The sequence below is a fragment of the Piliocolobus tephrosceles genome, chromosome 3, assembly GCF_002776525.5.
Source record: "Piliocolobus tephrosceles isolate RC106 chromosome 3, ASM277652v3, whole genome shotgun sequence".
NCBI lineage: Eukaryota > Metazoa > Chordata > Mammalia > Primates > Cercopithecidae > Piliocolobus > Piliocolobus tephrosceles.
In genome coordinates this window covers 171,727,494-171,799,582 of record NC_045436.1, presented here as the reverse complement: position 1 = coordinate 171,799,582, position 72,089 = coordinate 171,727,494, and the positions used below count along the sequence as shown (strand labels likewise).

The following is a 72,089-nucleotide window of genomic DNA, read 5'->3' as shown; positions in this document are numbered from 1 at the left end:
TAAGAGTGAGATTATTAGAGTTAGAAAGACTTAACACCAAGTTGTAAATCTTCCTCTTATTTACAGTTTGATGTTGGGCAACTTACTTGCCTTCTCTGAGCTTCATTTACTGTTTATGGAGTGTCCCTCTACTGTATCCAGGAATAGGCCCACATCTCAGCCTGGGCTGGGAAGTTAGAGACTTGGACCCTATTCTCAACTTTGACACCCATTTGCTTTGTGATCTTGGGAAAAAAAAAAATACTTAATCTTCCAGCACCTATGTTAAGTTCAATAATTTCTTAAGGTTTGTTTTAGCTTTAGGATTTTATGACTTTGATAGGCAATTCTTTCCCTTAGAACAAGAGATTTAATCATTAAAATTGTGTTTAGTTTGTCAGAATCAAATTGATCCTCAAATTATATCTGAAATGTGTCAGGAACGTATGTCTGGTCCAAACGGATTTGGAAATACCAATTTCCTAGCTGATGACCAGGAAGTTTGCTTTTTCATACCAGTGAATTCCTCCTACTTTCCGGGAAACAGATTGTTGGTGCTCTGATTTTAGTAAGACAAGGTCACATTATATAGTCAATTGCAAGGTTGAAGTCATCAGCCAGGAGATGAACTTTACCCTAAAATCAAGGAGACTCTAATTCAGAATAATGTTGTGTCTGACTTTTTTTTATCTTGGTAGACTTGCTAGATTCCCTGCAGATGTTTCTCATTTCAGTTTCCAGAAACATTGTGGGTGATTAATTTGCTGAAATGCGTGACCACTCACTTGCTTTTCTTCTGATCAATGATTTATCCATGATTTATTACCATCCATAATGCACAGGAGACAGAGTTGTTTTACGCTTACGTAATTTTTGTTTTTGTTTGCTGTTAGTGGGTACACACTAGACATTAAAAAACAGATCTCAATGGTGATAAATGTGTGGTTTGTGCCAAGTCAAAGGACCCAGTTTTTCATCCATGATGGTGAAAATTTTTGGCATCTTCATGAGCCTTTTTATAAGTACGGTGACATAGAGGTTGAATCTGAGAATTCCAGGAGGCATAAGCAACACTCTAACTTTTTAGCTGTGGCTTTACAATAGCAATGTTCATTTAGGCTTCACTTTGCACCAGGCCTGCTTCTAAACACTTAACTTATATTAGCTCATTTAATGCACATGCGAACTCTATGAGTTGGGTGCTACGATTATTCTCATTTTATAGACAAGAAAGCTGAGACATAGAACTTAAGCAAGTATCCTAAAGTTACACAGGGGAATAAGAATTCAACCAGATCCTCTGACTCCAAAAGCCAGGTCTTAAACATTGCATACAATATCAGTGTGGAAACATCTTAGAATTATGAATGCCAAGTGCTTCCCTTCATTGACCTTACTCTTTTTTCTTGACAGACATTCCCAATCTTCTCAGTTACTCTAAGTACTAGGCCATCATTTAGTCCGTGATTGTGTGCAAAGTTTGTCAACATACACACTTGTGCGTGCATGCACACACACACACACAGACACACTACACTTGTTAATTGCTATAGTGAGTATGCAGACAGTACATCCTTCCTTGTCTTTGCTGTAACTAGTAGAACTGTATTTGTTTTATAGCACTGCACAATAAATTACCCCAAACTTAGCAACTTGAAACAACACATATATATGATCTCAGTTTCTGTGGGTCAGGAGTCCAGGTACGGTTGAGCTGGGCCTGCCCAGTGGTCTCTCAGCCTGCAATCAAGATGTCATTGCAGTCTGCATTTCCATTTGGAAGCTTGACTGGGGAAGTATCTACTTCCAAGCTCACTGAGGTTGTTGGTGAGTTAATTTCCTTGAGGCTCTCTCACTAAAGGCCCCAGATTCTTCCTGGATGTTAACTGGAGACCACCTTCAGCTCCTATGAGTTTCCCACAGTTCCCAGTTGTGTGGGTTATAGGCCCTTTGTCCCCTAAAGTTTCCCTGAAATATCACCGGCTTGAGACAAGATTGATTATTAGGAGAAAAGGCATATAAATTTATTTAATGCATATACATGGGAGCCTTCAGAATGAAGACCCAACTTCCCAGTGAATTACGGAAACATAGATATCATCCTAAGGCCACAGTATAGAATTCAGAGTCAGAGCATGGCCAGAAACAGATTAACTAGGTAAACCAGGCTTAGTGGCAAGACAGGTTAAGAGGGAGAGAAGGCCGGGCACGGTGGCTCAAGCCTGTAATCCCAGCACTTTGGGAGGCCGAGACGGGCGGATCACGAGGTCAGGAGATCGAGACCATCCTGGCTAACACGGCGAAACCCCGTCTCTACTAAAAATACAAAAAAACTAGCCGGGCGAGGTGGCGGGCGCCTGTAGTCCCAGCTACTCCGGAGGCTGAGGCAGGAGAAAGGCGTAAACCCAGGAGGCGGAGCTTGCAGTGAGCTGAGATCCCCGGCCACTGCACTCCAGCCCGGGCAACAGAGCAAGACTCCATCTCAAACAAACAAACAAACAAACACAAAAAAAAAAAAAAGAGGGAGAGAAAAGAAGAAGTTTGCCTTGCAAAGGTGGCTTTGTTATGTAGATGAAGCCTCCTTCAGAATAGATAGTAAACATTTCAGACTTTTAAAAGTGTCAGATTCTCAATCTCTCTCAGATTGGGGAAAGGCCCAGAAAGGGGAGGGGGCATGGCTTTGCAAGGCCACTTCTGTTTGCTACCCAAGTAGCAGCTGTTTCAAAATATATCAAAGAAATATTTTAATTACCTTAAGTGCCATGTGGCCCTCTCCAGAGGCAGTTCACTGAATGACTGTTTGCTTCTTCAAGGCATGTTTTTGTTTGTTTGTTCATTTATTTATTTAACTTTTAAGTTCAGTGTTACAAGTACACGTTTCTTATATAGGTAAACTTGTGTCACGAGGATTTGTTATACAGATTATTTTATCACCCAGGTATTAAGCCTAGTACCAATTAGTTATATTTCCTGATCCTCTTTCTCCTCTCACCCTCTACCCTCTGAAAAGTCCTATTGTGTGTTGTTCCCCTCTATGTGTTCATGTGTTCTCATCATTCAGCTCCCACTTATAAATGAGAACATGCGGTATTTGGTAAGGATAATGGCCTCCAGCTCCCTCCATATCTCTGCAAAGGACATGATCTCATTCTTTGTTATGGCTGCATAGTATTTCATGGTGTATATGTACCATGTCTTCTTTATGTGCTCTATTATTGACTGGCATTTAGGTTGATTCCATGTCTTTACTCTTGTGGATAGTGCTGCAATAAACATTCATGTACATGTGTCTTTATAATAGAATGATTCATATTCTTTTGGGTATATAGTCAGTAATGAGATCGCTGGGTTGAATGCTATTTCTGTCTTTAGGTCTTTGAAGAATTGCCACACTGTCTTCCACAAAGACTAAACTAATTTACACTCCCACCAACAGTGTGTAAGTGTTCTCTTTTCTCCACAACCTTGCCAGTGTCCGTTATTTTTTTGACTTTTAATAGTAGCCATTCTGACTAGTGTAAAATGGTATCTCATTGTAGTTTTGATTTGCATTTCTTGAATCATCAGTAATATTGAGCATTTTTTCATATGATTGTTGGCCGCATGTATGTGTTTTTATGACAAGTGTCCATGTCCTTTGCCGACTTTTTAATGGGAGTTTTTTCCTCGTAAATTTGTTTAAATTTGTTATAGATGCTGGATATTAGAACTTTGTCAGATGCATATTTGCAAAAATTTTCTCCCCTATTCTGTAGGTTGTCTGTTTACTCTGTTGACAGTTTCTTTTGCTGTGCAGAAGCTCTTTAGTTCAATTAGATCCCATTTGTCAATTTTTACTTTTGTTGTAATTGCTTTTAGAATCTTTGTCATAAAGTCTTTTCCCGTGCCTATATCCTGAATGGTATTAGACTGTCTTTCAGGGTTTTTATAGTTTTGCATTTTACATTTAAGTCTTTAATCCATCTTGAGTTAATTTTTGTATGTGGTGTATGGAGGGGGTCCAGTTTCAATCTTCTGCAGCTGGCCAGCCAGTTATCTCAGCACCCTTTATTGAATAGGAGATGCGTTCTCCATTGCTTGTTTTTGTTAGGTTTGTCAAAGATCAGTTAGTTGTATGCGTGCAGTCTTATCTCAGGGTTCTCTATTCTGTTTTATTGGTCTATGTGTCTGTTTTGTGCCAGTATATGCTATTTTGGTTTCCGTAGTCCTGTAGTTTGAAGTAGGGTAGCGTGATACCTCCAGCATTGTTCTTTTTCCTTAGGATTGCCTTGGCTATTCGGGCTCTTTTTTGGTTCCATATGAGTTTTAAAATAGTTTTTTTTCTAGTTCTGTGAAGAAAGTCAATGGTATTTTAATAGGAATAACAAGAATCTATAAATTGCTTTGCACAGTATAGCCATTTTAACAATGTTGATTCTTCCTATCCATGAGCATAGAATGTTTTTAAAAATTTTTTTATTATACTTTACGTTCTAGGGTACATGTAAACAACATGCAGGTTTGTTACATATGTATACATGTGCCATGTTGGTGTGCTGCAACCATTAACTCATCACTTACATTAGGTATATCTCCTATTGCTATCCCTCCCCCTTCCCCCTACCGCACAACAGGCCTCGGTGTGTGATGTTCCCCTTCCTGTGTCCAAGTGTTCTCATTGTTCAATTCCCACCTATGAGTGAGAACATGCAGTGTTTGGTTTTCTGTCCTTGTGATAGTTTGCTCAGAATGATGGTTTCCATCTGCATCCATGTCCCTACAAAGGACATGAACTCATCCTTTTTTATGGCTGCATAGTATTCCATGGTGTATATGTGCCACATTTTCTTAATCCAGTCTGTCATTGATGGACATTTGGTTCCAAGTCTTTGCTATTGTAAATAGTGCTGCAATAAACATACATATGCCTGTGTCTTTATAGCAGCATGATTTATAATCCTTTGGGTATATACCCAGTAATGGGATGGCTGGGTCAAATTGTATTTCTAGTTCTGGATCCTTCAGGAATCACCACACTGTCTTCCACAATGGTTGAACTAGTTTACAGTCCCACCAACTGTGTAAAAGTGTTCCTATTTCTCCACATCCTCTCCAGCACCTGTTGTCTCCTGACTTTTTAATGATCGCCATTCTAACTGCTGTGAGATGGTATCTCATTGTGGTTTTGATTTGCATTTCTCTGATAGCCAGTGATGATGAGCATTTTTTCATGTTTCTGTTGGCTGCATAAATGTCTTCTTTTGAGAAGTGTCTGTTCATACCCTTTGCCCACTTTTTGATGGGGTTGTTTGTTTTTTCTTGTAAATTTGTTTGAGTTCTTTATAGGTTCAGGATATTAGCCCTTTGTCAGATGAGTAGATGGCAAAAATTTTCTCCCATTCTGTAGGTTGCCTGTTCACTCTGATGGTAGTTTCTTTTGCTGTGCAGAAGCTCTTTAGTTTAATTAGATCCCATTTGTCAATTTTGGCTTTTGTTGCCATTGCTTTTGGTGTTTTAGACATGAAGTCCTGGCCCAGAGCATGGAATGTTTTTACATTTGTTTGTATCATCTCTGATTTCTTTGAGCAGTGGTTCTTCTTGCAGGGATCTTTCACCTCCCTGGTTAGCTGTATTCCTAGGTATTTTATTCTTTTTATGGCAATTGTGAATTGGAGTTTGTGCATGATTTTGCTGTTGGCTTGGCTTTTGTTGGTGTATAGGAATGCTAGTGATTTTTGCACATTGATATTATATCTTGAGACTTTGCTGAGGTTGTTTATCAGCTTAAGAAGCCTTTGGGCTGAGACTATGGGGTTTTCTAGATATAAAATCATGTCATCTACAAACAGGGATAGTTTGACTTTCTGTCTTCTTATTTGGATGCCCCTTACTTCTTTCTTTAGCCTGATTTAGGTTGAATAGAAGTGGTGAGAGAGGGAATACTTGTCTAGTGGCAGTTTTCAAGAGGAATGCTTCCAGCTTTTGCCCATTTACTCTAATGTTGGCTGTGGGTTTATCAGAGACAGTCCTTATTATTTTGAGGTTTGTTCCTTCGATACCTAGTTTATTGAGAGTTTTTAACCTGAAGCGATGTTGAATTTTATCGAAGGCCATTTCTGCATCTACTGAGATAATTATGAGGTTTTTGTGTTTAGTTTTGTTCATGTGATGAATCACATTTGATTTGTGCGTTTTGAACCAACCTTGCATCCCAGGGATGAAGCCTACTTGATTGTGGTGGATAAGCTTTTTGATACGCTGCTGGATTCAGTTTGCCACTATTGTGTTCAGAATTTTTGCATTGATGTTTATCAGGTATATTGGTCAAGGCCATGTTAAAAAAAAAAAAGAAAAACCTTAACCAAATTAAATTTAACAGAGTTTAATTAAGCAAAGAATGATTTATGAATCAGGCAGCCTCTGGAGCCAGAGTAGGCTCAGAGAGATGCCAGTGCAGCCACATGATGAAAAGGTATTGGCCGGGTGCGGTGGCTCAAGCCTGTAATCCCAGCACTTTGGGAGGCCGAGACGAGTGGATCACGAGGTCAGGAGATGGAGACCATCCTGGCTAACACGGTGAAACCCCGTCTCTACTAAAAAATACAAAAAACTAGCCGGGTGAGGTGGCGGGTGCCTGTAGTCCCAGCTACTCGGGAGGCTGAGGCAGGAGAATGGCGTAAACCCGGGAGGCGGAGCTTGCAGTGAGCTGAGATCCGGCCACTGCACTCCAGCCTGGGCGACAGAGCCAGACTCCGTCTCAAAAAAAAAAAAAGAAAAGGTATTTATAGACAGAAAAAAAGAAAGTGATGTAGAGAAAATGAAAGCGAGGTTCAGAAATAGTCAAATTGGTCACAACTCTGTGTTTAACATATGTGAACGTGTTTTGAACAGTTGACTTCTTTTGATTGGCCAAAATTTGGTGATTGGCACAAGAGTAGGTTGCAGTCTGTTTACATCTCCTTTTAGGTTATAGTTTACTATATATGAAGAAACATATAGGCTGAACTTAAAATATTTAAGGGGGCAGCCTTAGGCTAAACTTTATTTAGCAGCTGTGAGAGGAAGCTTTGTAACTCCAGTCTGCTGAGGTAGTCTTATGTAACAAATTTAATCACAGGAATGACAGCCATTATTTTTGCTGTAGTCCACTGATGGTAAGTAAGTTATAGGTTCCACTCACATCCAAGGGGAGGGGATATACAGGGCATGACTTGTTGGAGGTCATCTTCAAGTGTGTCTGCTACATGTGGCCTCACTGAGCAGCCAGTTCTTTCCTTACTGGCTAGTCTCCATGGGAATCCAAATGATATTCAGGTTGTTATTTGGTGAATGATAATAACATATCAGAAATGAGAGACAGAGGATGCCAGTCATGAGTACCAAATTGTCACATGCTTTATCCAGATGTCTTTTATTCCAGACCAGACATTTCTGTCTAACTCTTACTTTGTGTCATTGGATTAAAATCCCTATTCCGCTAATAAGGAGATTTGTAATCTTAGCCCTGTGTCTTAAGGTTTTTAAGCTTCTGCCTCCTATAAAATGGAAATCATATCATCCACCTCACTGAATTATTGAGTGATTGTGCTAAATGCCCAGCACCTGATAGGTACTTTATCAATGTCACTTCTCCCTCTCATCTATTTCTTGCTTTTGTGCTAAATATCATTTCTCTGTTGCCTCATTTGTAATTCAAAAACAGAACTTTTCACTTTGTGAAGCTCACATTTTAAAGGGATAATCACATTCCAGTCATGTTTCTCCAAGTCTCTATTTGAGACTTCCTAAATCTCCTGGGGAACTTAGCTGTTAATACCTAGTTACTTTTATAGATGGCCTCATCTATTGCACTTTCCCTAATTTAATCCTCAGAGGGTGACCTGAACATTTGGAAGGGTAACATAACTGTGGCCCCTTTGTTCAGGGGAACTTAGTTTGTTTTCTGTGTGTCTCTGTGCACAATGCACTTTGCAAATATTTGCTCTTGTCAATACTCTTCACACATTCATGAAAAGGCATACTTAAACAAAGGTACTCGTTCTCTGCTTCTTCGTCTTCGCAGGCCTTTAATGGTTCTATGCATGTGTTCTTCTGTACTAAGCAGCTCACAACTTTGTGGGTCAGGTTATCGGTAAGGACTAGCCTGAGTGACTTGTCTCTGCTCTACATGGCACCAGCTGGGAGAGTTAAGGCTGGAGGATCCACTTCCACAGTGGCATCTTTACTTCCATGCCTGGTGCCTTGGTGGTCCTTGTTGCCTCCCTCTCTCCCTTCACATGTCATTTCTCCTCCAAGGTTTCTCCACATGACTTAGGTTTATCTATATAGCAGTATCTCTTCTTCTATTGCAGCTGAATTTCAAGAGTCCCAAATAAGTTAAAGGCTGTGCTCAGACCTTGCACAGTGTCACTTCTGCTGTATTTTGTTAAAGCAATTATAGAGACCATTCAGATCTGAGGGGTTGGAGAATGGACTGCAATTTCTGATGGGAATGAGGCAAAGTTATGTTACAGAAGAATATCTGAAATGAGAAATACTGTTGCTTCCAATTTGAAAACTATAATCTCCCATAATCATGTAGGAACAGAGGAGTATATGAAAACAACAATTCACTTATTCAATACATTTTCTTTGCACATCTACTCTAATGCATACTTTACACAAATGACCAAGTAACACCATCTGCTTGTAAGATGCTGACTTTCTAGCAGAAAAGGCAAGAAAAGTGATTTATTGGTTAGTTTGTGCTGTGTAACAAAGTATTTCAAAACTTGATAGCTTAAAAACAAGTGTTCCTTTGGCTCATAATTCTGTGCATTAGCAGTTTAGTCTGGGCTTTGCTGGGATGTTCTTCTGGTTTCAACTATACTCACCTATGAGTCAAGGGTCAGCTTTGGTGAGGTAAGTGGTTTTGCTGATCCTGGTTAGGCTCTTTTATTTGTTTTGGTATTGACTACTTGAAGATTAGTCCCTTGGTTGGGAAATCTGGTCTGTCTTCCATGTGATCTCTTATTTACCAGGAAGACAGCCTTAGCTTGTTTTAACAGCAGATATGGAAGTCTAAGAGAATAAGAGAAGTTGTGCATGCTGGCTGAGGCATAGGCTTGGAATTGGGGCAAAGTCACTTTTGCTGCATTCTATTGAGTAAAGCAAAGTATAAGACCAGCCTAGATTTAAGAGGTTGGGAAATAGACTCTGCTTTGATAGGAGAACATACAAAGTCTTGCTGCAAAGTAGAGATATAGAAGGACAATGATTTGTGGCCACTAATGCAATCCATCTATCAAAGGTACCAAGCAAGCAATGTCATTATAGTGTGGCAAATGTGGTGGGCTATGGGTACAGAGGAAGAATATGAACCTGGGACAGAGAGGAAGGGGAGTGGGGAGTAGCATGAAAAGAAGTCAAAGAAAGCTTCACTTAGGTGTGGATCCTGAGGATGGCTGGATTTCTGAGCTTGCCTGGAGAACAGAAGGGAATGGTTGTCTTTTACTGAAGTAGTCCTGCTTTGACGTCTACTAAGTATTTAAAGATCTTGATGTTATTTTTGGCAGGGTGTCAGAGGATGCTCAGGCAAGCTTCGTGGTCACTCTGATAGGCCAGCTAAGAAATCCAAGGCCAGAAGGGATCCTGGAGATCAATTCTATTCATCTTCCTATTGTGCATATATGAAGACTTTCCCAGAGCTATCTCTGCCCAAGTTTATTAGTTTGCTAGTGCTACCATAACAAAAGTACCACAGACTGAGTGGCTTAGACAACAGAAGCATATTTCTTCATAGTTACATAGATAAGAAGTCCGAAATCAAGGTGTCAGCAGAGTTAGTTTCTTCTGAGGCCCCTCTTCTTGGCTTGTAGATGGCTACCTTCTCCCTGTGTCTTCACATGGTCCCCCAGCTTGTGTGTGTCTGTGTCCTATAAGGTTTTCTTATAAAGTTAAGAGTCATATTTGACCAAGGCCCACACTAATGGCCTTATTTTAAGTTAATTACCTCTTTAAATACTCTGTCTCCAAATGCAGTCACATTCTGAGGTACTGGGCATTAGGGGTTCAACATATCAATGGGGGAGCAGGGCACAATTTAACCCGTAACACCATGGTCACATCATGTCATCACTGAGCCCAGAAGCTCATGCTTTTCCCTGTGAAATAGGTGCTATCTCAGGTTTGAGCTAAAAGTGCTTTCATTCAGCTTCCCAGATGACTGCTGTTCCCAATGCAGATGCTGGTTATCTAGTTGCAACCCTTGCCTTGTATTCTGAACGTCTCCTTTCTTGGGGATGCTCCCAATAGTCAATAAGAAGTTAGAGGAAATCCAACAGAGCCCCAGGGTAAAGAACAGCTGGTACATGATTTGTTTTTTCTAAGACCAGCCCAGTGGGCGCAAAAGAACCAGCGGGTAGGCAAGTGTAGGAGCAAAACTGCAAGTTTATTTTTGGTCACTTAAGGTGTGGAGAAGAGGTCTGTCCGCCTCCGGCAAAGAAGGCCGACAGAGTCCCCCGGGAGGGGCTCTCGGACAGAGCTCCCACAGTCTCGACATCCCCCAGGAGTGGGGCTGTGAAAAGGCCGCGTGGCTCACTGGCCAAGAGCGGCTTTTCTAGGAGTGGGAGGGCAATAGGCGGGGCACGGGCCTGTCGGGGGGGGGGGGCGTTCCACAGGTGCGACCAGGTAAATCTTGGTCTCTTTGGATTGACGTCACCTGGCGCATGCCCAGTTGATCTGCACCGTCCCGGGCGCCGTCTGCATTTTCGCGCGGGCGGGAAAGGTTAGTGAAGAAGAACCCGGAAATGGGCCATCCTGCCTCCGTTCGTCCAAACAGTACACAAACAGACTGGTGAGTCGCTGGCACATGTGAGGGATATTATCTTTAAATTAGTTGGGGAAAATTAATATTGCTCACTTGCTGTGCTCACCCTTATTGTCTGCTCTGAGAATCAGCAGGGCCGGAGCCTCTGTTGATAATATTTTTTAATTAAAAGGAAAATAACTTCTTGTGATTAGTCTGCTTCTTTGGGGACTTGATCCAGAGTCTCATAAATCTAAAATAAAAGCATCTGCTCGTTCACCTGCAGACTCCCTCCCCGTCAGCCAGCTTAGAAGTCGGTGGAAGAGGAAGCTGGAGGGAACAACATGAGCCCTGGTCAGGGCAGACCTAAGCCAGGAGATGAAGTGCCAAATTCAGAGAAAACCTCAGTGGGATCCCAGATGGACCAGAATTGCTGGTAAGGACATCTTCTCCCATAGTGTTCAAAAGAGCAAGTGTTGGGACTTGGCTGTGAGTCTTGGGTCTGCCACTTGTCTGAGGCTCTTGAAGAATGTCTGAAACTCAGTTATTTTCCATCTGTGAAATAGGGCTAGATGAATATTTACCTCAAAAGGAGTATTTGTGTAAAAGGATTCTGAGTTCTGGAGCCACACTGCCTGGTTTTTAATGTGGAAGACTTTATTTTTTGACCTCGAGGTGGTTGTTTAATCATTCTGTGCTTCTGTTTCCTCTTCTGAGAAATAGGAATGATAAAAGGGCCTGTCTCCTAGGGCTGTTGTGACTAAAAAAGCTTAAACATGTCAAGTGCTGGGGCATGGCATAGTAAACACCCAAGTAAATGTTTGCTCTCACAAGCCCATTCTTAGCACATATGCACACAATGGTTTCTGTAATTGTTATAAGTAAAAGGGATCTCAATGGGGAAATTAACCTGCTTTTGCGTTTAAAGGTTGAAAAGTGAAGCCTCAGAGGCAGGGTTGGGCTTACTCAAAAAACGTTGAGCAAGTTATGGGCAAAACTGGACCTAGGATGCACTTTTGAACCCAGGGCCAGAATCATGCAGTGTTGAAGTTCTTTCCTGGTTCTAATCTTCGAATAATCTAAAAACAAGTCCACTTCTTGCAGTGCAGTTAGCCCCAAGCAGCATTGCAAGAGGACCAAGAGTCATGACACACCAGCATCTCTCCAGGCCAAGTATCAGGTAGCCCTCCACATGCATTGACTTGTTTTATTTTCCCAGCAGCCCCCAGTACAGCCCTGTTTATGGAAGAGGATACTGAGACTCATGGGGGTACATAATGGATGAAATGCAGACTCTACAACACTGAAGTTGCCATCTCAGATGAGATTTAGTCGAACTCCAAAATGCTATGATTCTAGGGTGCCTCTTGGAGAAAGAGGGTCCTGTTCCCTATATTATCTACACTTTCCTTTTCTCCTCCCCTCCTTAGAGCTTTCTGTGGCTCATGTGGCCTCATCTTCACATATCCTTTTTCCAAGCCTGCTTAGGGAAGGGTTGGAAATGTATTCTTACTAAAGTGTTAATGACTGATGCACATTTCAAATGCCAATCCTTCCGCTTTCCCACCAGCTCTCCTCCACATTGATTTAACTAAGGTCTTTTTCCACTGAACGTGGGCCAAAAGGAACCAGTGAAAAGCTTCCTCCTAATGGGCCTATGTGCATTCAATTCATGTTAGTGGTTGCTTCATTTGTATCATAGGTTGTAAAATACAATATAAACTGGGCCAATTATTATCACTCTTCTGGCAGCTATGTGAGGCGGGCCAGGCAGGATCAGAGTCCCATTTGACAAACAAAACAATTGAAATCCTGGGAGGTGAATTTAGCACCTTATTTGTCAGACATTTAATTGAGTTAATAAAATCCTGGGTGTTCCTTCCCATTCTGGTGCTGTTTTCCTGCAATGTTAGGGCAATTGAGAACTCGTTTGCTTCTCAATTTTAGGTTACTGGAAGAAAGATGGGATTAGACTAGACCATGTTCAAAATGTTCATAAATGGTTTCTGGCTCATTTCTGACTTTCATGAAACAGAAATTCTATCAATTACATCAAAAGCCCAAAGCAACCCTCAAACAAGTGTTGGAATCCATTGCCCATGGACTGACAATCAACCTGCCTTTTAGCCTATGGAAGCCACTTGCATCTGATCATCCTGATTAATGCCAGAAACTAGACTGGAGACAGCAGTGTCATTCAAAGAAAACTTCTCTCCTTTTTTCTCCTTACACAGAGCTATGGAATTTATAGCTGATGGAACACTTACAGAATATCTAAGCAGATACTCTTTGTGTGGATGAGCAAACAAAGGCACAGAAAGGCTAAGCCATTTCCCAAATGTGATACGCGAATTATGTCTAAGCTATAGGAAAAATCAGTGTGTAGATGACAAAGGGAGATGACCACATTGAAAGCAGATGAACCGGCCTTCCTAACAGCTATTCCTCGGTGAAATAAATAATTTCATGAAGGGAAAGGTGTTTTAACACAAAGAGTGAAAACTGTGTGTCAGGTTTGCTGTAGAGGAGGCTCACACATCTGGGCTGGGACACTGTGGTACATGTGTGCTTGTGCTGGGGAAGAGGGCAAAATTGAAATAGATGATCTTGTCTGCCTTTATCTTCTTATTTGAATAGTGCCTTATTATTAGCAAAGCACGTTAGTACAACTTCACTCTACGCTAAAGCAGATGTTAAAGTTTCCATGTTATATATAAAGAAACAAAGGCATAGAGAACTTAAGTAACTTTTTCATGTCGTACCCTGGTCGTTGGTGACGTTTGGACGGGAACTTTTGTTGCCTCACTCTCAGTCCTGTTCTCTGTCCTCTATGGGCCTGCCTTCTCACCTATTATATTTTGTTTGATTCTTGGAAATTATTTCGGTCTTACACAGATACCATAGTCTATATTCAGCTGCACTTTTTGTTCACAGTGTCTGTTGTATCTGTTGTGTGTGACCTTTGGGGTCAGACTCATTGGTTCACAATTCTAAATGTTTTGTGTCATTGTGCAAGTGACTGGACGTCTCTGGGTCACTGTTTTCTTATCTCTAAAATGTGGAAGACCAAAGGAGGTATATAAAGTATGAGGAATAGTGCCAGACCCCCAAGTGGGCTCTCATGAAATGTTAATTCACTTATATACTTCATTGTTTATCTTCATGGCCTCTTTCCAAGCTGTGTTTAGGAAGCCCCTGTAAAACACGGCCCTAGTTTAAGGGCTACAATACAGGATGGGAGAAGGAAGAGTTAGAGAATGTAGTGAACAGATATTTGGGACTTTACTGGACATTAGTGTGGCATCAAGAAATAGAGAGTGAGCTAGGATTGTTGCTTATAACTTGCTCATTCATTTATTTATCAATCCATATTGCTGACCACCCAGTACCATATCTATGTTAGGTACTAGACCAGATGTAAAGAAAAGTTAAGTCATGGCTTAGTTCCTCAAAACTTGCCTGGCTTTGTGGTGATTGGCCTTGGGTAAGTTACTGCTATTTTTGAGGACTCAGTTTATTCATCTATACATTATAAATAACAGCTTTCTTGGCTAACTGCTAGTTTACTTGCTTTTAACTTTTGACGACTGAACCTTGTACCAGATACCGGGTCTGAATGTCACTCCTAGAGACAAAGGAAGGCATTGTCTAGAGGAGGAGATGGCATTGTCACCCACACTCAGTTGTAATTTTCTCAGGCAGAGTCACTGGAGCTGGCTCTCCTCTGCCTGCAGATGTACCCAACTTTGATCTGAAAAGAATTTTTCTACATGCTGCATTCTTTTAACTGAAATTCCTAAAAATCTTATGCATTATTCAAGTTCCAACCTAAGCCGCTCATCTCTCCAAGGAGTAGCCAAAAACTTTCTTAAATCATGAAAAATCAGGTCATGTTAAGTCCTTGTTCAAAATTCTCCAAAAACAACAATTTTTGAACAAAGTCCAAAATGGTGTCTTAGTTTGGGATATTCCCAAAGTCGACTCTGAAAGAAGGGCTTGAATTCAAATAGCATATTGGGATGAAAATGAGACAGGGAAGAAAGAAAGCCGGGAAAGAGTATCCTGATGAATAGGTTATCATTGTGTGGAACTGGGACTTCAACACTCTCTGAGGAACCTCATAGAACAGCTAAGAATTGTTTCATCAAGGGATAGTGAATCTGGGCACTTATCCACCATGTCCTTTCTTCATTGTGGAGGGTTGACCTCAGGCACATTAAACTTCTGCAACATGAAGCCTGCCCTGACTCTGGATTCAACACCTCTCCATGGTGGGAGAAAACCGCCAGGCAGCCAAGGGTAGAGAAGGCAGGCTTTTAGGGTGTGACTCTATCAGCATGGATGATGAGTCCCCCTATAGCTGCAGGTAAACATAGAGTTGAGACAAAGGTTTATGAGCCTGGATACCCACAGTGTCCTCACAGCCTCCAAGGACCTCCACTCAGACCTCCACTCCATCTATCCCCGACTCTGCTCTGGCAACCGGATCATTATTATAAACGCCAAACAACTTTCTGTATTTAGATCTGTATTCATATTCTATAGGCTACCATAACAAAATACCACAAACTACGTGGCTCAAACAACAGAAATTTATCCTTTCCTAGTTCTGGAGGCCAGAAGATACAGATCAAGATGTCAGCAAGGTTGGTTTCCTCTGAGGCCCCTCTCATTGGTATGCAGCTGTGTCTCCTCGCCATGTGTCTTCATATGTTCTTCCCTCTGTGTGTGACTGAGTCCTAATTTCCTCTTCTTACAAGGACACCAGTCATATTGGATTAGGGCCTGTCTTATTGACCCCATTTAACTTAATCAGCTCTTTAAAGACCCTATTTCCTAATACAGTCACATTCTAAGGTACTGGGGTTTAGCACTTCAATATATAAAATTTTTGGAAAAAAAAAAAACTCAGCCCAAAATAGGGTCTTTGTGATTTCTGATCCTTTCACCTGGAACTTTTATTCTTCAGATATTTACATACTTTGCCTTTCATTTTATTCTGACCTCTGCTCAAATATTCCTCTTGGGTGGGAATTGGCTGAATATCATTGTTAAATTAGCAACTCTGCTCTCTTTTTTCTCTTCCTTTCCTCTCTTTCTCTTGCTTCATTTTTCTTGATTTTTAAAACATCATTGACCTCATAGATATGCGCATGCATACACACACACGTTAATTGTTTTGTTTTCTAGCTCCTTCACTCTAAGTTAAGCTCCCAAGGGTGAGGACATTTTCCATCTTGTTCACTGAAATATCCTATGGGCTTCCAGCATGGCTTGGTCCATGCACCAGGAAGACAACGTTTGCTTTGTAATAACTCACTGACTGAATGAGCATCTGACTGAATAAAATGTACTGTTCTCTGCAGGATTGTCCTCAACTTTACTTCTCTGCATTTTCCATTGCACTTAATGTTCTAGAATTGACTGGTTTATAGTCAGTATCTTGCACAAATCTCACAGAGGTCTAGAACGTCTGGTTTATGCTTCAGATCCTTAGGAACCAGTGGCTTGCTAGGCCCTCAACAGACATCCAGGAAATGTGTGTGCATATAATTGTTAATATTCTAACAATATTGCTTATTACATCATGCTGTTATTTTCACAAGAGCTCACATGAGAAATCTCTTTCAGAATTTAGCAGCAGAATTAAAAATGTAATTTTGTCCCATGAGGAATGTGTCTGTTTCTATTTTTCCTATAAGGAAAATCATGTTAGATTTTCTTTTGTGTCCTGACTGCAAGGAATTGCAGTTATGTTATTAACACTTATGATTCAATTGTCTCCCTTCTCCATCTTTCCATAGTCTGAAGTTTACTTTTCTATGTTTAGAATATATTCAGTACTTTCTCCATTTTATAAGTCACCCTCAATATATTTGAAAAAGAGATAATAATAAGTAAAATGAATAAATTAAAAATGGGACTCTATCTGGACAGCAGATGTGGAATAGTAATGGCAATAAAGATGAAGGGAGGTGAATGAAAAGGATCTGGAGGGTTTTGGGGAAGTCATGGGGCAGGCCTGCGGGGTCACCATGTACTATTGTATTCAGGGTAGGGAGGGGACCCTAGGGGGCTTGCAGGGAATTACAGGTGAGCTATGGAGAGGAACAGGTGGACACGAGGGAGATTTCTGTTCATCAAATTACTTAGAATTTATACTGTAAAGCACAGGTGGAAATCAAATGCAAATTAAAGTCAACTATCCTGCTCAGAAATCAGAACCTTTTGAAACACAGGATTGTGTTGCAGGCTTCCCAGGGTTCTGCCGTTGATTTTATTGCTTAATTTTGCATCTTTTCTCCTTAGAGTCATAGAATTTTACTGCCAGAGGGAAGTCTATCCCAGAGATTCTGTACCTGAATTCCAGGGGTAGATATGAGATTGATGGATGGGCTTCAGGAAATCTGTTTCTCCATGATGTTAGATGCATTTTTCCTGAGTCTATGGTTTTTTCTTCAGAATCTCAAAAGGGCATGTGGTGTAGAGCCTTTCCCCACTTCCTCCAATAAAAAACTGAATAGAGTACATCTTAGAAGTGAGGAAGATGAAGCTCCACCCCAAAAAGTGACTTTCCCAAAGGCACACTCCAAGTTGACGTCATAGTTGCGATCTACAGCCAGACTGATTTCCTGGTTCTAAGACTGCAGTTGTTGCTATTAAAGTGTGAGGCTGTGTGTATATTAGAGAGTTAGTACCCTCTATGGTGAAGAGATTTTTCCATACTATGTGCACGCAGACACCTAAGGTGTTTAGCCCCCTTTTTTAGACTCTAGGCAGCCCAGAATACCTCTGTTATTCAGAATCTTTTATGGAGATACCTTTGCTGCAGGTATTTCAGGACTGTACTTTTTTTTTTTTTTTTTTTAAGACAAGCAACCCTCATTTGCACATGGAGTTTATGAAGCAAAATTCATTCTCTACTCTCAAAGCCCTTATTTACTGTATAAGGAAGTAGGCTTCCCAAGGAGGCCATGGAAAGCCAGAATCTCAGTGCCCAGAACAACTGAGTTGCACTGGCTTAAAGGAGTAGGCCCCATGCTTTCACAGTAATAATTTGGATGCATCAACTAGAGGCATATTTTAACAGTATATTTCTATCTAAAAGAGAGACTTTCCTTCTTTTTCATGAGAAGTTGGAGAGCCAGAACTCTGTCTGCACTTTGTTGGCCAATTTCTATTGTGTTTCTCAGGTGAGGCTATGCTTAGGATCAGGAAATAAGAGTGACATCTAGGCAAAAAGTATGCTGAGACATGGGGCTTCTCTAGGATTCATAGCAAGCATCATTGGAGGCAAAATGCAAGCAGAAAGAGCCATATGTCAAATGTGACAAAATAAGCAACGGGGAAAGATTCCCTATTCAATAAATGGTGCTGGGGTAACTTTCTAGCTATTTGCAGAAAATTGAAACTGGACCCCTTGCTTACACCATATAAAAAATTAACTCAAGATCGATTAAAGACTTAAATGTAAAACACAAAAATATAAAAACCCTGGAAGACAACCTAGGCAGTACCATTTAGGACATAGGCATGGCGAAAGATTTCATGGCAAAGATGCCAAAAGCAATTACAACAAAAGGAAAAATTGACAAATGGGATCTAATTAAAGAGCTTCTGCACAGCAAAGGAAACTGTCAACAGAGTAAAGAGACAATCCACAGGAAAGGAGAAGATTTTTGCTAATAGACATCTGATAAAGGTCTAATATCCAACATCTATAAGGAACTTAAACAAATTTACAAGAAAAAAACACACAACCCCATTAAAAAGTGGGCAAGGGTGGCATCAACCTAAGTGTCTATCAATGATAGATTGGATAAAGAAAACGTGGTATGTATACAGCATGAAATACTATGCGGTCACATAATAGAACAAGAGAATGAGATTATGTCTTTTGCAGGGACATGGATGGAGCTGGAGGCCATTTTTCTTAGCAAACCAACACAGAAACAGAAAACCAAACATCACATGTTTTTACTTATAAGTGGGAGCTGAATGATGACAGCACATCGACACAGAGGAGAAAAACACACACTGGGCTTCTTGGAGGGTGAGGGGTGGGAGGAGGGAGAGGATCAGGAAGAATGGCTGGTGGATGCTAGGCTTAATGCCTGGGTAATGAAGTAGTCTGTGCAGCAAGCCCCTTGGATACATGTTTACCTATGTAAGAAACCCACACATCCTGTACATGTACACTTGAAGTTAAAAAATATGACTCAGTATCCTCCTTCACCGTAATTCCACAACTGGAAAAACCCAGAGACATTATTTGGGGTTAATTTACATACTTGCCTTGGGGAACGATGAACTACTTTGAGTTGTTCTTAAAATTTTATTTGCATTTGTGCCCCTGAGCCAATGGATTTGAAAAATGAACAAGAATTTGGGGTTATTGCCAAGTTTCTTGCATTATCTCGGTTTGAGCACTATTAGGAGGGTGTGATGGTTTCTAACCTAAGATTTTTTCTGTTTATGGGCTGGGGACTTGGAGGTGAAGGCTTAGGGAGCGTGAGCTTATTTCAGCTTGGGTGAGGTTCCATTTTTCTTTACGGAACACTGCCAAGAACTAGGACTTTAACAGCAACTTATCTAGCTTCTATTCTGCAGAAGCTCATTGTCTTGAGGAAACTGACCACACAATAGGGAAATATGTTGCAATGTAGTGATTGCAATTGTAGAGACCTGAATAGTGGCTAGAGAAGCAGTAGCAGGAAATAGGCTCCTAGAGAGGGGAGCTAACCCAGGAACCAGAAAAGACTTCTTTTAGAAACAATGTCAAACAGTATAAAGGATAATAAGAAGACAGGCAAAAGTATCAGAGGCTGGGGCTGGGGGCAAGGTAAGCACAGATATGGAGGTGAGGAACCACAGCGTGGGAGCAATGACTGTGAGAAGCTCCATGCTATAGGAGGGCAGGAGTGTGAGGTAGAGGATGAGGGAGTGGAGGTCTTGGTGAAGAGATAATACTCCTCACCTCCTCCAGTAACATGATGAACTGATCACTATTAAGCTTGGGAATAACATGGAGAGATTCTGGTTTCAAACAGATCATTCCCATGGCCTGAGAGGAGGATGGATTCGAAGGGAAGACATCACAAAGAGAGAGATCAGTTAAGAAGTCACTGGGAGCTGAAGATCCTAACAAGAGCAGAGGTCACAGTGATGAGGAAGAAAGGAACAGTTGTCATACTTATTGTAACAGTATCAGTTCATCTCAAGATGAAAGATAAGGAAGAATTAGAGGACCGGACCTCTGCTCCAAGGTATAGGAAGAGGGAGCTGAGAGGTAGCAGATACATGACCCTGAAGTGATTGAAAAAAAAAGAAAAATGAAACCCTAAGACTTTTTGTGTAAGTTGCTTAAAAGCTTCCAAGAGACTGTTCTCTAGGGGTCATGCTGCTGAGACAGCTAGATGAACTGGCTAGTCCCTGGAAGACTTTAATTTTTTTTTTTTTTTCAAAAGAGCATTACCACAGAAACACCATTTCCAAAAAGACCCTTCAACTGCAGGACCCTCTGGAAGGTTGGGTCAGCAGGTTCTTCCCAGGAGGCTTCCAGGCAGCACAGGTGGATAAGCAATCGGGCCCTATGAGTGCTGGTGCAGAGGGCCAGGGATGGAGGGATGGAACCCAGTCTTGGGAATGCCCACTGGCTGGACTACTGTGCTTTCATATTAACAAGTAGGGGTTTTTTCATCAGAATCCTGGACGCAAAGCTAGGCTATAATATGTAGTTTGACTAAAACCTCTATTCTTTCCTCGTTAGGTTCAAGTATGTTGTTGTTTGAATTGTGTCTTTCCAAAATTTATATGTAGAAGTGTTCTCAGTTCATTTAGTGTTATAATAACAGAATACCTGAGTCTGGCTAATTTATTGAAACAGGAGGTTTCTTTAGTTCTGTAGGCTGGGAAGCTCAGGGCACAGCACTGACTTCTGGCAAGGGTCTTCAGGCTCCATGATATCATAATGGAGAAAGTCAAAGGGAAAGTGGACAAGTATAAATAAGCTAAACCTGAGGGGCATCCTGGCTTTATAAATACCCCCTCTCACAGAAAGTAAGCCATTCATGTGGAGAACTAATCCAGTCTCACCAGAGTGAAAACTCACGTACTACCATAAGAACAAGAATTGCACCAAGACATTCATGAGTGATCCACCCCTGTGACTCAAACATCTCCCACCAGGTCCCACCTCCCAATGTTGCCCCATTGGGGATCAAATTTGAGCATGAGTTTTGGTGAGGAGAAACAAACCATAGCAAGGCCCTACATCCTAGCACCTCAGAATGGGACTGTATTTGAAGATGGAGCCTTTAAAGGGGTGATTCAGTACAAATGAAGCAATGAGGGTGCATCCTAACTTAATCCGATGGTGTCCTTATAAAAAGAGGATGTTAGAACGTAGACATGTACAGAGGGAAGACCATGTGAAGACACAGTGAGAAGACAGTCATTGACAAGTGAAGGAAAGAGGTCTCAGAAGAAACCAAACCTGCTGCCACCTTGACTTTGGTCTTCTAGTCCCCAGAACTGTGAAAAAATGAGTTTCTGTTGTGTAAGCCATCTGGTCTGTGGAATTTTGTTATGGAAGCCCAAGCAAACTAAAAGAAGGTACAAACACGAATTTCATAAGGCAGTTACAGTTACTATAAATAAGCATGTAGAACTCCAAGCAGTGACTGTCACATGCTAATCTTTTGCTAACTGCTCATAGTTTATTGTAGTAGACTTCATACTACCGGTAGTGCCAGTATTATCTTCACTGAAAGGAGGGAGCACATGGTTTCTTGGGCTACTGTGTGGTTCAGGAGCTTCTCTGTTCATTTGCCCTGGCCTTTTCTGACAGGATTTCACTACTGGTTTCTGGGAAGTTCCGGGGATGTTTCCAAATCATTGAATACCCTTAAAATTTAGTTTAGTGGCAATTCTCAAAGTCATATCCTGAGTACTACTAGGTTCCAGGCGATAGGATAAGAAGTTCTCACATAGAAAAAAGGCACTCACTTTGACCTTATGGAGCTCACAGTCTGTCTTGAATTTTAACTTGGATTTCAAATTCCAGTAAAAAAAGTATATCAGTTAAGGTAACACTAGGTGATATAATAACAGCAACAAGAAAACCAGAATTACAGTGGTTGAACACACTTAAAGTTTATTTCTGACTGAAATATTAGTCATATGTGGGTCGTGATGGTTAATTTTATGTGTCAACTTGACTGGGCCATAACATGCCCAGATATCTAGTAAAATATGTTTCCTGGGTGTGTGGGTGAGAGTGTTTCCAGAAGAGATTAGCATTCAAATTGGTAGACTGAGTAAATTAGATGGTCCTCTCCAATGTAAGTGGTCATCAACCGATCCATTGAGAGCTCAAATAGAACAAAAAGGTGGAGCGGGGTTGAATTTGCATTCTACCTGACTGCTTGAGCTGTCCCATGGATCTTCTGTCCTGACACTCCTGGTTCTCAGGCCTTCAGACTCAGACTGAAATCCACGGGATTAGCTCTCTGGCTCTCAGGCCTCTGAACTATACCACCAGCTTTCCTAGGTCTCCAGCTTGTAGAAGGCAGATCATGGACTTCTCAGCCTGCACAATCTTGTGAGCTAACATTGTGTGTGTGTGTGTGTGCGCACACACGTGTGCCCTATTGGCTTGGTTTTTCTGAAGAACTCTAATACATGAGTGTTCCTTGTCAAAGTGTAGCTTTCTATGTAGTAAGTGAATCTTGGTGGCTGCATCCTCCTCTTTACCTTGAACACCTCCACCTTCAGCTGGAGATGGAGACAAAGAGTGAGCAAGACGTGACACATCTCTAGCTCCTTGTCCTGAAAGTAATAATTATCTCTCCTGTTCACATTTTATTGGTGAGATTTAGTCAAATCATCTCAGATGCAAGGGTGTGGGTCGCAGAGGGATAGAATCATTCTGAGCAGCTGTTTCCTGGCAACAACATAAAGCTGTGGAGGGAAAAGCATGTTATCTCTGAACAAAAGCTGATAATCTCAGCCAGAAACATATGCTAGATTTGGCCCAAGAGTACAGGATTAGAAAGCAAGATCTCTGTGTTAGGCCATTTTTGCCTTGCCGTAAAGAAATATCCAAGGCCGGGTGATTTGTAAAAAAAATAGGTTTAATTGGCTCACGGTTCTGCAGGCTATACAAGCATGGCACTGGCATCTGCTCAGCTCCTGTAGAGGCCTCACAGAGTTTTTACTCGAGCAAAGGGTGAAGCAGAAGCAGGTACACCACATGGTGAAAGCAGGAGCAAGAGAGAGAAATGGAAGGTGAGGTCCTATAAATTTCCAAATGACCAAATCTCCTGAGAAATCACTCACTATCATGAGGACAGCACCAAGCAGCTGGTGCTAAACCATTTATGAGAAATCTGCCTCCATGATACTATTACCTCCCAGGCCTCACTTCCAACAATGAAGATTACAATTCAACATAAGATTTAGAGGCGACTCATATCCAAACTATATCAATCTCTTTTTAGGTTTCCTTTACCCTATTTCAAAGGAGCAAATAACCCCTTCTTTAAACTCCTGGGTTGAAATTAAATGTGAAGTAAGATAATCCTGTGATGACATCATTGAGATGGAGTGCTGACAATAGAGGCAACAATATCATAGCAATTGTTATGATGAGCATTGAGGGTGGATTTATCAGAGAAACATTTTCTGACAGGCAAGAATTAAGTTATAGTGTATCTTGACCCCTCAACATTCCTAATAGAAACCTGGGATTAAAGTAGTCTCCTAAGTGGTACTTGTATTGCTTACTTAATCTTTTATTTCTTAAACAAACATTCATGGAAAGCCTTCTTAGTATCAGAGACAGTAGACACAAAGATGACTAAGACAGGGTCTAGGACCTGGGAGTACATTTGGTGCAGGGGCAGGCAATCCACATTGCCTGTGTTCACTTCCATATTACAGTGGCAGAGTTGAGAAGTTGCAGCAGAGACCTTATACTCTGCAAAGCCTAAAATATTTATGGCAAGTCCTTTACAGAAAAAGTTTACCAACCACTCGTCTAGGGGAAGGTAGATGGTTGTGGACCAGCTTGAAATTAAATGGACCAGACCACTTCCAAACTTTTGGGTAACTCATTTCGATTCTCCCTCTCTCAGATTAATCCGTGTCTCCCTTTTAGGTGTTTTCATAGACCCATATGCTTTTCTTCCATAATGATTATGGTTGATATAATTTTTCACTTTCTTGGTAATTAATTGATGAGTGTCTGCTTTCCTCACCAATATAGGCCTGATTATATGCACAGCACTATTCTTGGCACTTTTCATACATTCACTCATTTAATTTTCTCAACAATCCTCTCAACCTACTCTATGAGGCAGATACATTGTTATCGTCATTTTACTGAAAGGACTTGAGACATAGGGAGGTAAAATAACCTGTTTAAGGTCACTTAGAAATAAGTGGTAGTGTCAGGGTTTGAACCTAGGTAATTTGGCTCTAAAGCCAGCAATTAAAACATTGTACAGCATGTGATGGGCCCTAAAATACATTTACTGAGTGGATGAAAGATACAGTACTATGGGTCAGTGCTAGTCCAGAGAAATGGATGAAACGCTGTGCAGACAGAAAAGATGAGGCACATTTCTAACTGCATTTCAGGTGAGATCAAAGGGAACGGCATATATGACCTTCATGTTTTTACCTTGACTCAAGGTCTTAGAATAAGAAGCAAGAGAGCAGGCACCTTGTCTTTCTCCATTTTCATTTGCTGTAGCTAAGGACTAGTGCCCTCGCACGCCCCCACGAGCCATCTCTGGGCTAAGGTCATGCCTCTCCGGCCGTCCTTTCTGTTTTTCTGATCTGTGCAGTTGCAATCCCCCTCTCAAAGCAATTCTCTTGTTTCAACTCCCTCTTCCTCCCCCAGACTCTATTAAGCTTCAGGAAGCATAAAAGTAGCTAAGTTGTTACCTGAACTGAACTTGAACTCTAAACCTCAGGAGATTCACCCATCATTGTGCTGAAAGGGCTCCCTGGGCTTTCAGCTGTAGCAATTTTGTGAAGTCAGCACAGTGTGCCCACGAGGGTGCACCATATTTTATTCTTCAATCAAGCATGGTGCCGTCAAGGATTGCTTAAGTGGCTTGATATCAGCACTTTTGTTTTTCCCAAACAACTTATGAACTTGACGTGCATGAATTTTGCCTGTGTGAAAGTGTGTCAGTTACCAACATTTTTCAAAGTCTTGGTTTTCTGGTTCTGAGTGACTTCAAGAGTTTCCTCCACGGGGATCCCTTGGGTCCTGTTCTTCCAGCAGAAGGCCAGCCTCCTTTTTGCTGTGCAATATTCTGTTGACACAAAATTGAAGCAGCCAAGTTCCACCTCAAGGATGGCAGGTCAGGGGTCAGGGGTGGCTTCAGGTATTTGGTTGGTAGCATTCAAGACTCCTTGCTTGCAAATTGGTGGTGCATTTCTGCACTGCTTTCAGGCTGAGCAGAGTCCCTGAGGCTGAGAAAGCGAGTGCGGTGCTGACTGCTGGGAATCAGGTAATATTTTCCTTCAGCCTGCTGCTCTGACTGGCTTTTCAGAAGAGTGTTGCTTCTAATAGAAAATTCCTTATTTTCACCTACGAAGAAATCTGACTTGGACAGTGAGTATCTCTTGTCTTCTGAAATGCTAATTTTTACAACATTGAGACAGCAGCTGCAGACGTGTATTTGACAGTCCACCTCCCTTCTACAGCACAGCTGAGGAAAGAGAGTATGACTTGAGCATGTAGATAAGACAGTTTTCATCCTTACCCATCACAGCTGGAGAGATCTTGATCTTCCTGGTGCTCCCCCCATACATTCTATAGACTTAATTTTTGGTAGGTACAGTGTGATATGTAACTATTCCAAGATCAGAGAATATCAGGGAGAATATCATAGGTCCTATCTGTCTGTTTTTCAGAGATACCCAAACTATGACCCAGTGATTTATTGTGTATTAATTCAACAATGGCAACAGCACCATTCTGCCAAACTCTAATTACTCTCTATTTGAGATTGGAGGAAGTCAGAGCTTTGGTTCTAGCCAGTACTAGGTTTAACTGCTCAGATTTGAGTATCAGGATTTTATGAAACCCAATCTCTACTAAACTTACACACACACGTACAAATTAGCCAGGTGCAGTGGTGCACGCCTATATAGGAATTATAGAGTAGAAGGTAGGAATAGGTATAGGTAGGAATTTGAGAGTAGAAGGCGATGTGGAAGGGCTCTCTTTCCTCAACTCATCTTTGCTTTTCTCTGCATATGGCTTCAACCTTTCCTCTTGCAGACTGCCTTTCTTCAGAAGGCTGGAATAAAAACTTCCAGAAGTTTCTGTGCCCAGTCACTCAGGTCTTCACCACTTGAGAGGAAAAATCACATTTCATACAATGGGAGGTCACTGACTGATCTAAGTTGGAATGCTATTCCACTCTGTGAACTAATTCTTGTCACCTGAGAAGTGAGCTGCTATTGTTGCTCCATCTTGGGTCAGATGCTTATCTTCTGGGGGAAGGGAGGAAAAGGAGGGAGAGCCATCACTAAAGAAGTAATTAGATGGTAGTTAGACTAAAACATTAGATACCCACCACAGGAGATTTGGTTAAACTCAATGTAAAATCTTCATCTTCCATTCTCAGTCAAATTCTTGGATGGTGTATTGGGTCATCTGAGGTGTTTTTACCAGAGCAAATCCCAGGAACATTTCAGCAGTCATAAAATGGATGGGGAAAACATTTATTTCATTGCACAACAGAAAAGTAAAGTTAAAAATGTCAGCACAATTGTGAATGGAGGTTGAATTTTGTTTCAAATAAACATGAAAGACAAAGAGAAGTGTACGGATTCTTTAGCTCTAAAGAGTGAGATTCTCTGAGTAATACAGCCCCTGAGAGTCTGAGTGTGGGGAAACCACACTGATCCTTATAGAGTCATAAAGTGCCTTGAGTAATAAGAATCAAGCATTGCAATTACTTCTAGGACTTGGTCAGTACAGGGCTAAGGGTAACCAGTTCCCTTTCCCAATTTCAAACTCTTCAACTTTAATTTTTTGGGGATTGGAATCAACTTTCAACATTTGTGATCAGGACAAATCCTATCGTTGCCTGACTTGACATCAAAGAGTCATCCACTTGACAGAGCACAAACTACATGGGGTGCTCTGACCTTGTGTGTCTCTATCAAAGGTAAGTGACCACCTCAGACAGTACCACTGCCTACCCTCTCCTATACCCACCTGCGATTTCCCTTAGTAGTTTAAGCTGAAGTCTTTACAACACAAAGCTGTTGTAAGTTTAGAGTGCACAGTAGGGCGTGGAAGACTTTGAACAGAAGATCCCCATCTGTTGTCTTCAGCCCCTGAGCATTAGTAGAGAGTTGAGTGAGGGTTTATAAACCATTAAATGTATCAAAATATCAAACAGAAATTAGATGTTGGTCAACGTCAATGTCGAAATGGTCAATGCATATAATAATTGCCTCCACTTGTTGTTGGAATTCTAACAATTTCCTTGTGTGGGTTACCTTCCCAAAGATCAGAATTTTCAAAGTTGGGTGACATGGATCATTGATTAGTACAAGCAGTAATCAAGAAATTAAGAATTATTACCTATAATGCATTTTGTGATTAAAAAAAAACTATTTCAAAATATAAAGATTACTTCAAGGGTTCATTTTTTAAAGTACTTTGAAAGGAATAGCATTGAATCTGTAAATTAGTTGGGGTTGTATAAACATTTTAAGAATACTAGGTCTTCTAATCATTGAACACAAGATGTCTTTCCATTTGCTTGTGTCTTCTTTAATTTCTTCACCAGTGTTTTGTAGTTTTTAGTGTACAAGTCTTTTATCTTCTTGGTTAAGTTTATTCCTGAGTATTTTATGCATTTTGAAGCTTTTATAAATGAGATTTACTTAAAAATTCATTTTTAGGTAGTTCATTCTTAATGTATAGAAATACCACTGATTTCTACGTATTGATTTTGTGTCCTGAAATTTACTGAATTGATTTGTTAGTTCTAATTGTTCTTTTTTGACGTCTTTAGAAATTTTTTATACGTAAGATCATGTTATCTGCAAACAGAAAATTTTACTACTTCCTTTCCAATTCTGGTGATGTTTATTTCTTTTTCTTGCCCTACTGCTCTGGTTAGGATTTCCAGCACATGTTGAACAGAACAGATGAAAGTGGGTATCTTCAACTTGTTCCTGTTCTTGGAGGAAAAGCTTTCATATTTTCACCATTGAGTATTATATTAGCTGTATGATTTTTATTCACATATATCAATGATATCTCAACAAGTTGTTAAGACATAAAATAGACTCTGATAGGAGAATATTTGGAAATATTAATAAAAGTTTCAGGCCCAGGCTGCTAATGGTGATGGCAATGGTGTGTGTTTAAAGTTAAGCACATTTGAAATGCAATGCTGTATTTTTGTGGGAGAAGGGGATGAGACAGTTTTTCTTGCTCTGGATCCTTGAGATTAGGTGGTAAGAACAAGATGAAAAGTGCCTTATGGGAGGATCCTTAGGTTATGTGGTAAAGTGTGCACAAGGACTAAATTCCTCTTCCCAGTGAAAATCCTGGGAAACAGCAAGAGCAGGGCGTGAATAAACTAGCTCTGTTTATTCTGAAGGGTCAAAGAGACTCACCTAGAATACATCATGGGTGAAGCTTCAGAAATTCATTACATCCAACCCACTCATTTTTCAGAGAAGAAATCTATGGCTTGGTGTAGAGGGGTTTGTCAGGCAAAATAACCTACCTATGATCAAGTATTCATAGCACAGGCAAGAAGCAAACTAAGAGTGAACTTGTGTCTGGGTGACACCTTCACCATCTCCACCATCATACTCTTGGGAAAGTATATGTTTTTTCTGAAGTACTTTAAAGGCTCATGTTAATTTTTTTCTGTTTGACTTCAAATGACAAAAAAGATAAGTGGTTTGAAATTATAAAAAATACTCAACCGAATACATAGAACATTTTCTAGGAGTTAGAGCTGTACAAAAATGGAACGATTCAGCACATCGTAGATCAAACTTTAGTGAGCATGGTTTTGGGGTGGTGATAAGCCCTCCATAAGTACAAGGATTCAAGAATGGCATGACCACTGTAGTAAGCTCAGAGATGTTTCCACAGCATTGTCTTGGTAGGCGGCTGGGAGAAACTTGAAAATCACAAGATCTTAGTGAGTCTGAGGAAGGCTTGGAAGAGTAGTCAGCTCATGATAGGAGCACTAGACCTTCCTCTACCTTTCTATTCCTTCAGAAAGCCTTCCATGTTAAGCTTTGCCATCCTCAGGATTCATACAACCTTGTGACATTTCCCAATTATGACACCTGCCCCATTAAGTTAGTACAGAATACTTGACAGGGAGGTGTTCCTGAAGACCTCAAATAGTTCAGGACTATTCTCAACCAAGGATGGTAGACTTAAAGAACTCAAAAAATATTAACTATTCCTAATGTTTTTATCAGCTGGCCTTTCTTTGAGAATATTAGGGGATGAAATGAAACTACTTCATGAATACACTGTAACATAATGAAAATACATGGACTTTTAGGATCAGTCAAAATTCATTTCAAGTTTTGGCTTAATCATGTAACAGCTCAACAGCTCAAGGAGAAGGGCTTAACTCCCTCGAGACTCTGCCTTTTCATCTGTGTGATGGAAATTAAAATTTGTCTCAGATGGGTGCTGCAAAGATTTACCAAGGTGGCATGTAATGCAACTCGTCTAGAGCCTCATCTCTGGGATTAACACCTTTTGCCAGCCTCCACTGTTGGGCAGCTCACATTGCTTAAAATATCCTTTTTTTTTTTGGTCCTTATTTTCAAATACTATCTGCTTACTTAATTTCTGCTTCCACCAATGAATTCCAGACACACTACTTTTATTGTTCTCACTATGCAAAAGAGCTGACATTTCTGCCTCAAGTTCCCATGTAGATTCTTCATGTCAGTGGGGACATAACAAATAATATTTGACCATGCCTGAAAATTAACAGTGAATACCTTTTACTTTGTATTTCTAGTGGTGGCAGGTACTTAATAAATGCAAAGGAGTATTACATTCTGTTACAGAGATGAATACTGATTGGTGGTATAAATTAATATTGTCTATATTGCATTTCTCCAATCTTAGAATAGCATTATGAAAGGATCAATCATTTTGTCATTATGGTCTTCTTTGGCTCCAATCCAGCTTATTGGATTCCTTTAGTTTCAAGTAACAGTAAAATGAATTGCCTCTTGTATTGAAAAGGAAAATACCATGTTTGGGACAGAATTGAGATTTTATGACTTAGATAAAAATGAACCCACTGAAAATATAGGCTTCTTATCCATGAGCCAGTGAATTATATGTGAATAAAGTCTATTCCTTTTCCTTATTGAGGACTGATACTATGTCATTGGAATTTGGTTTTTGAAGATGAAGATTAGCATTTTGATTCAGATATTTCTTGTGTTTTGGAAGGAGGCAATAAAAAAGATAATCTATTCTAATATCTTTGATTTATAATAGAGAAATCAAGGTCCAAGTTCAGCCTTTAAAATGGCTTTTGTGTATGCGTTATCAAGCCCTACAGTTTCTCCTTTAACTTCATCTAACAGTCACAATTATAGGCTCCTGAAGTTTAAAAACTAGTTTGGAACTTGCTGATTATCTGGTCATACTTATTTTACAGTTGAAAAAACTAAGAGGTAAGTGGTTGTTCAAGGTCACATGGAGAATTACTGGAAGATTTGAGAGTAATAGTCAACTGCTCTAGGACTTTTCCAGAGTATCTCATTTCCTCTCTCTTTTTGTTTTTTCAATCAATCAAACAAGCAAGCAAGCAACCACCTGTGTTTGAAGCTTCTCCACTGTGCCAGCACTATAAAGTAATATGGATAAATGAGGCAGAGAAATAAAATACTGTCCTTTTCATGGAAGAACTTAATAATCTTAGGAGACAAGGTGTCTTAGGGAATAACCCAAGAAGAAACTGAGGGACAATAACATCCTATGTTCTTGCGTCCCTCCATCCCCCAGTTAGTCACCTGCCTCTGTGCCGTCAGAAGTCTCTGCTCTCATCTCAGCTTTAGCCTTTATCTCACAGAATTGCAGTTGTTCACTTAACTTTCCTGGTTTTCATTTTTGTTTTTATTTCTTTGCCACTTGGCAAGTCAGTGCCTCACAATTTTCTACTCACAAACTTCAGGATTTGAAGCTACTAAAAATATCAAAATGTCAGAAATTCAGAACACTTTAGCGTAAAGAAGTAAAGAAACAGCTTACACAACTCAATACATTCTAAAACACTTCTCCCATCCTGGCCTCTCTCCTACCCTTTCCTTCTGTCTTAAATTTGTAATGACATTTTAATTTAAAAGTTGATAAAAATTATCCAGGAACATTTAACAGTTGTAGATGGGGGCTGCATTTTTACTCAGATGGAACCTCCCAGCTTGAATGATTCATTTGTGGGAGTTGTACACAAGAGTTGCTTGCAAAGAGAATCTTATGAGTAAATGATAAGTGAAGTCATCCTTTTCAGAAAATAAGAAGAATTGTAACTGGGGTGGAGAAGCATCTGCCCTCATCTCAAGAAAGGCCCTTATGCATGGCCACAGAAGAGTGAGGCCATAGCCCATGATTTTGGCAGTGATCATGCCCTCCCTGGGCATAGCAGGAGCTGTTAGGTCAATCCCAGCATTAACTTGACTGTATTTGGATAAAACATGAGAATTGATCTTAAGTACTATTAGTGAGACCTGCCTATATTGCCGGTAGCCAACGCAGCAGAAGCAGAAACAGCTGGAAAAAACTACAAATCGGGGCCATCAGGGGCAGATGTAACTTGGCACTCAGGGCTACAGAACATGTGGGGAGGGGCAGCAACAGCACCTCCTGTGATTTTTCTGCAAAGATTGAGGAGGGACTCTGAGCTAGTATGTAAGTTTGTTACCCTTGTGATTTTCATCCGTGCTCTTGATTTTTTTTTTTTTTTTTTTTTTGAGGTTATATGTCCAGGACACTCAAGAGTTATGGAAGAAAAGAATGGAGCAAGAAAAGATGGGGCAGAAAGAAGGGAGAATGACCGGTTATTGGGAACGTTCTGTCTATAGAAAGAACACTGTGATTGGTTAAAACAAAAGCAGCAACAATAAAATTACCAAACACCTCTGTGTTCTGGACAGTGTGCTGGACAGAAGGGACACGGGGACAGTGGGACGAAGTCATATAACTCTATTCATGTATTTATCTTAGCTCTTATATTATAATTATCTACTTGCCTGTCTTTCTAAAAAGACTGAGCTTCTCTAAGGCAAGGATACTGTCTTTTCTATCTTTGTGTCTCCAATGTATACTGTATCCTTGCTGGCTATGGAACTTGCTGTGCAAACTGAGACACTTGTGAGAATGAAATGGGTGCTATAAATGATTACTCCTGGATGATAGACACAAACCAGGACTTTCCCAGGCGAAAGGAAAAAGCACTGTACAGAACATGTATTTTCAAAGATAAATGCACCTTGGGCCAATTCTTTGAACTCAAGGCAAATCTTGAAACAGCCTCTGAGCTAGGCAGCGATTGACAACGGAGGGTATTTTGACTCTTTAGTTTTGTGTCAGTTGGGATATCTTACCATTGTGCATTATTGGGTTGTGACTGTGCAGAAACCCAATAAAAAAAATTAGGCACGTATGAGACAAGATGTTCCACAGTCATCCAAAGAATGACAAAAGCATTTCAAGAGGAACATGATAAGGTCTGTTGGCAAGGATCTTTCTTGGCATCCTGGGAACTTCTGGAGTGAATGTATGCACTGAGCTCAAATCAGAATATCTGCAGGAAAAAAAAAAGAAGCCAGACCAGGAAAGTAACAGGAAATGGATATCGCTGCTGGAGACAATGACTACTTTAAGCAGAGTAGGAGAAAAAATTTTCTTTTCCTTTGTGCCAGTTCCTTTTACACAACTTCAGAACATTCTATGACAACCCAGTGTGCAACTTGACACTGTCAGAAGAGACCTGGGAAAGAAAGAAAATGCGGTAAGAAATGAAAACAGAATATTGTTGTTGAGAGCCTGGAGACCATTTCCAGAGTTTTTTACTCAGGGGGGAATAAGAAAATAGGAAAAACCTTTCAAAAAAAAAAAAAAAAGAGTAAATGGTAAATTTCTCCCTCATCCCCATCTCTTTTCACTGGAGGCAACAAGGAAGAGAATGAATTTTCACGTTTGTCTGGGATTCTTCCTATGTAGAAAATGAAAAAGAACTCAGTCAGATAAAACAAAACACTTTCCAAGACTCATCATGGAGGGGTGGCCTTAGTATGAAATGATGATGCCCATCAATGGCAGAAAATGTCTTTTCTTTCTACCTCAGGTTTGGCCCAGTGCCCTTTGTTTAAGTCTCTTTTTTCTATCAACAGGAATTGAGTCTGTAGAGACTATATGTAATGGTCTCCCGATGACTTCAGCATTTCTGTTTTCTTTTTTTTAACTTGAAGTCCCAGGTTACACGTGCAGAACGTGGAGCTTTGTTATATACATGTGCCATGGTGGTTTGCTGCACCTATTAATCCATCCTCTAGGTTCCCGCCCCTCACCCCCAACCCCCAATGGTCCCCAGTGTGTGTTGTTCCCCTCCCTGTGTCCATGTATTTTCATTGTTCAGCTCCCATTTAAGAGTGAGATCATGTGGTGTTTGGTTTTCTGTTCCTGTGTTAGTTTGCTGAGGCTGATGGCTTCCAGCTTCATCCATGTCCCCACAAAGGACATGATCTCATTCCTTTTTATGGCTGCATAGTATTCTATGGTGTATATGTACCACAGTTTCCTTATCCAGTCTATCGTTAATGGGCATTTGTGCTGGTTCCCTGTCTTTGCTATTGTAAATAGTGCTGCAATAAACATATGTGTGTATGTGTCTTCATAGTACAATGATTTATATTCAGCATTTCAAACAGCACATTTGAAGTAGACATGCGAGAGTTTCCAAGAGACCACTCATTTATTGCAAATAAAAAAAAGGAGGGGGGACAGTTTGAGTGTCTTTTCTTCTTTGTAAAGGAACAGTAGTTCACTCCAGTTCGGTGCTGGACACCCAAGGGTATGCTCAGAGGGTTACAGTTTCTGCTCCCACAATGGTACTGTGGCTTCAACTGGCAAAGATTGAAGGTGAGCACATCTTGTGCTCATGCTTTTTTTCTTGGTTGCCTTCTCTTCTCTCTGCTTGATTAAACACGTGAGCTTGTAGCCCTTCAAAGACTAGTACACATCAGTCTCTTCCCTTCCTCCCATGCTTCTTGCTGGGACTATGGTATGTACATCCTTGGCTTGCTAGGCAATTCTACTGTGTGTGTGTGTGTGTGTGTGTGTGTACGTGTATGTGTATGTGTTATGTGGATGTTTTGTGCATACAAGCATGTGTTGCATATATGCACATGTGTGTCACATATATGCTATGTGTGTTTTCTAGTGGGTGGATGTATATTGTACATGTGTGTTACCTGTACTGGATGTGCTGTGGATGTAATGTGTGTCTGATGTGCATATGATGCATTGTATACATGGTTTATGCAGGTTGTGTGTATGTGTGTAATATGCATGTGTTGTATATGTGTTTGTGTGTTGTGTTGTGTGTGCTGTGTGCTCAATGTGTGTGTGATGCATATGTTGTATATGTGTTTTGTGTGTATTGTGTGTATGTGCATCATCAGAAATGTTGAACTACTTTCTTATGTTCATCACTTTTGTTGGACGTGCTGTAGCTTACCAATGTCTCTTTTCAGCTTTGGGCTGCTACCATATTTCTTCAGCTATCTCTGAGTAGTGCACAAGATATCAGGACTTCAGATTCACCATTCCTCTGCAAACAACTACTGACTTTCTGTAAGTTTATCAGCCATTTTGCATGCACAACCCTCTCCCTGGAGGCTTCATCCTCTCCCGGTTATCACTCACCAGTCTGTAGTTTCTCATGGGGTTGTCAACTAATTCTCTCTGCATGCTCCTCCCTTCCCACTCATTCCTTAAACCGCAGTGATGCAGCCTTCCTCTGCCATAACTCCACTGAAGATGGCCTCCCTGTGGTTAATGAAGAAGTTACTGCCAAATTCACTGGACATTTTTTAATGCTTATATTATAAAAATCAAACAATTGTAAGCATCGTCAAACTCTTCCTCCTATTTGAAATTCCTCTTGCTGAATTCAGCAGTGGCATGTAGCAATTTCTCAAATAATGTTGTTTAATTCAACAATGTTTCATTATAACATTTATGAAAAAAAATTTGATGCCCAGCTGGGGCCACTGTCTGTATGGAGTTTGCAAGTTCTCTCCACGTCTGTGTCTGCATGTGTTTTCTCTGAGTACTCCAGTTTCCTCCCACACGTCAAAAGGTTTGTTAGTGTGTCTCAGTGGTCCCAGTCCGAAGGAGTGTGGATGTGGGTGTGAGTGTGCGCTGTGATGGGACGGCATCCTGGCCAGGGTTGGGTCTCACTTGGCTCCTGAGCTGCTAGGACAGGCTCCAGCCACCCAAAACCCTGTACTAGAATAAATGAGTAAATGATTATCTAACTTGTTTTTATTAATCTTTCTTCAACACATGCATATCTCATATTTATGTCAACGTTTAATATTAGAAGTGTTTGGAGTTTCCATTTAGAAGTATAATGATGTTTTTCTGACCAGAATATGGAGTACAAACTTAAGTCTTGTTAATATCGATTAGCCTCTGGTAAAATTGGTTTTGTCACACATCATTTTGTTTGGAGTTGCCATTTGCAAAAGCCTAACGTTAAGTGAGATCTTTCTTCACTGTCACACTCCCCTTGCTTCTCTAGCAGTTCCTGAATCTTCTCCATCTCATTCTCTTCTTCAGTACATTTTTTAAATATTAGTCCCAAGTATTCCATTGTAGTCTCCATATTTCAGTCTATACATTTTCCCTGACTGACCACATTCACACACTCAGTCTCATTTTCCTCATCATGAATGACCCACAAGTGTCCAAGCTCAGCCAAGACCCCTTCCAGGTACAGACCTGAGTTCTGCCTGCCTGCAGGACAGCTCCGTCTGGGTATATCAGCAAGTAACCCCCCAGGATCTGCTCAGAGCCCATGAGTCCTCCTTTGTCTGTCATTGGCATCACTAAGCCTGTGGTCACTCAGGCCAGAAACCCAAGAGAGTCGCTTACCTTCTGGGAAGAGAGAATCCTATTTTCCTCAGAGGGTTGTTGTGGGACTAAAATGAGATAAGCAATACAAGTAAATTTAATATATTACCTAGCTTTTAGTAGGTGTCCAGAATATGATTTTTCTTTCTTTTTCTCTCTTAAAACATTATCATGGAAGTTCATTGAGTCAGAGATTAGTGACAGATGGGAGTTTTCAGACATGACTTCAGTAAACAATCAAACAAAATTACAATATTTAAATAACAAATCATGAACAAGGACTGTCTCTGCAGCACATGAATTCACAAAGCGATTCTACAACACCTCCATTATTGATGCTCAGAAATCTGTGGGACTGGAGGACAGGAATTGTATTGTCTACTTTGTAGAAAAGGAAACTGTGCTTCTGATGGATTCAGTGACTTCACCAAAGTTGCCCAGCAGGCCAGTGGCAGAGCTGGGAGAGAAATAATCAGAAAGATCAGAATCCAGTTTAAAGAGGGTGTTCACATAAAAAGCTGCGAACGGCCACCTGGAAAACACAGACATCAGAGAAGTGAGGTCAGTTCTTTGAAGTTAAAAGTTAAGATTTTGCCTATGAAGGAAGAAAACAAACACAAAAATTTAACAGGATTACAACATTTTCTATACAAAGCTGGTTTATGAGTTACAACAATTTAATTAGTTACAGATTTTCTTTTCTGTACAACCTGTTTTCATTTCCTTTCCAATTTAAAAGAGTATATTTAACCTTCCAGTAGACCAGAGGTCCCCAAGACCTGGGCTACAGACCAGTGGTCCTGGGCCACTCAGCAGAAGGTGAGAGTGGTTGGGCAAGCATTAACCCCTGAGCTCTGCCTCCTGTCAGATCAGCGGTGGCATTAGATTCTCATAGGAGTACGAGCCCTACTGTGAACTGTGCATGTGAGGGACCTATGTTGCATACTTCTTGTGGAACAGTCTCATCTCGAAACCATTCCTCCCACTCTACCCCTGCCCATGAAAAAATTATCGTTTGTGAAACTCGTCACTAGTGTCAAAAAGGTTGGGACTGCTAGATTAGATAATTTGACAGCCGTGGTCTTCGTGTGAGAGAGGTAAGAGGGAAGTAACTCTATAACAAAAATCAACAATAAGAGGGTCGGGGGTCTTCCCTTCCCTGGTGCCCTTTAGTCATTTACATTTTACAAAACACTATAGGTGAGGGAGGAGGCTAATCCATAGTAAGAAAAACAAAGTTTACAGCTGCCTATGTTGCAGTTGCCTATCACCTGACTCAGGCCCTGTGATCTTATTCTTTTAAGGCTCAAAATAATTTAAAGTTCCAACAGCTTAGAGTTGGAATTACTTATTTTTACTCCTCCCAAGTGTGTGTTCCTTCTGTTTCTTGTGGCCTGCTAATAATCAGGTAGGTAGTGTCTCTCTACCAAGGTAGATATTACCCAATTGGACAGATTGACAGGCCACCATCCTTCTCTGAGTTCAGTGGAGGGGGCAGTGGCTGAATTAAGAGGGTCTAATCACCATACAAGTCATTGGTGAGGTTGAAGCTTATGATAGTTTTTAAGACAGGGATATAGATTTGGGGAGAGAAGTGTAAGGGGTTTGCTAAGCCTGTGACTTGACACATAGAATGAGATAGATGAAGGAGTAGCTTCAGGAATATAAATCTGCCAGACACATGATGTAGATTATTTTGCCATTTTGCCTGTCTATGGGTGATCATTTCTGGAAGAGTGAGTACAATGCAGTGCCAGGTGCCATGGCAATTCAAAAAAACTAACTAAGCTCACCATTTTATAGTCAGTGTAGTGGAATCATATACATGATCTGATGTAGACTTTGCAACCACCCTTTGATATTTTAGTTATTATTATTATTATTCCTCCTCTATAGGCCAGGAAAGTGCAAATCTCAGAGTAGAGAATTTGTAAAAGGTCTTGTTCCAAGGTCAACTAGCAGAGAGACAACAGACAAAAATCTAAGGCTATAGACCTAAAATCTCTTTAACTTGTTTACCATGCTACATCTGGGTCTTAACCTTTGCTCTCATCTTGGGCGGAGGCCTGAACGTAGGTCTCTCACAAATGTAGATAGTAATAACCACTCTACCTACCCCATGCCATTGTTTGTGAAATCCAGATTGATGATGTACGTGGAAGGGCTCTGTAGAATCCAATGTAATATTATAGACCTGGAGAGTATTGGTATCAATGAGTTTCCATTTCTGCTGCCTTTCTGCTCCATGACTTTCAGCTTTATCTCACGGAGGGAGGTACCATTTTCTTTGTTGGCAATACAAGGCTGGTCAAATCAATGAGCCGAGCCTTCCTCAGCCATCAGGACAATGTGTGTTCCATTCCTGCACAGGAGGCTCTGGGCTGTTTGCAGTGCTGCCCTCGTATCACGGATGTCAGAATGTCAGTATGAGATGCCAGATCTCACAGGGTAAGCTCCTCTTTCTGCAAAGGAGTGGACACAGGACTGCAGTGGTGAAGTACAACATGCTCAAGGTCACACAGATGGTTAATGGAAAAGCCATTTCTAATAAACCATCTGTGATTGTCTTTTTGAGACCTTTAGCCTCTCTTTAGGCCCTTTCTATCCACATCACTGTATTCAAACAAAGAAAATAAAAGGCCTTCTCAGCCCCCATGTTCTACTTTCTGCCTTGTGGTCTAGTTCCAGGAAGTGGGTGGTGGGGAGGGAACACAAATTAATCCTACTCCTTTTTGGGAGAGTGAGCTGGCTAAGAGGTGATTTTGTTTTGTTGGTATCAGCACTTTAGCAAATGTAATAGGCTTCTGATTGTTTCTGTGAAAGAAGAAGACTAACAGGAGGAAAAAGAAAAGAGGTGAGCAACAAGGTGCTGATGCTTTAAAGGAATAGGTGAAAGTGACAACAGCAATAATAACAATGGTAACTAACATTTGTTGAGCACTCAGCGTGTGCCTAGATGTGTGCTTACAACATTTTAATTAATCTTTGTGAAAACACTATGAGGCAGTTATTATTGTTATATTTACAAAAAAAAGACTAAGTCTACTTGAGGTTCAGTGACTTTGGATAGCATGACAAAATAGTAAAAGGACAGGTAGAATGTGAACTCTGGCCATCCAGTGGCAGAGGTTTTACGCCAGGGCATTATGCCACATTGAGGGTAAGACAGGGAGAAGCATTCCTGTTGGGGTGCCAGGATTTTCACATGACCAAGATATCCATGCTGTCTGGGTAGTCTACCCCTAGCAGGTAGTACACTCCCCCAGGGTACTACTAACAAGTACTACAGGTACTACCTGTTAGGGATAAAGGTAGCCTTATAGAGAATGATTCGGAGGCCTCAGTCATGTTCTTATTCATTCACTTTTTTTCTTCTGTTCAACAGGTGTTATCCTATTGGGTTAGAGATTTTAAGCAAGTGAAATAGTGCTCCCACCTATACTTGACATTTCTTGTTCTTTTTGGCCTTTGGTGTGGCAGGCAGAATTCTAAGATGACCTCATTGACTCTCACCCTTTTCTTATTCCCTCACCTTAGAGTATGAGTAGAACCTGAAAATGTGATGAATGTGAGACTAGAGAGTGAACAGAGTTGCCTCTGAGTATGCTTAAGATTCTTGATTGTGAAAAGATGGGAAGAGAAAGGGTGATCACTGGGAGTGGGGACACCAGATACATGATGTGTCTGGAGATACAGAAGAGAGAAGGAATTTTGTGAAACAAAATCCCATAAAAATAGCAGATGAGGTGGTTACCATGGGATGGGAGTAAAGAAGAGATTACCCATGAACAGAAGTCTTACTGCTTTGTCTGTATTCTTTCTAATAAGTAGGAGTGAAATGTGGGAGAATCTCATTTGCCTAAAGAGAATGGGACATTGTAAGCTTTGTCATAAAATCTGAGGGTTTAATGTTGATGCACATATTCATATACCTGCCACTCATTAGCCTCTAATGTAACCTTAACTTGATGGTATGTGCCTAGTAGACATTCAAATTCCTCAAAGTATTACAGTTTCTGGGTTTTATTTCTGGGCATCTTGTAAAATTGTACTTCTCTCTTCCCTTGCAGTTAGGCATGGCTGTAGGAGTTGCTTTACCAACCTCTTTCGGGAAAACACCTTAGAACCAGCTCTCAATCGCTATCTTGTCTTCTCCTCTGCCACAACAATCTGCAGTTATTTTGAGTAGGCTGTTCTGCCAACCTGATCACTGAAGAGAGAAACAGTACAGCTTCCAGTTTATCCATAATGAGCATTTCATGAGAGTAAGAAACACACATTGCTTGTTTTAACGTATTGGGGTTTGGGAATTGATTGTTACTGTAGCACGATCTAGATCACCCTGACAAAAGCAACACACAAGGAAAAAACACTTGGCTCCCCATTATTGAGATATTCCCCAAATGCATGAATGACACCATGCCATGTGCCGAGGACCATTAGAGCAACAACCAAAAATGACAACACAACAACAACAGCAGCAGCAAACACAATTGTGTCTCCATGCGTAGCCCTCTGGGCTTCCACGGCAATTATAGTCACTGGGAGGATTGCACTGACTTTTCTAAGAATTCACTGCTCTCTCGAAGCAGGGACTCTACATCCACATTTTCCATATCATTTCTCCACAGCTTGTCCTTAGGGTGAAAGAACAAGGGCTTTTATAACACATTCCATTGGCTGGGTTTATGATGCTCTGCCTCACTCCCTCTGCCCTGAAGTAAAGCTGAATTATAAAATAGGGCCGGTCTTATCTTGGGCAGCCATGCAACAATGGTTTCTGGAGGTGAGTGTTGAAATATGTCTTGGGGCTTTGGGAAATGTTTTCAATTCAACATTCTGTGATCCTTGTCCAAAGATCCCTGATAGCATCCTTTAGGCGTCACTGAATACAATCAGCACACACACACACAAAACAAAAGAAAATTTTTGCATTTAGATGCCTTAAACTAACAAGGAAAGAAGCAAATATCTAGAAAATACTTTGTAGACTAAGTAAAAATATGACTATAATTATATGTATATATATAAATAATAATAATGTAGTCATGTACATTCATAGATAGTCATATATATTAGGGTTCAGAGTCTTTGAGAAGAATATTGCCCAGGTGTCAGAAGATTTGGGTTTTAGTCCAAGCTTATCATTAAACAAGAAACCTAAAACAAATGGCTTGGCTTTCCTTACATTTCCTATTTATACAATAAAAGCATTGAGTATATAAACTAATTGTTCTCTGAGGGCTCTTAAAACTCTGATATTCTAGGATTTTATTTATTATTATGCCACAACCTCATCTAATCATAGTAACAATAGCTAACATTTCAGTTCCAACAACTATGGAGGATTGTTGGCAAAGATAGTGACAATTATTCCCTTCCCTTTGTCGTATGAACTTGTAGTTCTATCAAGTGGTAGAGTCTAGGCTGGCCTTGTGGTTTTCTTTGACCAATAAAACAAGGCAGAAGTGGTGTTGTGCCAGTTAGAAGCCTAGGTGTCAAGAGTCTTGCATGCTTCGTTTTTTTCTTTTGGAACACTGGTGCTACCTTATGGACACATTCAAGGTAGGCTACTGAAAGATGTGAGACATGTGGCCCATCCAAATTCCATCACCCCAGCCAACAGTTATCCAACTGCCAGAAAATGTAAATGAGACCACCCTAAATAAACCAGCCCCCAGCCAATCCACCAGCTGACCTCAGACTCCTGAGCCAGTCCCGCTGAGATCTACCAATACTAGTTCAGATCAGCAGAGCCATCCAGATTACTTGTAGACTCATAAGCAAAAAGACATTGTTGTTTTAAGCCACTAAGTTTGAGGGTTGTTTGTTACATAGATGTAGTAATAGATAATTTATGCAACATGTCAAAAATTAACTCATTTGATCCTTACAACAAACCAATAAAGAGGTGTTATTATTATTATTATTATTGTTATTATTATGATTATTCTACTCATTCTACAGAGGAAGAAACAGAGGCAATTTACTTGCCCTACTAGTGAGCAGATGAGCTGGAATTTTAACTCAGGTTGTCCTGCTCTAGAACCTCCATTTTTCCTATGATAAGCACAAACTAGTAAATAATTTCTGCTAATTGTAAGAAATATCTGCCACCCATATACATCTGTCTGCCAACCCACACTTCCACTTTACAGTGAAATAAAACACATATAAAAATTTCACAGTTTACATTCACATTACACATCTTCATCCACATTGTCTTTGAGTTATGGATGCCAATAATAATTTCATTTACTATCTCCAAAGGCAGTTTTTACAAATCTCCCTTACTTTCATTTATTTCAAAAAAATTATTGAGAAGGAGCAGCAGAAATAAACTCCTTCCCACCCAGAGAAGTTTTTTTCTACCGATCTGGAATCTGAGGAGTCACACTTTCAATGGAACACCCCTTCACTTACCCTCACCTAATTAAATATTGCTCTTCTTAAGGATGTTTCATAGACATTTCCACCAACTGCTGCTAATGGCAGAGACAAGGGAGAGACTATTTTAGTGGGTGTTTCTGACCACAGCCCAAAGTGATCCCTTGGGTATGTCGCATTGCATAACAGATTACCACAATAACAAACCTATATTATCTCATTGTTTCCATGGGGCTGAAATCCAGGTACACCTTATCTGGGGTCACTGGATCTCTTACAATCAAAGGGTCAGCCAGGGTTGCAATCATTTCAAGACTCAAATACGGAAGAATATGCTTGCAAGTTCATTCATCTAGTCATTGGCAGGGTTCGGTCCTTGTGGGTGGTCTGACTGAGGGCTTTAGTTCTTTGCTGGCTGTTTCTGACCAGGTGGTCATCTCAGTAGGGCAGTTGACAACATGAAAACTGGCTTCATTGGTGGGATTAAGTGAGAGGAAAGAGAGAGAGAGAGTTTCTAATTTTTTCTAACCCAAACTTGCAAATTTATTTCTATTACTTTTGCTGTATTCTATTTCCTTTTTAAAAAAATATATATACATTCATAGGGTATAAGTGCAATTTGCTACATTGATGTATTTCATTGCGGTGAAGTCAAGGCTTGCACTGGAGCAATGCACATTGAACTTGCCAAGTGACCTCCCATCATGACCCCCCTCCCACCCCAGCACCCCTCTAGGTTTTTATTGTCCATCATTCTACTCTTTGTTTCCATGTTTACACATTCTTTAGCTCCCACTTACAAGCAAGAATATTTGGTATTTTTCTTTCTGTGTCAGAGTTGTTTCACTTAAGATAATGGCCTTCAGTTCCATGCATGTTGCTGTAAAAGACATTCTTTTTTATGAATGAATAGTATTTAACTGTGTGTATATACCTCATTTAATCTAATCTTCCATTGTTGGATACTTAGGTTGATTCTGTATCTTTGTTATTGTGAATTGTGCTGTGAAAAATATACCAGTGCAGGTATCTTTTTATGATTTTTTTCCTGCCTTTGGATGGATACTCAGTAGTAGAATTGCTAGATTCTATGGTAGTTCTATTTTTAGTTGTTTGAGAACTAGCCACGCTGTTTTCCATAGAGATTGTACTAATTTACATTCCCACCAACAGTGTATAAGAGCTCCTTTTTCTCCAAAATTTTGACCAATCTGTTATTTTTTGTCTTTTTAGTAATAGCCATTCTGATTTGTGTAAAATGGTATCTCATTGTGATTTTAATTTGCATTTCTCAGATAATTAGTGATGTTGAACATCTTTTCGTATGCTTGTTGGCCATTTGTATTCTTTTAAACAATGTCTATTAATGTCTTTAGCCCACTTTTAATGAGATTACTTGGGGTTTTTTGTTGAGTTGTTTGAGTTTCTTGTAAATTCTGGATATTAGACCTATATTAGTCCATTCTCACATTTCTATAAAGAAATACCTGAGACTGGGTAATTTATAAAGCAAAGAGGTTTAATGAGCTCATGGTTCGGCAGCTGTAAAGGAAGCACGATGCTGGCATCTGCTTGGCCTCTGGGGTGACCTCAAGAAACTTTCACACATGGCTGGATCAGAAGGAAGAGACAGAGGAAGGTGTTACACACTTTAAAAATGACAAGATCTCATGATAACTCACTCACTATCATGAGGACAGTACAAAGGGGATGGTATTAAACCATTCATGAGAAACCATCTCCATGAACAAATCACCTTCCATCAGGCCCCACCTCCAACTTTGGGGATTACACTGTGACATGAGATCTGGGCGAGACACAGGTCCAAACCATGTCAAGACCCTTGTTGTATGTATAGATTGCAAATATTTTCTCCCATCCTGAAGTTTGTCTGTTCACTCTACTAATTATTTCTTTTTCTGAGACTAGGGTTAGCATATACTCAAGGAATGGGAAATGCAAAAGGATGTATATGCCAGGAGGTGTAAATTATTGAGGGCCATCTTAGAAGGCTGTCTATTATACCTTGCAAGCTAGACACGTCTTTGAAGCTTTGTGTTTTATCTTTAAAATATATGAATATTTACATTGTATGCAAAAGTCATTATGTCTACATTTATTTTAACAGAAGGATAGTATCTGAATTATTTATTATCAGGAGGTGACACCTATTTTCTATTCTGTAACTTTTGGTATGCCAGGTTGCAGGCATAAGCTCTGTTTGGAGAAGCACTGCCTGGGTCATTTTCTTATCTTTTCAATTCAAATCAATCTTGTCATTTGTATAAAGGAGAAAAATAAGACCCAAACGGGACAGTGAAGGTCACCGCTCTCCAAGGCAATGACAAAGTTGAAACTAAAAAAAAAATCCTGGGACTCTGGGGTTGGGGCCAGAATAGTTCTTTCAAGACCTTGCTTTAGTTGTGTCTCAAGCACACCTACTAGCATTTAGCACATACTTAATTTGACTTTTCCTACCAGTGCATGGCACGTGTGCCTTGTTCTCCCTGTGATGCTATAAGGTGTTAAACTCAAGAACCAAGTCACATTGTTCCCGGCACATTGATAGTCACATAAGACGTGTTCAGAGTCCATTCCATTTATTCTTTTTTTCTTAATGTGGGAAGTCTTGAAAATCAGGATAGTGTTATCTATCAGAAAACTTTTTTTTTAATTAAAATATCTTAGGGTAATCACTCACTCTCCCCTCATGGCTTTTCCCAGGCCCTCATCTTGCTCTCCTGATTCATGATGACAAGCTCCAAACAAGTCCTCTGACTCCAGGTTCTTCTTTATTTCCATACATTCTCCTCCCTTTAGCTTCTATAGGGTTGTGAAAGCAGATCTCTTTTTCCTGCTAAAAACTCACCAGTCCTCACATTTTCTTCAAATATATATCCAATTCCTCAGGTAGACCAAGTAGGGTCTTCATGTCAGGACCCTGGCTTAGCCTACAATTTCATCTCATCCCTCTCTTTGTCATCGGTCCTACTCTTCATCCAAACAATACTCCTTAGATATTCCCTAAAAGGCAGAGTTGTTTGTGCCTTCATGCCAATATCCACGTTGTGTCCTCAGCTTTGAGTCACCTTTCCTCAAGCCTCTTCTCTCTCTTACTCATTCTTCAAGATTTATTTTAAGCATCTCCAGCATTGGAAGCTTTTTATGTGTCTTCCTCTCCCAGTCTGTACTTCCTACGAAAGCTCTAAGACATTCACTTCAGCTATTATCATTCCTCCTCTTTACATTTTCAATATCACACCCAGACACTAATAACTACAAGATTCACAACAAAAACTACACAGCAATGAGCTTTTTTCACATCATTTACTAAGCTCTTCTGACACATCAAACACTGTACTATGTATAGTGTATGTTATTCTCTTTCTCTTACAGTAACTTTAAGAGATCAGTGTATATGAGCTTTATGAGTAAAGTTATCTCAGAGAAGTTAAGGTACACATGGTCAAAAATAGATCGCAGATGCCAGTCTAGGCCTGTCTCGTGTTTTCTTGCTATACTTCTCAGATTTATATTATTGAGGCAAATTATCAGGTAAAACTGAATCAGCATGACCTTTAGGACATTGTCTCTGCAATACTCTTGTGAATACCCTTGTGATTGATCAAATTTGTGCAACATTTGCTAAAAATCAGCAACCTTTGCTTTTCCTAATTGAATTTGAGAATTAACTTGAAAGGGGTCCAGGGGCGTGGCTACTGGCAGCATGGTATTGGTATCACACAGAACTGTTCTCCTGCTTGACTCCGTAAAGTGCTTTTCATTGCTTTTGAAGCCTTCAATGATCTAGTCCCTGCATCTGGATTTTGGGTATCAGATGTTCACAGCAGTGGTTTTTAACCATTAGCATGAACTTGTAGTGCTTGATAAAATACAGATTACTGAACCCCACCCCCAGGGCTTCTAATTCAGCGTTCTGAGGTGGCCCTGAGAATTTACATGTCTAACATGTTCCCAGGTGATGTGGGTGCTGCTGGTTTAGGGACCATGGAACATCTATTGAAAATGATGAATTTACAGAAATTGTCTGGGAATGCTAGGGGAGGGGAGGCTATGGTCACACTCCACAGAATGCTTAGGCTGGTTACTGTTCCACCCACTTAGAGAAGATAGCAATCACTCTGCATTCCCTCATGACAGCTGGCCTGCTTTCCTAGCAACTGAGAGTGAGTTTTTACGGTCATTTTCAGATAATTCGATTCACTGTTTCACATTATTATTAAACAAATCTGGATACATTTCTTCTTAAATGAGATAATAATATCTTTATTGTTTAACCCAAGTTTACTTAGGACATCTATTATTTGCAGTCTAATGCATCCCAAGTGACATGGCCCTTTTATATGAGCTTCTAAAAAGCACCATTTCGTATAAGGAGTAAGGAAAGGATCCAGTTTCAGCTTTCTACTTATGGCTAGCCAATTTTCCCAGCACCATTTATTAAATAGGGAATCCTTTCCCCATTTCTTGTTTTTCTCAGGTTTGTCAAATATCAGATGGTTGTAGATGTGTGGCATTATTTCTGAAGGCTCCGTTCTGTTCCATTGGTCTATATCTCTGTTTTGGTACCAGTACCATGCTGTTTTGGTTACTGTAGCCTTGTAGTATAGTTTGAAATCAGGTAGCATGACACCTCCGGCTTTGTCCTTTTGACTTAGGATTGTCTTGGCAATACGGGCTCTTTTTTGGTTCCATATGAACTTTAAAGCAGTTTTTTCCAATTCGGTGAAGAAACTCATTGGTAGCTTGATGGGGATGGCATTGAATCTATAAATTACCTCGGGCAGTATGGCCATTTTCACAATATTGATTCTGCCTATGCATGAGCATGGTATGTTCTTCCATTTGTTTGTGTCCTCTTGAGGGGGGAGGGATTGCATTGGGGAGTTATACCTGATATAAATGATGAATTGATGGGTGCTGACGAGTTGATGGGTGCAGCACACCAACATGGCACATGTATACATATGTAACCTGTACGTTATGCACATGTACCCTAGAACTTAAAGTATAATAAAAAAAAAAAAAAAAAAAAAAGCACCATTTCACCCTCCAAGCCCCACTCCTAGAGGTGTGATTATACCTTTCTTTTTTTCTTCTATAAACTGAAAGAAGGTCTCCTTTTTTGTTTGTTTGTTTTGTTTTGTTTTCTTTGAGACGGAGTCTCTCTCTGTCGCCCAGGCTGAAGTGCAGTGGGACCATCTCACTCACTGCAACTTCCGCCTCCCGTATTCACGCCATTCTCCTGCCTCAGCCTCCCGAATAGCTGGGACTACAGGCGCCTGCCATCATGCCCGGCTAATTTTTTGTATTTTTAGTAGAGACGGGGTTTCACCGTGTTAGCTAGGATGGTCTCGATCTCCTGACCTCATGATCCACCCGCCTCGGTCTCCCAAAGTGCTGGGATTACAGGCGTGAGCCACCGTGCCTGGTCAAGGTCTCCTTCTAAGAGTTTTGGTTCAATTTCTTCCAGTCTTGATGTTCTTATTTCATCATGGAATCATTTTAACACGTGTTCCATCAGCCTCCCCCTCTTTATCTTGCCCTCTTTGGCATATAAACATGCTCAAGTGTTCTACCCTTAAGGTAAAATGCTGAGGATGCTATTCTTTACCAATTCAACTTTAAGACTAAAGACACATTTTGGCAAAGAGATTCTTTACAGCCCAGGTATTGTTGACGTTTCTGAAAAGAGGTGTAGTTATTGTGAAGAGCCCTAGTGAAGCTCTGCAATGAGATTTCAGACACAGCAATATTGACCTGTGTCTCCTGGAAAGAAACAGAAGAAGTGTCAGAGTCGCTAATGTTGGGGAAAGAGAAAGAAACATGCTACTGTTTACATGAGCTGTAGTTTGTAGCTGTACACAGACCACACTTAAAGATACTGCCAGGGACTTCAAGAAGAGGAAGAGAGAAGTCTATGCATGTCCACTTTCCCACTGTAGAATTTATTCAAGAAAGTCTCACTTGTTTAAATCAGAAAGATTTTTTGCTTTAAAAGCAAATAAATGAATAAGTAAACACGTTTCTTTAGAGTTTGATTGAAGCCAGGCATTGCTTATACATTTTACAAGCATGGAATGATAAGGTACTTCTTGAAGGAAATGCGATGGAATGTGAATTAAAATTCAGTTGCTTTGATCCACTGAGTCATGTCAATCGTAATTCTCATCTATCTCCCCCTTTCAGAAAGATTTGACAATGTAGTGTCTCCAGTTTTGATGTCCAATTTCAAATTTGCTGCAATACATTCTCAGTCCACAAAGGCAGCACTGATAGCCTTGGGACAATTCAGAAATTACTTCTTAACTGTCGAATTCAGTAGACTTAGATCAGTTCCTCATTTCACCTAATTCATCTACTTCATTTGACACTATTGATGTCTCTTCTAGAGAAAACGTTCTTTGCCCTTTTTTGTTCCTCTTCTCCTTTGGCCTTGAAACTTGTTCTCTTTCTGTTTCCAGTCTTTTTGGGCTGTTTCTTACCGTTCCCTATTTATTAAATGTTTTTATTTCACTTGACCTTGTCCCTGGGCTTTTATTACTCTTTCTGAACTTCCTGGGCAATCTTGCCCACTGTGTGGCTTTCACTCCATCAATTAGCTGCCTCCCGTTCCTGGATACTTTCTAGGGCAATAATTCACCCAATGGGGCATTTTAAAAATCTGGGGAGATGCTTTTTTATTATTATGATGAATGACAAAAGGGGCCTACTGGTGTTTAGAGAGCAGGGCTTCGGTAGGCTAGATGTCCTATAATACATTATATAGTCCTTCCCACAAAATAGAGAATTATCCCATGCCCCACATGATTTTGAATGGCCAACCTGACACTCATGTAAGAAAAAGATCTGATTATAATTACATGGGCCTAGAACATATGTCTAGTTTTTATAAAATGCCAAAGTATTTTTTTGCTTATTTTTAACATATGCTTGAATTCCAGAAATGCAATGAAGGTACAAATCAGCAAGCAATTGTTGTTTAAGTTTTTCAGAACTTTACTAGAAGTAGTTGATCCATAAGGCAATATTGGATGTGGTGGTTTCCGGTCACCCACCGTGACACTGCGGTGACTGGTCTGCTGCCTGGCCTTCAAGTAGATCTGGACCCCACACAGTCCCCATGTACAGCTGATACCAGGCTGAAATAGATCAGGTGGTTGAGGAACTAAGCCAGTGTCAGGTGGCACACCAGACTGCCAAAGTAAGAGGCTCTACACATACATGGCCTTTCTTTCCTGAAATATGTGGATATACAACAGATATGGATCACATAGATATAATCAGTGCAGCTGACAGTTTATGAGATCTGACCACCTCAGGCAACACCAAAGGATTCATCAGCAGATGCCGAGATCTTCAGATGCATAGGCTGATGATGAAGAGATGGATGGTCCTCCTTCTCCTCATCTTTAGGTCAGTCTCTTCTCATTTTGGCTTTTCTACCCAGATCACATCTGTCTCTGATCAGCTTGTCTCTTTGGTAGGTGGAGACTTGGATGAACACAGGAAGATTATGGAGCAATACTTGAAGCCCAAATGAAGCTCAGGACCCAGAGACTTCTCAAAACTTATCTTCAATGCTCGAACTCTTCTGCAGCCACCTGTTTCTACTGGAGTTTAGCCAGGTGGGAAGGTGGGGCACAGTAGAGATTGGGAGCTTTATTAAAAAGCTCTTTATCTTACGTCCCTCTCAAGCTTAAAACCCTTTAGCGACTCCTTTGCCTGCTACATAAAATTCAAGTTCTTTATCTTGGCCTTCCACTGTTTCCAGAGCCAGGCAGCGCTCAAATCCTAAATTTACCACTTAATAACCATGTGACCTTGGGAAAGATCTTTGTCACTATGCCTTGTGTTCTCTTCCAGAAAATGAGAAAACCAATATTGGACTGTATTGGACAGGATATATGTACTATATCAGGTTCACCCTGGCACTCACTGGCCATATGCATAGAGTCTGTGTCTCTTCCCACCACTTTAAAGACATGGATAAAATGTCCTACCACAGGGCATGAGATCTGACATCCCAATTTGCCACCAGCAAACCTAGAAGTGTGGGAGAGTTAATACTTATGGGGTAAAATTTGACTAATGGAAAATGGGAGACAGCTAACTGCCAGGCAGATAAATTCCCCCTTCTTTCCTTCCTTCCATGAATTGCTGCAAAGTTCCATTTCTCCAAAATAGCACAGTCTATGGGGAGACTTCCCAAGTAGCAGGTGGACACAACTGCTGTGCCTCCTCAAGGCTTGTCATGAAGCAGTGCCCAGCCTGGTAATACATCATCTTGTATTACTTCCCATTAGTTCTTCTCTTGCTTCCTCCCTTGCTTCTCACTCCTAATGTCTTGAGTTTTTACCTCCCCAAATAAAACATCAGTATTTAGTTTTTTGGCTCTGTTTTCTAGGTGACTTTGATAGTGGAGGGAAAGGAGAACCTTAGACTAGGGCAGAAAAGAATGAATTCCACTCTAACTTCTCCTCCTCCTCCCACCTTTCTCAGCTATCTGGAGTACCAAGTACCAGATATTAAGGGAGTCTGTCCTGCCCTGCTGTCTCCTGAGGTTGAGGGGATAATGACTATCCTGGCAACTCTGTCATATAGTTTAGACCTCGTTTCCAGGCTGAGTAGGCTGTTTTAACCCAGAAAGCTAACAGAGAGAAAGGAACTTGGCTATGCTATCAAGTGCAGGGCTGGAATCCCAATCCTGATTGGGATCAGTCTGCTTCAGTGGTTGTCTCTCTCCTTAGAGATAATGTCTTCTGTAGGTGTTTCCTGAACCCACCCTGGTGCCAGGCATGGCCACATGATGGCTACAGAGAGATGAATCAAATCTGGTTTCTGTGCTCAAGGTACCATCGTGATCTTAGGGCAGAGAGGTCCTCCTAGGTACAGTGGCCATGGAGAAGATGAGCCCTAAAGGAAAGAGTCAGAAAGGCCTTCTGAAGGAAATGACCCTTGAGTCCAGTAAGAGAGTGTAGCATCTAGTAATCCCTCAAATGTTGAAATAAACTGAGCAGGTAAATGAAGAGGAAAGAGGATTCCAGGCAGAGAGCACTGGACCTAGCAACTGTTCAGGAGAGAGTCAGCCTGCAAGTGTCCATTCATTCATTCGGCAGATATCTTTTGAGCCCACAATACAAGAGCACCAAGGCTATGTGGTCCCATGGTGAAGAGCACTAAAACAACTAAGAAATGTGTCAAGGAATAAAGGCTTCTCAACGAAGTACCTGAGTAAGACCTGAAGGACTCACGGGGGCTGGCTGCATCACCCATTTCTTGGACATACGCCCTTGGTCATGCTCTGTGCTGGACACAAGAATTCAGAGGAGCATGAAGGTACCCTTCCTCTATTGTGGAGCAGAAAGATCATGGACAATAATTGTAAATATATTCAGTGCTGCCAAGGAAAAGAGCAGGATCAAACGTATTCGGCTCTCTGGAGAAGCTCCACAGCCTTGGCCATGCCTGCTCCTGCCCTCCCACCCCTACCCTGACTTTATCTTGCTTGGCCACCTTTGTCTGTGTCACTAGTAGCCCCAGCATACTTGGGGTGGATGTCAGATGCCTTCCACCTCTCCAAGTGAGAGGAGTGGATATGATTGAAAGAACAGGGGCAGAAGGGACTAATTTGTGACCTGTTCATTGGCTCCAGAGATTGAGGTTGTGGGTGTCCAAAGTCACTTTCATTTCCACCTGGGCACCACGTCCCTTCCATGGAGCAGGCTATCATGAGTTCCATGGGCCAGGGCTGATCTCTGTTCCCCAGCCCACCTGTCTCACACACAGCCCTGTGGGTAGGGTCAGCAGACCAGATTGTTTATTGTTGGAATGTAAGATGAGAGATCTGGTTGGTGACCTATCATTTTCGCTGAGAGATGGACATGGAGAGTACCAGAGTAAGCAAGGGTGTATGATGTGCACTGTGATGGTGGGCAAAAGAGGCTCCTACCCTTGTGGAGGTCACAATCCAGTGGAGGAGGGATGTTACTAGAAATGTACAAAGTGCTGGGAGGACAAACAGTGGAGACTTGCTGCAATGGGGTCAGGGGCTTAGGAAGGCATTTCTTGGAAATTGTGGTTTGAGTTCAGAGTTAAGGAAAACGAAGCAGACAAAGAAGGTGAGATAGTGATTCAAGGAGAAATAAATCTGTCCTTTATCCAGAGATTACCCTGTGTGAAGCAGTGACTAAGCCTTTCCCAATATCACCCAAAGTCCTGCCTCTGCTGTTTCCTGGCTGTGTGGCTTTGGGCAATTTACTTGTCACTCTGTGAGAGATAGACAAGTTGAAGAGAGATAAGGTTTAAAGCGTTTCCTTTGGCTGCTATCCGGAGATTGGATTAGAGCAGGGGTTTAAGAGACAGGAGGGACTTCAGTGTTTTTGGTGAGAGTCAAGGTGGCTTGGGTCTGGTTGTGATAGTGAAGGTAGGGAGAAGTAGAATGTGATAATTAGATTTGCTTGGTGAGGGAGTGGTCAAGAATGACTCCCAGCTTTCTGGCTTGTGTTATTATAAGTAACACATAAAAAGAATGGATGAACTTCGTTAATTTATTTTCTATTTATTGTGATATCTAGCATACTTGAAAAACATATTTTCTGCATATTCAATTTAAAGAATAATAACACTATTTATTTACTCCTTAGGTCACTTGAGGGAAAAAATTTACCAATATACTTAAAGCCTTTGAGTCCCCCATTCTTCTCCCCAGGGGTAACTGCAATCCTGAATTTTTATTAATCTTGTCTTTCCTACTTATTGTTTTTATTCATATATATATTTCTAAATGATATAGTGATTAGTTTTGTATGATTTTGAATTTTACATTTACTCAATTTGGGGTTCATTGAACTTTTTCCAATCCAAAGGTTTATAGTCTTAATAAAATGTGGAGAAAAGTAATAACAATGTTATGTAATTTGAGTCACCAGTTTAACATAACTGCATCAGTTTGCATTCAAAGGGATTCTGCTTATTTATACCATTGTGTTGCGTTCTCTTATTTCGAAATGAAAAACAATTTTTAAAAAACCCATTAAGCTGAAAATCAAATGCTGTTAAGTTTTTTTACTCCAAACTGTTACATGCTTGCTTCTCTCCACATTGCTAGCCTTAGACAACAGGGGAGGGATGATACATAATTAAAGTTAATAAACATTAGAAACCCCTAAATAGCATTCATTAATTGCCAGGCACTATTTTAAGGACCTGGCATATTATAACTCAATCCTCACACTAACCCTAAAGAGATTACTATTGTGCCTGTTTACATACAGCACAGAGGTTGAGTTATTTGCCTACGACACAGAGGTTAAGAAGTGTCCCAAGGACAAATAGCTTGTTGGTGAACCAGAGTCTACACTCTTAAATCACCATTTCACATTAACTCTCGGGAAGGCAGCATCATCAGGAAAGAGCTTTGAGTGTGAGAGATTAATGAAATGTGGGAGATGATAAATATTCACATTTCAGAAAATCCTAGAGAGACACATCACGTTAAAGTATGGCCTTTAAAACCAGTTTATGCCAGTTGCGAGTGGACATGTACACTAAGAGCCAGAAAATTAGTAACTATTATGAAAAGCTTAAGTCCAAGTTGACAGAGCTTCTTGCCACAAAGTCAAGAGCACAGTCTAACATGAAATATGCCTGGTGCTATGTTTTACCTACCCCAGGAGTCTCTCCAGGTTCTGTTAATCTGTATGTTATCCTTAAATTTTCCCATGACTTGGACTATCCTTCCTAGTTATTAAGGATTGATAACTTGGCTCCCTGTATATCTAAAGACGGGCTCGGTTTTTCTCATGGGTTCTACCCAATGGAAGGTCCCTATATTTAACCCACTGTAGTCCATGGTCCTTCCCTCTCCATCCCAGACTTCCAGGACCCCAGCCAAGTTGCAGATCTTCAGATTTCCTTTTAGCTAAGGTGAGACAAAGAATGCCACCAGATTTTCTTCTATATACAACAGAATACAAAGTGCTGGAGTGGGTGTCTCTAAAGATTCTTGCTCTAATGGTGAACACTTTGTTTTTACTTTTAGTGTGCAAATGGTTCCATAAGTTAAGTTAATAGTGTTTATGACAATATGTAATAAGTATAAGTCATTCTGGGTGTGTTAGCTCATTAAAACAAATGCTTGCTAGATTCTGTAGTAAGCTTTAGAAACATGGTGCTAACTCACGTAAATTGCCATGACAAATGTGCTTTAGGACCAATAAAGTGTGTACTGACTCATTAATAGTCAAACCCAACATCTCCCTGTTGGTTCCCAAGAAAAGTCAAGTGGAGATCAGTGGAAGAGAAATTGCTGCCTGAATTCTGCCAACCTTCAGGCATTCTGATTAGCATGTGTGATTTGGCGCCTGTCTCTTGTGACACTATGCACTTGCTATATCACCCTTGTGTTTTTGATCCTGCAAGGTCTGGAAAAGCCTCATAGCTCAACACATTCTTCCTGCTAGTGCCTGATGTGGAGTCTTTGGATTTATGTAGACTCCCCAGGCTCCTTCTGTATCAAAAAAAAAAAAAAAAAAAAAAAAAGCTTTAAGGAGCTCAGAAGGGAGTTCTCAGATTAAACTCCACACAGGTGAGTGGAAATGGAACCAGTCCAAGTGGTAAACAAGCATGTCTCCTGCCTCAGAAGCACCCAGGAACTATAAGCATAAATATGCAATAAAGCTGCACTGAGGGGAGGCAAGCTCGTGTTTTATAATGCATTTCTGTCTTACACAACATCTGAGATTCCAGGAACAGTCCAGATTGTGGCTGTTTGGGTTTTCCTAGGAAGAAAGCATCTTTTTTGTTACTTAGTAAAAGTATGATTGGGAGTTACAGGAATGACTGTGGAAGAGGTTGAGTATGTTGAAAAATACCTTTGTTGTTCCTTTTGCTGTCAAGCTTTGCTATTTAATTTCACATTATACAAACTGCTTAAAAACAAAGGATTAAAAGGTTCATTCAACAGAGTCTTATGATCGTAAAGTTCACAGGTCTCTAAACCTCAGTTGTCTGTGGATGGTCTGTAACCTTTTATGCTTTTACAGTTTACAGAGTTGACCTTCTCTATTGCATCTGATGTGGATGATGTGGTTATTGTCTCATATCTGCAAAGCACATTAGAGTTTAATGCACACGTTCATGAGATTTCTTTGATTGAATCCTCACCACTGGGAAAACACTGAGAAAGCATATTTCCCCTTTTACAAGTGAGAAAATATGAGATTCGGCGTAGCTAAGAAAATTGTCCAGTATCTTATAGCAAGTAAGTGACAGACATGGACACTAAATTCATTCCTTCTAATTTTAAAGTCTTATGCTTGACTCACTCCATTAAAGTAAGTGGTGGGAAGAGGGAAGTTTCCTCTTTCCTTTAGTACTTCCACCTCTTGTATCCTCACCTTTTCTTGGAAGTAGATCTTGATGGTCAGAATCTGCTCACATTGCCTCTGGCTCATGTAACTTTGTCTTTGCATCAGACAGATACATGCCAAATGACAGTACACAAACAACCAACTTTGATGCCTATTGGAATGCAGAATTTACCAAGTATCTGGGATAATAAAGGATCTATAAAATTGAATTAGTCAGTCAAAATAGTTTATCAAGTACCTATTACATGCTAGACATATGGTATCTGTCTTTTAGAATGTTTGGAGAAAACAGACTTTTATAAATGTATTGATCCACTCATCTTTCCATTCAATCATTAATTAGCTTAAATCGTTTAATTGCTAAATCATATAATATAGTAGCCCCCTCCAAAAACAGATAAATAAAAGAAGAAAATAAAAAAAAACCTCATCAAAGGAAGCAAATAAAAACCCTCTGGGCCAAATTTATTCAAATTAAGACTTAAGATTGTCTATTTGAAAGCATATCAGCTCCCTTTACATTTTCTCCATCCCAGTAGGAATCAACTACTCACTCAAGACATTTATATCCACAATGTAATGTTAAGTTTATATAATGACCAGAGCTAGAATTGCCTTGGTTTATTGGACTGCTTTCCTTGCATGCTTTTCTCCTATAATTCATGCCAATGAGTATAACTTCCCTCCAGTATAATTCAATTTTTCTTTTCATTCCTAAAGTGCACAATCTCAACAAGCAGGAAAAGCTTTGGCAGTAACACTGAAAGGTTTTTTTTTAAAAAAAGCTTTTTTAAATTTACTGTTATTTCCAGGTATAGCTATCAGCCTGTACTAGTATACCTATTTGATGTAATTGAATACTTAGAAAAAATAAAATATACTTCATAAAATGCTGGTGTAAAATCAACTGCAGCAAGCAGTTAAAAAAAATCCACCAAGATTTACTAGCATGGAATTTTTAAAAATTTATTCCGTTTTTTATTAGATTTATATTTCAATTTTATGCTTTAATTTCTTATTAAGAGACTGCATAAAAATAAGTATGCAAAGGTCTTAGTTAAACAAATAGTGAACACAACTGTGTGAATACATTATTGTAAAAATGAAATATTTGCCGAAAATCTAGGAGACAAGTAGGAAGAGCTAACATTTACTGAGACCTTACTAATAACCAGGCATAAAATACACATGCATTATTAATCCTCTTACCTTCCCAACATTTTTGTTGTTTTATTTTGAGATGGAGTTTTGCTCTTGTTATCCAGGCTGGAGTGCAATGGCATGATCTCAGTTCAGTGCAACCTCTGCCTCCCGGCAGTTCTCCTGCCTCAGCCTCCTGAGTAGCTGGGATAACAGGCCCCTGCCCCTACACCCAGCTAATTTTTGTATTTGTAGTAGAGATGGGGTTTCATTATGTTGGCCAGGCTGGTTTCAAACTCCTGACCTCAGATTATCCCCCCACCTTGGCATCCCAAAGTGCTGGGATTACAGGCATGAGCCACTGTGCCCAGCCCAACTGTTCTTTAAGACAGGCAGCAGTGTTACCTCATTTTACAGCCTGACCATTTTGGCATATGGAAATTATGGAATTCCTGCCAGGGCACTGAGCTAGTCCATGCCAGAGCAGAGATTTGGGAATTCAAAGCCAGCTTGTCTGAATCTGGCTGTTACTATTGTTATCAAGGAGTCTTGGGTCTGTTGAGATTCACCAATCACCTAATTTGGAAAAGGCACTTTCATTTCCCCTCCCCTTAGTTTCTTTCTTCAACAAAGAATGAAACATGTAGGGACTATTTAAAATACATTAGATACAAAACTAAGCTACTAGCTTCCTTGTATCTACAGAAGTGTTGAAACAGGTTTTTCAAGAAGGAGTGAGTGAAATGTGAGAGTTGATTGGACCCCTACACATGGCCAGGTTTAAAAACAAATAGAACAAAGTCAATTATTGGGCACAGAAGCAGCATATCTGTGCTCAAGTTAAATTAAAGTAATAAAGGATAGTAGAAAGTAGATGAAGTTTGAATTGAGGTACAGGTGGACTACAAAAGTAGTGTTGAAAGATAAACAGAAAAAAGAAAAAAGGCAGGTGGGTGAAGACAACTGTACATATTGAAGAAGCTGAAAACAGTGGGTTAGTGGGTGTAAGGATTACATTCCTCTAGGAAGAATTGGACTAAGAGAGAAAGTTGTTAACAGATAACCTTCTAATCCCCAATAGGAACTGGATTTCAACTCACCGTGACTTGGCTTCCATTGTTTGATGCAATAGGCTCCCTAAGAGCGGGTTCTCTCCTCCAGCATCTATCATTTTAAATTTTCCTAGGAAATTATTTCCTGACTTCATTACTTGGCAGGTGTGTTAGTTTCCTATTGCTCCTGTAACAAAGTATCACAAAATTTGTGGCCTAAAACAGTCTAAATTTATTGTTTCCCAGTTCTGGAGTCCAGAAGTCCAAGATCAAGGTGTTGGGAGGGCTGATTTCTTCTGCAGATTCTGAAGGAGAATCTGTTCCAGGCCTCTCTCCTAGTCTCTGGTGGCTGTAGATGAACGACCCTTGGTATTCCTTGGTTTGTAGATGTATCACTCCAATCTCTGACTCTATATTCACATGGCCTTCCCTCATTGTGTCTGTATGTCTTTGTATATTCACATGATAGTATTCCTGTGTTTCTGTGTCTGTGTTCAAATTTTTCCCTTGTTAGGACACTAGTCATATTAAATTAATGCACAATGTAATGACCTCATATTAATTTAATCAAATCTACAAAAACCCTATGTCCAAAGAAGATCACCTGTGCAGGTACTGCGGGTTAGGACTTCAACATGTGTTTTTGGGAGGACACGATTTGACTCCAGACAGTGGGGTGAGATCTGATGTTTCACTACCTGCTAGTTTTTCATATTTTACATCTGAGAAAACCAAGTCTTAAGATATTCAAACATCAGGTTTTATTGGCATGATTTGATCCCAGGCCCAAGTCCTAATGAAATTTTTCTTAGTATACCATTCTGGAAAACTTCTTTTTAGCTAATGCTCATGGGGTCCCCTAAAAAGCCATGGTAAAAGATGTGGTTTAGGGAATGGGGCTAAGGAAGGTGAGAGTTGGGGTAACAAGTATCTCTATTGGTATCAATGGTACTTTATACCACCTGGTACTGAGTAGACACCCAATATCTGTTTCATCTTGTTATCCAGCTATCTGTTTCAATCACACAAAGCATCAAGGACACTGATAGCAATGAAGGACTGCTTTTGATAATTCAAATATCTCACCAATAATTTTTGCGATCTCCTCCTGGTACACTGTACAGCACACTTATCTGAAAATTGGCTTCCAGATTCAAATTCTCACTAGAGGTCTGCCTTCACTTCACCACTTAATAGAAAGCTCGACAGGATGCCTTACTTTTCTGTTCTAAAGCACTATCTGTAGAACAGAAGCTACAGAATAAAAGAGATCTGGTGTCAAACCCCAGCCCATTTCCTTGTTGGCTTTGTGATCTCGGATAACATATATTAATCTTTCTTAACCTCGGCTTCTTCATCTATAAAGTAAAGACAAAGATAGCACCTGTGAGGATTAAATGAGCAAATCTAATGTAAAGTGTTAGAGAATAAAACCTGGTCAACAGAATGTGGTATATTGTTATCATCGTAAGTATTCCATGTACTTGAATTGACACATTGTATGTGATTTTACACATAATGTTCATAACATTTTTTGAGGTAGGTGCTACTTTTATCCCCATTTTGCAGACAGGAACTGACATAGAGGGGCTGAGGACCTAGGTTAAGCATTCATGGCTTCAGAGGAGTAGTGAAAGGAATGGGACAGGTTGGGCTTAGGCCTGTCTGACTCTAAAGACTTGTTTTTTAACCTCCTTATCCTAATATGTTGCATTATTTTAGGAAACCCAAAGAAATATGTTTTGGTTTAACACCAGACAGAAAACAGTCTGAATTTAACTTCACAGTGTTTGTTCAGATATTGACTTCTCAGACACAAGTAGAATAAAAACTAATAAACAAACAAACAAACAAACCTGCTTTTCCTTAGTGGGAAGTGAACATGGCTAGAAACCATCTGCATCTCACTCCTACCCCAGCTCAACCCCTTCCCCATGACACCGTCAGGACTCTCATGGCTTCTCCTGGGTAAAACAATGGCCCTTTGGGTAACCACCAGCATGCAGGAACAGCAAGGTTCCAAATGGGATCCTGGCTAGTTTCAGTTACAAGGAGATTTTAAGCAATTCAACAAAGCATGATATACATACAGGGACCAAAAACAAGTGGGAAAAGTAGGGTGAAGAATCACTGGCAAACGAGTTGCCAAATATGAACACAAGGGGTATGTAGAAACAGTTATCCAAATCCAAAAGGAGATTGACAAGCCAGACTATCAGGTGTTGATAAAAAGAAGGAGCTGCAGAAACAAGGAGGGACCTCTGGAGGAAAACATTTGTGAATGGCTTTGATTTAGTTCCCCTGGTGTCCCCTCTGCAACTCTGTAAAGTAGCAGACCTCAGAGTTTAGAATCAGATACCAATGCATCAAGGGCATTCACAGGAACCCCAGTTCCAATAGCCAGCTGCTATGGTCTGAATGTCCCCCAAAACGTCTGTATTGGAAACTTATTCCCAATGCAACAACATTGGGAGTTGGGTCCTAAGAAGAAGTCTTTATGTCATGAGGCCTCCTTCCTCATGAATAGATATTGCCACAGTAGAAAGTGTTAATGGGAGTGGGTTCACTCTCTTCTACTCTTCTGCCATACAAGGACATAATGTTGGTCTCTGCCTGTCTTTTTACTTGGCACGTAAGCATGCAGCAAGAAGGCCCTCACCAGACACCAGACACCACAGATGCTGGTGCCTTGATCTTGGACTTTCCAGGACTCCAGAACTGTAACAGATAAATCCCTTTTCTTTGTAAAATTACGCAGTCCCCAGTCATCTGTTACGGCAGCCCAAAGCACGCTATGACACCAGCTCTTCCCTACTCACTTGTCTGACCACCTCAGAGGGACAATCAACATGAGGTCAAATGCATTTACTTTGAGGATGCTACAAAACATAAACACTACCTACTGACATAGAATGTGTGAACCTACCTTCCCATAAGAAATTAAAGCATTTTGGTCTGCACTAAAAGTAGAATTCAATTATTATAGGAAGACCTATGATAAAGGAATAAAAGAAGAGGTATGTAATGAATACGAGTCACAAGAGTACATTGGTGGACTTGGTTTCAATTATCCCAAGCATCAAGAGAGTTAGGGCTCTGAATTTTGTAAAAACTAGTTTATTTCACATTTTAATGGAGGAGGTGATAAAGGCTGTAAATGTTCTGCATACTTAGTACTACCTACTTTAAAAAAACTTTAAATATAACTTTGTGTATTTAATATAGGTGGATGATTAAGTCAGGAAAAAATTTGAAAGAGGTTCTTTGATCTGTTTTTTCAGATTAAAGAGTTTGGTAAATCAGATGACTAAACAACCAACAACTTTAAACCCTCAACTAAAATTTTAGACTGTTATAGCAGAGATATGGATTCACCAAACTTGATGCTGTAAAATGACAACATATATTTCAATTTTGCTGATTGGTTTCAGAAAGTAAAAGCCACTCAGGAGAAAGCTGGACATGAGGATTAAACAGATGGTGACTTGAGACTGTAGCCAATTCCCATTGCTAAACTACCCCGAATGCAATGGAATCACAGCTGTCAAAGAATTGTAGAGCTATTCAGTGGAAATGAAAACCTAATTGCAGAAACAATTCATAGGTTTGATAGGCATGAATCACACCTTATGGTTTTGTGTCTGCCTTTAGGTTCCAACTCTGTAGGTATACCTCGGTCATTTAGCATCTGTTCCATCTTTGAGACTGAGTTTCCAGAAGACCCGATTCAACCAGAAGCAAAAGACAGTGGCCAAGAAGATGGCACAGCATAAGAATTTGGGAAATGGATAAAAACATCCCAGAGACATCCAACAATTAGTAACCATGTGAACAGATTCTGTAATATTGGGTCTATTGGGCTCTGCGGGAAGGTATTCCCTTTGGAAATGACTGAAATGGAGATTTTGAACCACTTTCAATGACACAAGTTTGGGGTTAACATGGAGAAGGTGCTTCACGGAATACACCACGTTTCAATAACTGTATACTTATTGAATTGTTCAAAATTAGTCAGTGACTAATATTAGGCCTCTAAGAACAAAATTCATTAGGTTTATTTAGCCTGTTTTTGTATTACTGCTACAAAATCCAGTAGTTTAAATAGCTAGCTGAATACTTTTGACGTTAAAGAGCAAAATTCCATGAAGATTTTAGATCAAGAGAGCTACCGCTGAGAATAAACAATGCAGATTTGTGGTAAAGTGCAATGAATTTGTTGAACTGCCAAGGCTTCTGATCATCATTGTCGAAAAAGTAATGCTGACTTCTATCTGAGCTTTCTCATTGCCAACTATTGAGAATGTCTGGATTATCCAGATGTTGCAACACAGTTGCGTTTTTGGCTTCACCACTCCCTCTGAGCTGTGATTCTGTTTTTTCTTATTGTTGATGTTCTTTGTTTTTAATATGAGGAAAATTTGTGTATTATACTTCAGTTTTAGTTTCCTTAATCACGGACTAGACAAAAGAAAATTGGCTTGGTTTCCACTAGGAAACCACTTAGAAGCTGTTATCAGAATTGTAGACATCACTGTGAACTATGTCCAGGTGTTGTCATGAAAGTATGACATCCTAGAGTGGAAAAGCAACCCGGGTTTCAGAGACTGTTTTATTCCTTTATCTGGAATGTTGTTTTAGCTGCTATGGCTCCGACAGGGTGAACATAGCATTTTATTTAATCTAAATACCTTTCTTCTTTTTTTTCTAAGTTGTGAAAAGTCAGTTACCACATTTCATCTCTAGTCTCTCATGAGGTTTAAATTATACAAGGAAGAAATATTTACAACATCAAATGCTGAAGATTGTTGGGAGTCAGAAGTGATTGTTCAGAATCAGTTTTAATGACAAGTCAGAAATTAGATGAAGAGATGAAATGCTAAGCCCCCAATGTGTTCTGAAAAGTTAAATAACCATCTTACATCAGTTGGTACCTTTTTGAAAGGATCCAGGATGCATAAGTGATAAATTAATAAAAAGCACTTTTAAAAATCAACAAAAACATGGCAGGAAATGGAAGAAAAGAGAAGCAAGGCATGCATTCTAATACATATTAAGAACAAGCCAAAGTGCAGTATTTGCTTTAGGGTTTTACTGTTGATTGTGTCAAAACTGTCACAGATTTTAGATTTTTTTTTTTTTTTAATGGGGAAAGTGAATGAGGCAGGTAGATAAGTAGAAAAAGTTGTGTGAAACTCTTTGGTACTGAAAATAAATAGTTGTACTTCTCTGTGACTGCAGTTAAACTTATTCAAAGCTCAGTGTCCTAGTGGAAGAGTGGAAGTGAACCTCACATAGTTGTTCAACTGTCCTTTGAGTAGGCAAAAATTTCCACACATCATGTTTATTGATCATGATTTTTCTTTTCTTGGACTGTTATTTTAAGATCAGTACACACTTTGCTTCTTACCTCTACAAAAAAGTGTAGGATCTCATGGTCCTGTGTATGTGCTCTATAAAGTCCATGATGAAGGAACCTTGTCTGTCTTTTGTTACACAGCCCAACAGAGAATAGAACCTGACACAGTGGAGTCACAAAAAGCATAAGCATGTGTCGAATGAATAAAGAATCAACTCGCTTTATTCTATTTTTTTCTAACTTTTTATCCTTCTCTTCTGTTTTTCTACTTACTAGTATTTTATCTTGTTTGTTTTATATGTAATTTTGAAATCCACCTCAAATCAAAAGGACAGGGAAGGAAATTTCAGATTTCAGGTAGCTATAAGTAATACTCCCAAGAACCATTGAGGGTAAGATGCAGGAGAAAGTCTGGCTTAGAATATGACTTTAGGTTTATAATCAAATAGACTTGCTTATATTTTACCCCCAAATTACACAGACTTATAAACCTAGCCATTGCCATAGATAGGCAGCCACAGGTTCCTCCTGGGAAGAGCTGAGCTGATCCTTTTTAATTACTTGTCACATGTTCACCTCTTAAATAAGCTACTTCTCTTCTGCTGGTGTAATGGCTAATTTTATGTGTCAACTTGACTGGGCTAAGGGATGTCCAGAAAGCTGATTAAACATTATTTCTGGGTACATCTGTGCAGGTGTTTCTGGAGAATGTTAGCATTTGAATCAGTAGATTAAGTAAAAAAGATCACCCTCTCCAATGTGCGTGGGCATCATTCAATTTCTTGAGGATCTAAATATCATAAATTCACTCTCTCTCTCTAAGCTGGGACATCTATCTTCTTCTGCTCTCGCACCTCAGTGCTCCTGGTTCTTGGACCTTCAGACTCAGACTGAATTATACCACTGGCTTTCATGTTTCCCCGTCTTGCAGATAACAGATCATGGAAGTCTTAGTCTTCCTAATCTTGCAAGTCAATTTCTATAATAAATCTTCTCTTACAGTTACATTTAGTAAAATATTCTTTTATAGATATATGTGGAGTACTAATAACAAAAAGGATTCAGACTGATGGGAACACAGGAAAGCAAAAAGATAAAGGAGATAAGATATAAATCTGCCTTTATCATGGTCCAGGACTTAGAGCCCTCCCGCACAAATAACTCACAATCATCCTGCACCTGACTTATCACCAGACCCTCAGCTGATAGAAAAATACAAGTTAGCTCCCTCAACCTTGACATTATCAGTACTACATATAGCCCTCTCCAGCACAAGCACCATCCTATAAAATTCCCAGCAAGCCTTTGTCTCCTTGCAGTCAGCTCCTCTCTTTCCTCCCTTGCTAGCCTGCCCCTTGCATCCTTGCAATGTATTTTCTCTATTGTTTTTATTTTTATTTTATTTTATTTTTATTATTATACTTTAAGTTCTAGGGTACATGTGCATAACGTGCAGGTTTGTTACATATGTACACTTGTGCCATGTTGGTGTGCTGCACCCATGAACTCTTCAGCACCCATCAAATCGTCATTTACATCAGGTATAACTCCCAATGCAGTCCCTCTCCCCTCCCCCCACCATGGTACGCCCCAGTGTGTGATGTTCCCCTTCCCGAGACCAAGTGATCTCATTGTTCAGTTCCCACCTATGAGTGAGAACATGTGGTGTTTGGTTTTCTGTTCTTGTGATAGTTTGCTGAGAATGATGGTTCCCAGTTGCATCCATGTCCCTACAAAGGACACGAATTCATCCTTTTTTATGGCTGCATAGTATTCCATGGTGTATATGTGCCACATTTTCTTAATCCAGTCTGTCACTGATGGACATTTGGGTTGATTCCAAGTCTTTGCTATTGTGAATAGTGCCGCAATGAACATACGTGTGCATGTGTCTTTATAGCAGCATGATTTGTAATCCTTTGGGTGCATACCCAGTAATGGGATGGCTGAGTCATATGGTATTTCTAGTTCTAGATCCTTGAGGAATCGCCATACTGTTTTCCATAATGGTTGAATTAGTTTACAGTCCCACCAACAGTGTAAAAGTGTTTCTGTTTCTCCACATCCTCTCCAGCACCTGTTGTTTCCTGACTTTTTAATGATTGCCATTCTAACTGCTGTGAGATGGTATCTCATGGTGGTTTTGATTTTCATTTCTCTGGTGGCCAGGGGTGACGAGCATTTTTTCATGTGCCTGTTGGCTGTATGCCTGCCTTCTTTTGAGAAATGTCTGTTGATACCCTTTGCCCACTTTTTGATGGGGTTGTTTGTTTTTTTCTTGTAAATTTATTTGAATTCTTTGTAGGTTCAGGATATTAGCCCTTTGTCAGATGAGTAGATTGCAAAAATTTTCTCCCATTCTGTAGGTTGCTTGTTCACTCTGATGGTAGTTTCTTTTGCTGTGCAGAAGGTCTTTAGTTTAATTAGATCCCATTTGTCAATTTTGGCTTTTGTTGCCATTGCTTTTGGTGTTTTAGACATGAAGTCCTTGCCCATGCCTATGTCCTGAATGATATTACCTAGGTTTTCTTCTAGGGTTTTTATGGTATTAGGTTTAACATTTAAGTCTCTAATCCATCTTGAATTAATTTTCGTATAAGGAGTAAGGAAAGGATCCAGTTTCAGCTTTCTACTCATGGCTAGCCAATTTTCCCAGCACCATTTATTAAATAGGGAATCCTTTCCCCATTTCTTGTTTTTCTCAAGTTTGTCAAAGATCAGATGGCTTTAGATGTGTGGTATTATTTCTGAGGACTCTGTTCTGTTCCATTGGTTTATATCTCTGTTTTCGTACCAGTACCATGCTGTTTTGGTTACTGTAGCCTTGTAGGATACTTTGAAGCCAGGTAGCGTGATGCCTCCAGCTTTGTTCTTTCGACTTATGATTGTCTTGGAAATGCGGGCTCTTTTTTGGTTCCATATGAACTTTAAAGCAGTGTTTTCCAATTCTGTGAGGAAACTCATTGGTAGCTTAATGTGGATGGCATTGAATCTATAAATTACCTTGGGCAGTATGACCATTTTCATGATATTGATTCTTCCTATCATGAGCATGGTATGTTCCTCCATTTGTTTGTGTCCTCTTTTATTTCACTGAGCAGTGGTTTGTAGTTCTCCTTGAAGAGGTCCTTTACATCCCTTGTAAGTTGGATTCCTAGGTATTTTACTCGCTTTGAAGCAATTGTGAATGGAAGTTCATTCATGATTTGGTTCTCTGTCTGTTACTGGTGTATAAGAATGCTTGTGATTTTTGCACATTGATTTTGTATCCTGAGACTTTGCAGAAGTTGCTTATCAGCTTAAGGAGATTTTGGGCTGTGATGATGGGATTTTCTAAATATACAATCATGTCATCTGCAAACAGGGACAATTTGACTTCTTCTTTTCCTAACTGAATACCCTTGATTTCTTTCTCTTGCCTGATTGCCCTAGCCAGAACTTCCAACGCTATGTTGAATAGGAGTGGTGAGAGAGGGCATCCTTGTCTTGTGCCAGTTTTCAAAGGGAATGCTTCCAGTTTTTGCCCATTCAGTATGATATTGGCTGTGGGTTTGTCATAAATAGCTCTTATTATTTTGAGATACGTTCCATCAATACCGAATTTATTGAGAGTTTTTAGCACGAAGGGCTGTTGAATTTTGTCAAAGGCCTTTTCTGCATCTATTGAGATAATCATGTGATTTTTTTCTTTGGTTCTGTTTATATGCTGGATTACGTTTGTTGATTTGCATATGTTGAACCAGCCTTGCATCCCAGGGATGAAGCCCACTTGATCATGGTGGATAAGCTTTTTGATGTGCTGCTGGATTCGGTTTGCCAGTATTTTATTGAGGATTTTTGCATCGATGTTCATCTTTATTTTTATTTTTGAGATGGAGTCTCTCTCTGTCGCCCAGGCTGGAGTGCAATGGTGTGATCTTGTCTCACTGCAACCTTTGCCTCCTGGGTTCAAGCAGTTCTCCTACCTCAGCCTCCCAAGTAACTGGGCTTACAGGTGCCCACCACCACACCTGGTCAAATTTTGTGTGAGCATTTTTTTCTTTTCAGTAGAGACGAGGTTTCATCATGTTGACCAGGCTGGCCTTGAACTCCTGACCTCACGTGACCTGCTCCCAAAGTGCTGGGATAACAGGTGTGAGCCATCATGCCTGGCCTTTGTAATGTATTTTTATAATTTCTCCAAAAAAAATCTGTCTTTTTTTTTTTTAATCTGCAACTGTCTTGGTAAATTCCTTTACTGCCCATGCCACAGGCTCCAGTTTGTTGCTACCTATGACAATATATTTATAAGAGAAAACTTTGTTTCTTTGGAGAAGGTTAAAGAAAGCTATTCTTCTCTAGAGAACCCTGATGAATATACCTGGGAAGCAGGGAGAGCTAAAAGAAGTCAACCTTCTTTGGCTAGTATAAGTCCCTTCTTTTGGAAACCAAAGCTTTCAGGTGAGTGAAAATTCTTCCAAAACAGGTATACAGAAAGAAATGGAGGAAGAGAGAGAAGAAAGAGAAAATCTTCCAGAAAATAAAAAGACAAAATCAAGTAATGATCTGATTATTCCATCAAGGTAGCTAGCATAAATGGCAAGCCTCTGCCCCTTCCCTAATTCCATTTCAGCAACTCCTTTCTTTGCCACAGGGACTTTGGGTTTCTGTCCCAGTGTCTTTATATTCTTTTCCTCTTCCTGGGACAAGTGACATTTAAAAATTATACCAAAAACTGACAAGAATATCAAGTCTATCTATCATTTGCAGTTCAAACAATCATTATTCCAATATAGACAATTACTAAACAGCTTCAAGGTCATCAAGGTCAGAGAAAATCTATGGTTATTACCGGGAATCTATTCTTGTGCACAAGCAAATTCTAAAACCTTTTTCTTTCAAATGCTTAAGGTGGGGAGAGAAGCTGGAAACCTAGAGTTATTTCAACTCAACCACCAGCTATTCACTGACTTTTTACCATGTATAAATCCTGACTGACCTCAAAAAGAGTAATATTAAGTTTGATTCTTGCATGTTTTTAAAAAAATATATCCAGGATACAACTATCAAAAGATGGCCCAGGATCAACTGCCAGATTAGCTATATGGCCCATAGATAATGATAGAGGAGGGAACTTAAAAAACTACTTTCTTGTGCAAAACTTATACCTGTCACAAAATAAAGATAAGCCAGAGCACTAGAATTTATAAGACATTAAGAAGAGCTCATTATTTTCTAAAGCCTAAAAGTTTTTTTTTTATTTTTTTATTTTTTCTGAAAGATAAAAGAAAGTGAACATGTAAGGGTTAATCAAGAACCTGAGCAAACATTCAACAGATAGTATTCTTTACAAACTTCAAAGTTCATAAGAATATGTTTTTGCTAAGTAGTGAGAGGAGAAAATAAGAATTCAGTTAAACAAAGAATAAAGATAGCTGTAAGTTAGGAATAAACATATCAGAGGATACAAGAGTATTATGCTTCTTCAAATTTTGCTTCCAAGGTTTTCATTTTTCTGAAAATATAAACCAAGTTCAAGTAAATTAATATTTCTACAATTTTAATATTATTTTTCTTTTTTTTTTTTTGAGACGGAGTCTCCCTCTGTCGCCCAGGCTGGAGCGAGCGCAGTGGCGGGATCTCAGCTCACTGCAAGCTCTGCCTCCCGGGTTTACGCCGTTCTCCTGCCTCAGCCTCCTGAGTAGCTGGGACTACAGGCGCCCGCCACCTCGCCCGGCTAGTTCTTTGTATTTTTTTTTTTTTTTAGTAGAGACGGGGTTTCACCGTGTTAGCCGGGATGGTCTCGATCTCCTGACCTCGTGATCCGCCCGTCTCGGCCTCCCAAAGTGCTGGGATTACAGGCTTGAGCCACCGCGCCCGGCCTGTTTTTCTTTTTAAAAACTGATATTGAGTACTGAATTCCCTGAGATCTAGCAGTCCACACCTGGAAATTAGTTACTACTTAAAGCAAGAACTAATGGCTCCTAGGAGAAAATGCAGAGGATAATGTCAACCGGCCTCTAGAGGGCTTACTACAAATCGAATCCAGTTAATGAAGACATACCAGACATCACTCCAGGAAGCACTTGTTTTTAAAGGTGATATACAGGTATTTAAGAGACTTTTATTTGGAGAGACTCATGCCTGACTTGCTTTTCCAAATTACAAATGAGTCTTCACTAATCTTCAGACATAATTTGGTATTTACAAGTCTTTCTTTTTCTTTCTCTCTCTCTCTTTCTTCCTTCCTTCCTTCCTTCTCTCTTTTTGAAAAAATACCTATTGAGTTCTAGGTATTTCCAAATCTTAACTGGGGTTATTTACCACCTCTGGTGCCAACCAAGCTGTGAGTTCCTTGTGTGCCCATTATACCTAGCAACAGACACACAGTCTAGCATAGAAGCAGGCGACCAGGAAATGTGTGTTGCTCTGAATTGATCCTCTCTTTTAGTTCCAATGATGTTAGAAAATCTTCTCAGTACAGGATGAAGCCGACAATAATAAAAACTCATTTGACTTTTTTTGTAGCTTACAATAATTAACACACACTTTCATGCACATTATCTTAATGAAACCTTAAAACATTAGTGAGTGAGGCTTTATTATCATTTACACTGATGAGATGACTGAATCTAAGGGACTTAATGTATTAAAGTAGAGATTCAAATTTAGTTCTTTTGATTTCAATCTCAATGACCTTTTCATTGACTCATTGCTGCTTCTGATTATACAGATAATGAAGTGAAAAATTAGTAACCTTTTAATAGTTGTCCCTCAGTGTGTAGAATTGTAGAACCTGAGACAGGGAAAAGGCATTAGACATGATTGCAGCTAATTAGTCAAAACGTTGGAAACTAGTTGACTTATGAAGGGAACTGGGAGGTGAGGCCTTAATGTATCAGCTCCTGGAGAGCTCCTTAAGCCAAATTGTTAAACTAATCAGGTGCCAGGAACAGAGATAAGATCCAAAAAGGAGAGCCATCTTCTTGGCTGACAAACTAAGAGAGGTAAAAAGACCACTAGGATGGTACCCAAGACACCGGATGAACCATGTTAGAGCTGAGCATAGAGTTTGATGTGAGAAACCATCGTGGAGAAGCACAAGAGGAAGTGAACAAGATGGGATCTGGTAGACATGGAGTTAGCCCCAGTTGACTGGGTCTAACTGCAGAGGCCTAGTTTATTCCACACATACTGTTTCCATCTTGGTGCACTGGTCAAGACTTGTCCTCACTCTCATTCAAATGAGACAGGAGGAGAAAGAGGGAATATAAATTATTAACCTAAAAATGATTCATTTTCTTTCTACTCATCAGCAGATGCATGGCAGTTAACATGGGAATCACGCCCTAGTAAACGTATGCTTTGATAAATGACCTATCTTCCTATTTGGAAATAAGCATAGGTTGGTGTGGCTATGTAGTGTTTTCCAGAGAAACAGAACCAAAAAGGATGTGTGTGTGTGTTTGTTTATTTATATTTATAAACACATTTATTATAAGTAATTGACTCACAATTATAGAGGCTAAGACCTAGTAAAGCTGATGATGTAGTTTCAGTCTGAGTCTGAGTCTGAAGGCAGGAGATGACCAATACTCCAGGTCAAAGATAGTGAGGACTTTTATTCTATTTACATCTTCAACAGATTGGACGGGGCCAACTCCCATTGAGAAGGGCAGTCTACTCAAGTCTACTGATTTGAATGTTAATCTCATCCGGAAGCATCCACAGACATACCCAAAAAATCTTTAACCAATGTCTGGGCACTTCATGGCTCAGTCAAATAACACATAAAATTAACCATCACATGCTGTTTCTAGACAGAGCAGTGAGGGTGGTATTAAAGGCTGAAATGGATGAATGGTCACAGAGAGGAGAGGATGAGGCCCTGAAGGTGGGTGCCGGTATCTTGCAATTTTGCATTGGGGTTAGAGCTGGTGTTGAGAGCACTGGGAGGGCAATAAAACAGTGGTTAAGAACATGGACTGCCTGGGTTTGTCTCTTGTTTCTAACACTCACAAGCTGCATGTTCTCAAAATCTTTTGTAACCCAATTTTTTCTTTTTTTTTTTTTTGGTAAAGTTGTGATAATGTAGTACCTGCTTTCTGGGTTGTAAGTTTTACATATTTAAATATTTAAATAATATATATGATTCACTCAGAGTGGTAAATCCCCAATAAATTTTGAATTTTTTATGGGAGAATTTTTTTGGGGGAAAAGTCATTCTGAGAAAGTGTAGTAACTTGAATCAGTATAAAACTAGATTGAATATCACATCTCTTAGGGCAAGGGTATTTCTTCAGGGGATACTATAAAAGTCTAAACTATACAATACATGAGTGAATTTTTGATATGCATCACTTGTTTACCTCTTCAACTTACTGTTCCAAAGGAAGAAAGTTACTTATTCTAATTTATCTATTAATTCAACAAATAGCTATTGAGCATTGACCCTATGCCATGGGATGTTCCAGGCATCAAGATACAGCAAGTTCCTGCCCACAGGGAGTGTCCATTCCAGTAAGACTTGCTTCAGTAGTTATTAATGTTTATCTCTGTGCTTCCTGGTTGTTGTGCTTCTTTCACAGATGATTAGGAGGTAGAAATCCAGGCTAGGTTAGAACCCTGCAGAGGTGACAGGAAAATGGCTAATTGGTTTCATTTGCTCTCTGCCTAGGTGGAAAGATCTTAGGCCTTTCCACACACTTGTTCCTTTGGATATTTTTCTTTTTTGAAAAACTGAGCTCCATTCTGGTTCTAACTGCACATCCAGAAACCAGCGGGGATGGATACCTGAGGAGGACCAGTATGCTCCACCAGTGAGCTGAGTTCAACCTTCTCTTAGTTGGAGTAC

General features: G+C 40.0%; 1 long non-coding RNA gene across 1 annotated transcript; it reads left to right on the top strand.

Annotated features, from left to right (window-relative positions):
• The first annotated feature begins 32,615 nt into the window (after positions 1-32,615).
• Positions 32,616-61,826, top strand: LOC111539012. Its single transcript, XR_002730539.2, has 4 exons — positions 32,616-32,799; positions 49,323-49,539; positions 49,823-49,963; positions 61,552-61,826. It is a non-coding gene; the product is annotated as an uncharacterized LOC111539012 (long non-coding RNA).
• Positions 61,827-72,089: the final 10,263 nt, after the last annotated feature.